The sequence below is a fragment of the Saimiri boliviensis genome, chromosome 6 (assembly GCF_048565385.1).
Source record: "Saimiri boliviensis isolate mSaiBol1 chromosome 6, mSaiBol1.pri, whole genome shotgun sequence".
Taxonomy (NCBI): domain Eukaryota; kingdom Metazoa; phylum Chordata; class Mammalia; order Primates; family Cebidae; genus Saimiri; species Saimiri boliviensis.
The window spans coordinates 119,872,499-119,933,446 of NC_133454.1; the positions used below are offsets into that span (position 1 = coordinate 119,872,499).

A 60,948-nucleotide genomic window follows, 5' to 3' on the forward strand; every position below is an offset into this window, starting at 1 on the left:
ACACTGCTTGCCTGGGAGATGCCCCACCCCTTCTGGTCCTGACCCCAAGGCACCATCTCAAGAGTTGAATGCTGGACCATGCCCCACCCTTGGGCCGAGGTCAAACTAACACAATTACAGCTGCTGCCTACTCAAGGAGTGCCAGGAAAACCAGGTCATCTCATGCAAATCTATGACAATACCCACAGATCTGCAGCACGCTGCTGTGAGATTGAGACATGAGGGGACTACACTCCCCACAGCTTCTTACACATGCCTCTTGCCTAGAAGGGATCCCACCCTCCCTGGCCACAGGCCCAAGGTGCCATTTTGAGAGTTTAATGCTGGGCTATGCCCCCCACTCACCACGGTCAGGCCAAATTCAAGTTTCCATGGCTGCCGCTACTGCCCAGTCAAGGAGGGACAGGGCAGCCAGGCTTTCCTATGCATTCTGAGGACAATATTCACTGCTCTGCTGCAGACTGCTGTGAGACCAAGACTCAGGTGAGCCGCACTTCCCACAGAGCCTTGCCCATACTGTGCACCTGAGAGGGGCCTGACCCGCTCTGGTCACAAGCCCACAGCTGGCACCATTTTGAGAGTTTAACACTAAGCTGTGCTCCACTCTTGGGCCAAGTTCAAAGTGATACAACAGCAGCTGCCACCCAACCAAGAGAGAGACAAGATGAAGGTCTCCAAAGCACACTTAGGACAATACCCTCTGCCTTGCTACGGGCAGCTGTGGGACTAGGAAGTAACCCATCCAATCCATTGCAGCTTCCAGGAACACCAAGATGGCATGGGTCCCTGTGGTTTCCCCTACCACTGCTACTGCCATTACCCACACCACACCAGCTTCCCAGGAGCCTGAAAATCTCTACCCACACACCAGGCCCACTGCTCCCACCGCTCAGTTCTAAGAAAGCAGCTTGGAGGCCTAAGAATGAGCCCTCGAGAACCACTAACACAAAGGCCAGGATAAGCCACTCTGGAGCCTTAAAACAGGCTCGCTCACCCCAGTGCTGCCACTATTGGGGCCCAAAGACTGGCTCAGCTGGTGTATCAGTTGGTTCTCACGCTACTAGAGAGAAATACCTGATGGCCGGGCACAGTGGCTCATGACTATAATCCCAGCACTTTGGGAAGCTGAGGCGGGTGGATCACTTGAGGCCAGGATTTTGAGACCAGCCTGGAAAACATGGTGAAACCCCATCTCAATTAGATGGGCGTGGTGGCGTAATTCCAGCTACTCAGGAGGCTAAGGCACAAGAATCACATAAACCTGGGAGGTGGAGGCTGTAGTGAGCTGAGATCGTGCTTTACTGCACTACAGCCTGGGCAACAGAGTGAGACCCTGTTGAAGGAAAGAAGAAAGAAAGAAGGAAGGAAGGAGAGAAAGAAAGAGAGGAGAGAGAGGAAGGAGGGAAGGAAGGAAGGAGGGAAGTAGGAGGGAGGGAAGGAAGGAAGGAAACAAAACCATGAGACTGGGTAATTTATAAAGAAAATAGGTTTAATTGCCTGATGATCCCACAGACTGTACAGGAAGCATGGCAGCATATGCTTCTGGGCCTCTGGGAGCTTTTCTCGTGGTGGAAGGCAAAGTGGGAGCAGGCATCTTACATGATAGGAGTAGGACTGAGAGGGAGGGGATGGTGCCCCACACTTTTAAACAACCAGACCAGGTACAGTGTCTCATGTTTGTAATCCCACTGTAATCCCAGAACTTTGGGAGGCTGAGGCAGGCAGATCACTTGAGGCCAGGAGTTTAAGACCAGCCTGGGCACCATGGTGAAACCCTGCCCTCTACTAAAAATACAAAATAAAAAAAAAAATGTAAACTCATACCAGGAAATCAGAAAATCAGTTCAGGAAATGAAAAAAAATAGTCTCGGAACCTGAAGACATGTCTTTTGAAAATAATTTAGTCATACAAAAATAAGGAAAAAAGAAGTACAGAGGATTAAACAAAGCCTCTACGGTATCCAACATGATATAAAACAACCGAACTTACAAATTATCAATACATCCAAGGAGGAAGAGAGATCCAAAAGTTTAGAAATAGCCAGGTGTACTGGCTCATGCCTGTAATCCAGCAATTTGGGAGGATAAAGTGGGAGGATTGCTTGTCACCAAGAGTTCAAGACTCTTGAACTAGGCAAGAAAACAAGATCCTGTCCTTACAAAAGGCTCTGACATAAGGATTTGGGTGCTTATTTGGGAAGTGATCCAAGACTTACTGTGAAAAAAAATGGAAAAGTGACACAAAAAAAGGAAGAAAGTCAATAGAGTGTGTATTAATGAATGAGTTCTGTTATAGGGAACTGGTGCTCAATGCTGTTGGGGACTCTCTAAAAGACAGATGAAACACACTTCAAAATTAACTCTCTTGAGGGACAGAGAAGCTAGGGTAATTATCCAGCATACACACATTACACTGATTAAGAAAAATTCTCCAGGTATTAATTTCCCAGCACCCACGGCCTGCCCCATACCTATGCATCTCCAGAAGAGAAAGGAAGGAGTTCTCTCTAGATGTGGACCGGCTGAAGACAATGGATCAAGGGGATCAAGGAGTGGATCAAGGAGACATAGATGCAGCATCAACAGCATTTGCTGCAGCAGGCTTAGACAAGAATAATCTCCCTTGCATGTCTCTGGTTCCTTCTGGAAAGTTGGCACCACATCTATATTCAATTAAAAGGTGGCCAATTTCATATCCTACAATATCTGGTTAAACCTGGTCCCGAATGGCCCATGTGCACTAGGGCTTAGCCACCTACATGTCCTCATTCAGATGCCTCTTATTATCTCTGTCAATACAGTTTGGGTCATGTTATTTGTCTTTTCAAAAGGCTATCGAGCTACTTCGTAGAGTTAGACAAAGGTCAAAATTCACTTGGAAAAACAAGCATGCAAGAATAGCCATCAAATATGATGAAAGAGGAAAAACTACAAGGGAGACCAACCCTATAAGACATTAGAGTACACTGTAAAGCCTCTATAATTAAAACATTGTTGAAATAACACATGAATAGACAAACAGACCAGTAGAAAGGAAGAAAAAGACCAGAACTAGGGCCAAATACATATAGAAATTTAGGCTGTGACAAAGGTGGCATTTCAAATGCCACTGGAGACAAGACGGACTATTTAATAAGTTGTCCTGAGGCAACCAGGTGAGTTTTTGGAAAAATATATAATTAGACCCATATCTCATGCCATTCAAAAAAAATAAATTTAGCATGTATTAAGAATCAAAATGTAAAAATTAAAACCATAAAAGTACTAGAAGAAAACAACTAAATTCCTATTTAATCTTAGTGTTAGGAAAGGCTTTTGAGCAACAGCTCTCATTATAGATAACAAAAGATAAGACTGATAAATTCACTACATAAATTTTTTAAGCTTTTCTTAACAGAAAACTGCCCTAAACACAATCAAAAGACACTTGTCAAACTTGGAGAATATACCAAATACAAAGACCTAACATCCCTAGCATATAGAGAACTCTTTAAAAATTAAGGGAACGGTCCAGGAATCTGACAGAAAAAAAATGGATAAAGAAGTAAAATTTGGGCTGGGCATGGTGGCTCAATCCTGTAATCCCAGCACTTTGGGAGGAGGAGGCAGGAGAATCACTTGAGGCCAGGAGTTTAAGAGCAGCCTGGGCAGTGTAGTGAAACCCTGTCTCCACAAGAAAGTTTCAAAATTAGTTGGGCATGGTGGTGCATGCCTGTGGTCCTGCTGTTCAGGAGGCTGAGGCATGTGGATTACTTGAGCCCAGGAGTTTGAGGCTGCAATGAGCTATGATTACATCACTGCACTCCAGCCTGAGCAAGACCTTATCACTAAAAGATACAAACCGTGACCAAAAGGTGAAGTCTGACTCCAGCTACCTTTTCATCCTTATTACTTTCAGTGTCCTTCACTGTGAGCCATTCCCAACATATTCCCTACCTTCTCTTCCCCAAGACTTTTCCCTTTCCATACCCTCAATAATGTTCTTTTTGTTGACCATCTCATAATGTTCTAGCCATCCCATAAACTTCATTTGTTCAGTCAGTAAGCATTTATTGGTACCCATTACATGCCAGTAGGCATCTAAAGGTTAATGTGCCATGCGCTATTCCATGCAGCTGTTTTTGTGCAGGGCATTTCACACGATATATGTCACAGATATGTGGAATGTCCTCCCATGGGTGGCTTCTGGTTTTTTATTGGCTCTGACTTGGATAAAAGTAAATCTAAGTTGATTACAAGTCTCATTTCACTCACTATGACTCTACTTCTTTCTCGATTGTGGTTTATTGAATTCAAATGCCACCTCCTGTTTGAAGTCTTCCTTAATCTCTTCAAGTCCAAGAAATCATATTCTCTTCTGTTCTCCTGTGGGGACATTTATCTCTCTACTGTGGTACTTATGTCATCCTGTCTCATGTTATAGCTAAATGCAGCGCACCCTCGGTGCTCAGTTGATTTCTGTGTCTCCCAGAGCACCCAGCACAACCGTTTCTTCTCCACGGAGATTACACCATTAAATGCTTGTCAAATCAAACCATATTTCACTGACTCATTGGCCTAAACAGGAAGTAAATATGAATGAGGAAGCTGAGCTCTAAGCAGCACATAACCTGGCCTATATCCAGGAAACAGAGGACTTCGGATCCTTCTGACTCTACCACCCAACTGGCCCCAGTGCATTCGCTTTCTCCGGAAAACACAGTTTTCCACAGCAAATAAAAGGGAATAGGATCAAGAGATACGTGGTTTCTGGCAGAGGAAGGTGAGTCTGCTTAATCTCGTGGTTTCTATGGGTAACTAAGAGTTGGTGAAAAGGTTTTTCTATGAGTGATACTTAGGGCAAACCAATGTGGGTGAAGGATACGGCAAAGTGTATTGTGCTATCTTTATTGGGTCTGCTCCAAGAAAAAGAACAAGGAAGACAGGAGATGGAGAAGGAAGGGAGAAACAAAAAGAAAAAGAATTTTTTAAATCACACCAGAATTTATCAGTAGCCCAGAAAACTGAGCGGTAGAAGCTACCCAATGAACACACACTGCAATGGCTTCCCTTGAGGAGGATAATCTCCATTGAACTGATACTGACACAACTGGGACCTTGAGGATTCATGTCCACTCTCTCACTCTGTTTCCTTTTCCAGAAAATGAGAGAATTAAACTTAATGTTGTCCGAGAGATTTTCTAGGACTGAAATTTTGCTTTCAGCCAGTACAAACATATACAAGGCATCACTCTAAACACATCTGTAATCCCAGCACTTTGGGAGGCCAAGGAAGACAGATCACCTGAGGCTAGGAGTTTGAGACCAGCCTGGCCAACATGGAGAAACCTTGTCTTTACTAAAACTACGAAAATTAGCCAGGCATGGTGGCGGGTGCCTGTAATCCCAGCTGAGGAGGCTGAGGCAGGAGAGGTGCTTGAACCTGGGAGGCAGAGGTTGCAGTGAGCTGAGATCGTGCCACTGCACTCCAGCCTGGGTGACAGAGGGAGACTCCATCTCAAAAAAAACAAATTTTAATTAAAAAATAAACACTATGAGAGACACAAAAATGTAAAGGACAGCCCCTGCCCTCTGGTATCCTTTACCCTCTTTGAATCTTAAGTTTTCTCCTCTGTAAAACCGAGCAGGTAAGAGGATGAAAGGAAATGTATTTGTAAAGCATCTCTTAAGTGTCCTATAACTGATATCTAATATTATTTGTAAAATGGGATTCATAAACTTGTAGAGGGTTAAGATGCTCCAACGAGCTAGAAAAAGCAAAGGTCCTTTTTAAATGTAAGTACAAGTCCATATGTGAGGGACCACTCTGTCGCATTTATTTTTTGGCAGCATGAATTCGATGACTTCAGCAGTTCCAGTGGCCAATTCTGTGTTTGTGGTGACACCCCGCAATGGTTATCCTGTGGCCCCAGGAGTGCCTCAGGTGCCCTCATATCCAAACAATCAGCCGCAAGTCCACCTGGTTGCTGGGAACCGTGGTTTGGTGTCGAATGTGAATGTGCAGCCTGTGCAGAAAGTTTTGAGAGAAGGCAAAACCTTGGGGGTAAGTGAGATTTCCCTTCACTGGCTGCAGGCAGCACCGCTGGAATGACAGCAGGAGGAAGGCCTGGGAAATGCGCAGACTCCACATCTCGCAAGTGGGGCTGAGCTGATTGTCCCTTGCCAAGCATAGGTCTATTAGGAAGCTCAGATGTACAACATCATGGGCGGGGGGTGGGGGGTGGGGGGCCTCTGCACAGGCCTTGTATTTTCTGATTTAGGCATTTCAGGAAAGAGAAGGAAAAGCAACAAAAAAGAAGTGCGTTTGAATGTGGATCCTGTTACCAGCATCCACGCCCAGCCCTGTGGCCTCAAGAAAGGGGTCCCAGCAAGAACAAAACAGACTATCAGGTGGAGTCAGAAGCCAATCAAATCAAATCCGTTATTTGCCCAGCAAGAAACAAAGCAGCTTAGACAACCGATAACATAAATCCCCATAGCAACCTCTGGAAAGGCTGCCCTGCACAGGACAAGAAAAAGCCCATTTCACTGTGTGGCTGAATTCGGATGCAGACTGCCCGAGCTCTGACCCTAGCTCCACCCTCAAATAGTGCTCATGGGAACGTAAATTGATACAACACAGAGGGAGGGAAATTTTTATCTGCCAAGTTTACAAAATATCCAATAATTCCATTGCTGGAACTTTATCCTCCAGATACACCTGGGCCCACAAAAACCATGATAGGTATGAGCTTATTCATTGCAGCGTGGTTTGTGCTAACAAAAGATTTGTAATAGCTGTCAACATAATACTGATTAAGTCGGTATATTGTGCATCCAAAAATAAAATATAGGGGAGCTGTAAAAAGAGCAAGCCCCAGGAGACGGAGGTTGCAGTGAGATGAGATCACGCCGCTGCACTCCAGCCTGGGCGATAAGAGTGAAACTCTGTCTCAAAACAAACAAACAAGAAAGCTCTTTAAGTAATGATAGGGACACACTCCAAGATATGGTGTTAATGGAAGAAAGTAAGGGCCAGACACTGTGTATAATTTCCTGACATTTATGCAAATTTAAGGAAACAATATATTTGCATTTGCTACCACATGTGTAATATGCAAACATACACAGATGCTCTTTAACTTAACAATGGGATTATGTCCCAATGTACCTGTCATAAAAAATATCGTAAATTGAAAATACATTTAATACATCTAACCTGCCAAACATCATAGCTTAGCCTCACCTACCTGAAACATGTTCAGAATACTTCTGTTAGCTTACAGTTGGGCAAAATCATCTAATACAAAGCCCATTTAATAATAAGATATTGAATAGCTCATGTAATTTACTGGATACTGGATGGAAAGTGAAAAGCAGAATGGTTGTATGGGTACTCCAAATATGGTTTCTACTGAATTCATGTCACTTTCACATCATTTAATAAAGTTGAAAACTCTTTTTTTTTTTTTTGAAACAGAGTCTCACTCTGTCACCCAGGCTGGAGTGCAATGGCGCAATCTTGGCTTACTGCAACCTCTGCCTCCTAGGTTCAACCAATTCTCTCACCACAGCCTCCCAAGTAGCTGGGATTACAGCCACCTGCCATTATGCCTAGCTAATTTTTGTATTTTTGTAGAGACAAGTTTTCTCCATGTTGGCCAGGCTGGTCTTGAATTCCTGAACTCAAGTAATTCACCACCTCAGCCTCCCAAACTGCTCGCATTACAGACATGAGCCACTATGCCTGGCCCACATGGCATTACTTATAAGGACACTACTCATATTGGATTAGAGACCTGCCCTGACCTCATCCTGGCTAATCACATCTGCAACAACCCTATTTTCAAATAAGGTCACATTCTGAGGCACTCAGCATTAGAACCTCAACATATAGATTGGGAGGGGGTTTGGGGGAAGGAAGCATAATTCAACACATAACAATATCCTAAAGAAATAAAAGATTAGGGCAAGGATTTACATACAAGGATGTTTATTATAGTGTTACATATAATAGAAAAAAGTAAAAATAATCTTCCTGTCCAATAACTGTCTCAACTGCTCCACAGACCATCCATAATGGGATCTGAGCAGCCTTGAAAACATATATGTTCCAAGAATACTTAAGGCCATGAGGACACATTCATGATAAAATATTAAGTTAATAGAATTCAGGGCCATGTTGTGCTATCAAGGTATATATTTGAAAAGAATAATGGAAGACCACACCAAAATGTAAATAATTGTTTTCTCCAGTCCGGGGGGAGCTTATAGGGAGTTTTTATTTCATTTTTGTATTTTCCATATAACCTTTTAGACCATGAAAGTAAACATTTATTAAAATAAAAAGGAGGCTCATAGGGAAGGCAGGACCCCGCCTCAGAAACAAGGCTTCATTCAGCTCGCGGCTCTCCTAACAGGCCATCCAGATCGTCATTGGCCTGGTTCACATCTGCCTCGGCTCCACCCTGGCGACATTGCTCCTAGGGCAGTACGTGTCTATTTCATTCTACGGAGGCTACCCCTTCTGGGGAGGCGTGTGGGTGAGTAACTCAAGTCCCCCTGCAGATGAGTCCCCAGAAGGTGCCAAGGCGCTCAAGGCTGCCTTGCCAAGCTGTGCAGCTGTGCCCTGCAGAACATCCTCAGCCACCCAGGTGTGGGGGGTAGGAATCCAGCCCCAGCCTTGTTCCAGAAGTATATTCGTTTGGTAGGGCCACCTTAACAAAGTGTAATACCACAGGTTGGGCGGCTTTAACAACAGAAGTTTGTTATCTCACAGTCCTGGCTGCTGAGTCTGGGATGGAGATATTGGCAGAAGGGTGTCTCCAAGGTGTCTGTCCTCGGCTTGCAGATGATCGTCTTCCCCCTGGGCGTTTCCGTGATTGTCCCTCCATGCCTGTTTCCTAGTCTCTTCTTCCTATGAGGGCACCAGTCACATCGGATGAGGGTCCCCCCAATGACCTCATTTCACCTGAATTACCTTTTAACAACCCTGTCTCCAAACACAGCCACATTCTGAAACACTACAGATTAGGGCTTCAACCTGTGAAATTTGGTGGAGGGCAGAGGATGTGGACACAATTCAGCCCATAATGTCAGTACCAAGCTACAACTCCACAAGGTGATAAGGTGACATCCCCCCAAAAGGAATGTATTTCTTTTCTTTCTTTTCTTTCCTTTTCTTTTTTTTTTTTTTTTTTTTTTTTTTTTTTTTTTTTTTTCTTGAGATGGTGGGAGTCTTATTCTGTCTCCCAGGCTGGAGCGCAGTGGTTCAATCTCGGCTCACCGCAAATTCTGTCTCCCAGGTTCAAGCGATTCTCCTGCCTCAGCCTCCCTAGTAGCTGGGATTACAGGCACCCACCACCACGCCAGCTAATTTTTCTATTTTTAGTATAGACAGGGTTTCACCATTTTGGCCAGGTTGGTCTCAAACTCCTGACCTCAGGTGATCTGCCTGCCTCAGCCTCCCAAAGTGCTGGAATTACAGGTGTGAGCCACTGCACCTGGCCAAAAGGAATATATTTTCTTAATCCAGAGAGGAAACACCCACATGTAAAACACACACTGGGAATAGCTCCTGGTGTTATTGAACATAGGCTCACAAGCCTGAGCTCCAGGAGAAAAACACTCCGCAAAGGTCAAGAGTGGCTTCCCAGCCATAGAACAGCAAGTGTTTGAGTGCTTAAGCAGTGGGGACTCGATCTAGAGTCTGCAGATGGGCTTTGGGGGCTCCATTTTGCCGAAATATCTAGTATGTTTGATGTGTATTGTTTTTCTGGAAGGGTCCATAGCTTTCATCAGATTATCAGAGTGGTCTGTGACTCCATAAAACTTGAAGAACTACAGTCCTTCATTTTTTTTTTTTTGTATTTTTAGTAAGATGGGGTTTCACTGTCTTGGCCAGGGTGGTCTTGATCTCCTGGCCTCATGATCAGCCCGCCTTGACCTCCCAAAGTGCTGGGATTACAGGCGTGAGCCACCACGCCTGGCCTATTTTTGTCTATTATTAAGTAAAGGAAAGGCCTCACTAAATTGCACTCTAAATCAATAAATAATTACGTATGTAGAACAGCTTGTGTCAAGATAAGCATTAAATAAAAACTCATGACATTATTATTTCATCAGAAACCAAAGAGCAAGTGAGCAAGCAGAAACACCAGACAGCGGGAACAAAGGGCTGGTCCTCGCCACTGCTTCCCAACCTTCCAGACTGGGGCTTGGCAACATACAGGCCCATGGGCCATACCCAGCCTGCTGCCAGTGGGCTAACAATAGTTTTTACTCTTAAAGGGCTGGGGGTGGGGGAAAATGAAAATCTTACTACTGCTTAGTGACACATGAAAAGTATGTGATATTCTCATTTCAGTGTCTGTAAATAGATTGTACTGGAACACACATACACAAAAAAGAACTACAGTCCTTCTTCCTTGCCACTGTATTGCCTTTAATGGTTCTGTTGCAGTGTCTCCCTGCCCCCCACACACACACACTCCTTCTCCTTCCCCCTCCACCTTCCTTTCTCCTTTCTCTCCCTTCTGTTACAGTCTTTCTCCTGACTTACACACCTACCTGTGACACTAATGCAACTTTTCTCATAAATGGTACAATTCGGTCCCAGCCCGTCACTCTGCCTCATAAGAGTTAAATAAAACACCTAGAGCTGTCTCCATCCCCCACAACCACACAAGGTCTGCAAATGAACAGGGCTCCTCCAGTGAGGCTGTGGTCTTCCCTGTACCGTGCACACACCCAAACTCAGAACTCAGCCCCTTCCCTTCCCCAACCACTCACGAGACACCTATTCCTGTATCTCTGACCTTCGTGGAATGTGGGGCTATGGAGAGGGCTAGCATTGCGGCCACTCAGACCTACCACTGAGCACTGGATTCCACCAAGTGCTGGTGAGCAGCGGGCAGCTGTCCTGGCATTGCAAATGCCTCCCAGACCACGCCCCCTCCTGCCAAGCTGCTGAGTCCCTCCAGCCTGCATGAACTTCCTCCTTTCGTTCTGCAAGGCAGTTGTGTTCTTTGCTGCCTTCTTGATCCCAGGACTGCCTTTCTGTTTCCCAAAGATCATCAATACCCTCTTCTGAAACAAAGGCCCATCTCCTCCAGCACCTCAGAAGGACCGAAAGGGACATCGAAAGTCCAGCCCTTCCTCCCCATAAAATCGCTACAAACAGAAGGGTGTGAGAGCAAGATATATTTTTCCACTTGTAGGAAAATACCTCATTGGCTGGAAGGCAGAAGCAGCTGGAATAAATTTTCATTGTGAACAGCTATTTCCACGCTATGGCACATGCAGCATCTGCCCTGTGTGGGAGGGAGTGTGGGGTGACGGTTAGGCACATGGAGTCTGAAATTGAGCTGCCTGGATGTGATTCTCAGCTCTGCCACCTGCCAGATGATGTTGTGTGAGTTGTTTAAAATCTCTAAGCCTTAGTCTCCTGGATAAAATGCCAAGAGTGGCAAGTGCTTGATGGGCCAGTGTTCAGTTAAATGCGGCGAGGCAAAATGAGCGCTGCATGTGTTGGGAAGAGGGCAGTGATGGGTTGCTTCTCTGGGGGCTTCTTTTGGGGTGATTCAAATGTTCCAACTTAGATTGTAGTGATGAATGCACAGCTCTATAAATAGACAAAAAATAATTGCACTGTATACTTTAAATGGGTGAATTACATATGAATTATGTCAATGAAACCTTTTTTAAAGAGCATTTTCTATAGTGCTTCACAAATGGTAGCTCTTATTAAATCAGAGTTCATGCCCTCTCATGCCACGGTTGCTAGCCCATTGGGCAAATGATGGCAGGTAATCTCATCAGCCACAGTGCCTGCGGAATGCCAGTGCTGAATAAAATGCACACAATTGACAGCACCCTCACCTCTGATGTTCCACATCATAGGGACACAACATTTATCTTAGTAACTGAAGATTACTGCATAGGTGTCCAGGTATGCAGGCAGGCAAGGATTGATGTCAGGCGTCTATCTAAAACCAGCAGAGAAGATGCTGGTAACCCCTTTCTCCTTCCCCCCGGAGCCCCCAAACCTTACTGAATCTTGATATAAAGATGGGAAAACAACAGGGTGTACATGTGGGAAAATAAAATACAAGGAAATAATTTAACATTTATTGAGCATCTACTATGTGCAAAGATATACTAAATGCCAGATGTGGGGCATAAATGATGACAATGTTGCTTGGGAAGAGCTATAAATTTTCCCATTTTTAGATGAGGAAATAAAGATTTAGAGAAGTTGATAACTTACACAAGGTCAAGAGTTTTTAGCCAGAATTTAAAACCAGGTTTCCTGGATCCTAGAATATATGTTTATTCCACCTCAGTGCCCTTTCATGCAGTATAGAACAGCTCATTCTTTCTGTTCCCATGTTGAGCTGATTGTCCCAGCAAAGGAACCCACTGTGTGTGACCAGAATCGCGGAAGCCTGGGGAAGGGCACCCTAGCCCCTGACCTCTTTTCTAAACCCACTCTGTTCTATACCAGTTTATCATTTCAGGATCCCTCTCAGTGGCAGCAGAAAATCAGCCGTCTTCTTACTGCCTGGTAAGTTACACTCTGAGATTAGCTCTTCCAACTGGAGATCTATAGAATGGTGTCACAAGGGGAAAAATAAGGTCACACACAATTCCTCCCCCAGCCTTGCACCTCCTATAACCAGACCTAGGGTGCTCACACACATTCCCGCTCATACAGGCTGGCCACAGGAGCCTGGCCCTGGAGTCACATGTGGGAAAGTCCCAAGAGGATGCAGAGGTGAGAAGAGGCAATGCAGTCACCTTAGTTAAGGCCTCAGAGTATGGAAAGTGGGAGAGAGAGAACAGCTTTCCTAAGAAGCCCTGCCATGGAGAGGTACAGAGTTCCCAGGGACCCAGGGCTGCCCTCCAGCAGAGCCAGGAGCCAAGAGTACCTCCAGTGCACAGAGCAGGCCTCCAAGGAAGCCAGAGCAGGCTCAGTCACTTGCTTGCCGAAGGATTCCGGCCAACAGAGCTCTGACAATTATACATGGACAAAGCTTTGTGCTCCCCTAGCAACAGACCAAGAAAGTACCTTCATTCCTCTCACAAGCAGGTTACTAAGGTGAAGGGACTCAAGGTAACCAGGTCCCTACAACCAGATGAGATCTATTTGAAAGTCGCCAAAAGAAAGCTCAAAATATCAAAGCATATCTTTCGGCACATGGCCCAGAATCAAGGAGCATCTGAGCCTATCACATCCCAAGACACTCGGGCTAAGACTCTATTTATCCTATGGGACAAATAGGTCAAAAGTTTCTCAAAGATTCTTTTTTCTTTCTTTCTTTCTTTCTTTTTTTTTTTTTTTTTTTTTTTTGAGATGGAGTCTTATTCTTGTCACCCAGGCTGGAGTGCAGTGGCACAATCTCGGCTCTCTGCAGCCTCTGCCTCCCAGGTCCAAGCGATTCTCCTGCCTCAGCCTCCAAAGCAGCTGAGATTACAGGTGCCTGCCACCACACCCAGCTAATTTTTGTATTTTTAGGAGAGACGGGGTTTCACCATGTTGGCCAGGCTCATCTCAAACTCCTGACCTTGTGATTCGCCCACCTCGGACTCCCAAAGTGCTGGGATTACAGACATGAGCCACCGCTCCCGGCCCCCCACCTCTTTTATGTGAGATGAAATCTCACTCTGTCGCCCAGACTGGAGCATAGTGGTTTGATCTCGACTCACTGCAGCCTCCGCCTCGAGTTCAAGCAATTCTCCTGCCTCAGCCTCCTGAGTATCTGGATTACAGGTGCACACCACCATGCCCAGCTAATTCTTGTATTTTTGGTAGAGATGAGGTTTCACCATGTTGGCCAGGCTGTTCTTGAATTCCTGACCTCAGGTGATCCGCCTGCCTCATCCTCCCAAAGTGCTGGGATTACAGGTGCGAGCCACCTTGCCCAGCCCCGAAGATTATTCTTGAGAACATTTCTCCCATGATATGCTCAATGAAGGTAGATCAACTTGGGAAAAATCTCTATTTATTGTCCCCTCTCTGAAAAATCTAAAAGGTGCTGAGAAGTCCTGTAGCGATGATCTGTTTACCTTTGCTCAACCCAGCTATTTTCAATGCTAGCTTACCCCAAAACGTTTCTTGCACAGAACACCTCTTTACTTGTGGTGGAAATAGGGTTCCTGGGATTCACACTAAGAAACACTTGTTGATGAAAATAGTTATAGAAATAGACAGTGGCAATGGTTGCCCAGGATTACAGATGTATTTAATGCTCCTGAACTGCAGCACTTGAAAATGATTCAGATGTGAAATTTTATATTGTATATATTTTAACACAATTTTACAAATTGGAGAAAAAAAGAAACACTTGTTGGGTCTCCATTCATCTCAGCTCTAACAGTTTTTCTCTCCCACCCTGACCCTCTGTGTCTTCTTCAGCTGTCTGGCAGTTTGGGCTTGAACATCGTCAGTGCAATCTCCTCCGCAGTTGGAATCATACTCTTAATCATAGATCTAAGCATTCCCCACTCATATGGCTACCCCGACTATTATCCTTACGCCTGGGGCGTGGTGAGTATCCCTCTCAACCAAAGATCCTCTAAGTTCTGACTTAACTACATTTAGAACACTCTCAGAAAGAGCCTGACAACCAAGCTTCCTCGCCAAGCATGGGAGGAAAAGGAGGTGCTATCTTTTACCGATAGTAAGCATTTAAGGTTTTTACCGATAGTAAGCATTTAAGGTTTTGCAAGCCTACAGTCTCTGTCGTGCAGCTATAGCTGCCTTATAGCAGCCACAGAAAACGCTGAACAAATGAACAAGGCTGTGTTCTGATAAAACTTTATTTACAAAACAGGCAGCAGGCAGGATTTGACCCACAGATCGTAATTCACCAACCTATACTACATACCAGCACTGTCTAATGGGAATATGCAAGCCGCATACGTTATTTTAAATTTCCTAGTCGCCACACTTAGGAGAGAGAGAGAAAAAGCAATGGGTGAAATTGATTTTAATCATCTATTTTATTTAACCCAATATCTCCAAAATGTTGTCATTTCAACATGTAATGAGTATAAAAACTTGGCTTGCTATTTTGCATTTGGGGAACTAAATCTCTGAAATCCAGTGTGTATTTTGCACTTAACGGCACATCTTGATTTGGGACCAGCTGCATCTCCAGTGTTTAAAAGCTACATGGGAATTGTGGCTACTGAATTGAACGGGGCAGCCACAGATGAGCCCCTGTATCCCATGTAAATTCAATTCTCCGTCCGCACAACTGAATCCATCCTCTCCTTCCTGCTCAAGTTCTCCTCCCCTCTCCCTCACCCTGTCTCTCCTGCACATTATCAGTCCTTCCCCCTTTACCGGGGCTTTTGCATTTGCATTAAGCATGCTTTTGTTTCTTATAAAACCAACCAACCAACCACCTCTTGGTTCTACTTTCCTTATCAGCTACCACCCTATGTCTCTGGCCCTCTTTGCAAACAAATTCTTTTTTTTTTTTACTTCTTTTTTTTTTTTTTTTTTTTTTGTAGCAGCATGGATGGTTTATTCTTAGTAAGAAGGAAGGCAGAGTTTATGGCACAGATCCTTTGTTTTGTTTTGTTTTGTTTTGTTTATTGCATTTTAGGTTTTGGGGTACATGTGAAGAACATGCAAGATTGTTGCATAAGTACACACGTGGCAGTGTGATTTGCTGTCTTCCTCCCCCTCACCTATATCTGGCATTTCTCCCCATGCCAACCCCCCCAACTCCCCACCCCCTGCTGTCCCTCCCCTATTTCCCTCCAACAGGCCCCAGTGTGTAGTGCTCCCCTCCCTGGGTCCATGTGTCTATGCTCAGTGACTCCAATGCTTTTGTAAGGTTTATTGCTGAGGTAAAATGAGGAAACTGAGGCAAGTATAAGAAAATGAGAAGCTAATTTATTCAGCTCCCAGGCGAGGTTCTATGGTCTAGGAAGGGGCCAAAGAAGTCCTGCCCGGCTGTTCAGGGCATGGGGTTTTATGGGGAGGGAAGGCAATTGGTTGGCTATTGGGGAAACAAAGCAAAGGCAATTTCATTGGCTGTTGAGAAGCAGGAAGTGCATGGAGCTAGTTGCCATTGGTAGACGGGCAGGACCTTGGGTAAGTGGGCCTTGATTGGCTATTGGGGAAACAAAGTGAAGGCAATTTCATTGGCTGTTGAGGAGCAGGAAGTGCATGGAGCTAGTTGCCACTGGTAGGTGGGCAGTACCTTTGGTAAGTGGGCCAGCTGGGGGCAGACAGGGCAGACTGCTACTGGGTAGGGTTTGGTGGGGCTTCTTTAAAAAATTTTCTGCAGGGTTTTTCAACAGCGGGCTGGGGGTTGGATGCATAGTTTAGTGCTGAGTGTAGGCTTGGGTATGGTATGCAGAGGTGGTGCAGGGAAGCCATGTGGGGAGGCCAGATAATAAGCTTGGGTGATGACATGGTTATCACGCATGGAGAGGGATGGATGTGTCCATTTGACTCCCGGCCAGGCAACCGGACTTACAGCTCTTCTCTCACATTCTCTCTGAACCTGCTCCAATGAGACGCGCAGCCCCACTTCCCCAAACGCCTGCTCTTCTCCAGATCCCCAGTGGGGTGATGGATCCCTCTTCGCGGAGGGACTTTGCCTGGCTTCCAGGCTCCACCGTCACCAGTTGTCCTCTTCTCTGCCTCCTCTGCTAGTTCTTTTTCCCAATCTCTTAGGCTCAATAACTGGTTCTCCAATTTTCTCTCTCCTCATTTGTCCATCTCATTTAGTCTGGCGACTGGAAACACCTCCTCTATGACAATTGTTCCAGAATCCACGGCTCCAACCAAATCTTCTCTCCTACACACCAGTCTGACATGTCCAATAGTCAGTTCATCAGCTCAGAGTTCATACATCCACGTCCGATCTCCAGATGTCACTTCCCACACCTTCCGTACTCAGTTTTCTTGATTGCAGTTGATGGCAACTTCATCCTTCCAGTTGCTCGGGACAAAACCTCTGAATCATCATTGACCCTCTCTTTCTCTTACACCTCACAGCCAGTCCCTCAGGCAATCCTGTTGGTTCTACTTTCAAAATGCATTCAGAATCCCGCCATCATCCCTCAGCCCCTCTATTCCCACACTGGCTAAGCCACCACATCGCTCATCTGATCATGGAAACAGCCTCCTGAGTGCTCCCCTGCCTCCACTCTGGCCTCACTGCAGCTATTGATAGCGTGGCCATGAGAGGGATCCTTTGAATCACATGATCGCATCACTTCTCTGCTGGCATCTTACTCAGAAAAAAAGCCTATGTCCCTCCTGAAGATGGTGGCCCTCCGTGGTCCTGGCCCCGGGCTCTGCTGCCATCCTCCGGCTCTGCTGCTGAACCACAGGAACCTCCTTGATGTTTTCTCCAACACTTCAGGCATGTTTCCACCTTCAGGCCTGGAATGTTCCCTCTGACTGGGGCACTCTTCCCTCAGATGTCCCCACAGCTTCCTCCCTCCCTTCCTCATCTCCTTCACATCACTGTTCTGCAACCCCCTTCCCAATGAGGCCCACCTGAACAACTCAACACTCACACTCTCCCAGCAACCCACTTCCCTTCCCCTTATCTATCTTTCCTGTAGTCTATGCATCTAACACCCTCTGCAACTGACTTATTTGTTAAATTTCATGCTCACTGCCCGTCCCCTCCCACTGGAATGAGCTTCGTAAGGGTAGGGATGTTTTCTGTTTCATTCACGTCACACCTCAAATACCTAGAACTGTGCCTGACACATGATTGATACTCCATAAACATTTGTCAAAGAATAAATGAATGTGCCAGCTGTGATGCATAGTCAGTAAACATCAACAGCCATTAACTGTTGTTTGTATTTGATCAGAACCTTTTCTCTGCAAGAGACTGAAAGACTTACCTTTCTAAGATTCTTAGGCAAAGCCTCTCCCTAGAGACCCTATGGACCAAGTCCATGTCATTTATCAAAACCACCTTGAGTTTTTCCCCTCCCAGAAATATTTTATGGCTCCCAGATACTTTAGGATTAAAGTCCAAATTCCTCAGCTAGGTATTTATCCTCCCTGGGGATCTCGTTCTATCTCACTGTGCCCTACAGCTCACCTCCCTTCAAATCTCTCACTTACCCTCAACCCCAGCTACTCCCGTCTGCTGGGAGAGGCAGGCACAACAGAGGAACCCCTTTTCCATGAAAGATTTTATGTGTAAAAGGATTTTATCTTTTTAAAAATTGAAAAGGACCAGCATACTTTGCCCAGACTCTCCTACTCTAAGTCTCTGTGATCCATTGGCTTAGACGTTATTACCCTGCCATCCCCTTGTCCTGAGACACCTGCCTCTACCCTCACCCTCTCTAAATCCCTTCATGAGAATGAACCTCTCCCTCCTCAGTGCCCTGAGACACCTTTTTGCTCTTCTGTAGCTCTTACGCCATCTCATGTGAATTAGAATTATCATCTGCATCTGTCTTCCTACCAGATTTCGCATCTCAGGATGCATTTCTTGGCTGCTTGTACCAATTAGATGTTTAATAACCACTTGCTAAATGGAGAGGGAGGACAAGAAAAGGGGCTAAAGAGAGGCCTCTCCAAAAGGGAGAATTCTCCAAGCAGCTGGCTGTCACCAGTGCTGTTTTTAAAAAGCGTAACTGAGGCCGGGCACGGTGGCTCACACCTGTAATCCTAGCACTTTGAGAGGCCGAGGCAGGTGAATCGCTTGAGCTCAGGAGTTCAAGACCAGCTTGGGCCACATGGCAAAACCCCATCTATACAAAGTATACAAAAATTAGCCAGGCATAGTGGCACATGCCTGTAATCCCAGCTACTCAGGAGGCTGAGGCACGAGAATTCCTTGGACCCAGGAGGCAGAGTCCACAGTGCCAAGATCATGCCACTGCACTCCAACTCGGGTGGCAGAGTGACACTCTGTCTCAAAAAAAAATCATAATTGAGAGACATTTCTTTGGTGCCTACCACATGCCATCCACCTTCACTAAGAAATGTTCTCATGTCACATAATTGGAACCCAAATGGTAATGGGAGTCATTCCTGCACGTTTTAGATGAAAACTTTCTTCCCAGATACTCTGAAAGACCCCATACTCCTGGGTATTCGTGGGTAACAGCAAGTGGAGGGTTTCTATTTCTCCTGGTTACCTCCTACTACTGTTCAATCACTTCAGTTTGGGGATTCTTTCACTGACTCTTCTTCCCAAGCCAGAGAAGCAGCCCCGATTCCTCCCCTCCACCAAACACCACTGTCACAAGCTAAGAAAGTCTCTCAGAGGCTTTTTCCCAAAGGTTTAGAGGGATGGTGGAGGTTGACATCAGAGCCCAGCAAACCACTGATTACTGAAGATTAGACATCCTTGCTTTGGGAAGTCTTTGTTTTTCACAGGAGGCCTTTTCCTGTGGCCTCCCCGTTCCCACCAGGGTGCTCCGTTCCTTGTTTTTCCTCTAGCCATCTCCCTGTTCTCTCTGTGGCTTGTCCATACCCTCCAGTTCCTAGCCACAGCCTCTCCAGAGCAGTATCACTGCTTCCCCGACTCCAGAGCACACCCTCAGGTCTCCATACCCAAAGCAACCTATCCAGGGCTTCCCTAAACATGGTCATCTTTTTTCTCAGAGGGACACTACCAAGTAACTGTTGCAATAACAATTCTTTTACCCCCACAATTGACCCTTACAAAAACCCCATGGGAGATTTTCTCCACAAGGCTAAGAGAGGACAGGGGACTGCCCCAAAGCCACAGAGAGTCCATGGCAGGGCCCCAGGAGAGGTCAGTTCAGACTCCCAATCCAGTGCTCCTGTCCTCCCTGTTTGCTCTGCCTCCAGAACCCTGGAATGGCGATTTCTGGCGTGCTCCTGATCTTCTGTCTCCTGGAGTTTGGCATTGCATGCACATTGTCCCACTTTGGCTGCCAGTTGCTCTGCTGTCAACCGAGCAATGTGAGTCCCAGGGTTCCTCAGTGGGTGGAACAAGGCCCCCATAAAGGTGGAGACAAGGGAGCTCTTTGTGCTTTCCACTCCCCGCTCAGGAGCAGGAGTAGCTCCTCACTGTCTGGGGCCTGCCCTTCTGTCACCCTTCTTAGCGTGCCCCCTGTGTGCCTGTGTTTTCCAGGTGGGACAGGTGAGTGTCATCTATCCAAACGTCTATGCAGCAAACCCAATTGTCACCCCAGAACCAGTGATGTCACCCTCACCACCAAGTTATTCCAGTGAGATGCGAGCGAACAAGTAAAGCTACCGATTCTGGAAACATCTTTCTCTGGGAACGGAAGTCCTTCTCCCTTTCTGGGCTCCTGTTCTGACAGCTGAGAAAACGTCTCCCCGACTGTTTGTACTCTCAACATCATTCAATTCAGCCTAGAAAATCACGTTGTTTCTCTATTAAGAAGAAGGGATTTCAAATGGATGTCAATGAGGAGGCCCTCCCGAGGGCACATGCATCTGTACGCATATGGGCATCCAGCCTGCAGCCATGGCACACACACTCACGTGCTCTGCTGTATGCAAGCTCGTGGGTTAGAGAAACACGTATCTAGACATTCAATCTTCACTCTTTCAATTGTGCATTCATTGAATAAATAGATATTGAGCATTCAATGTGTTCAAAGCTCTCTTCATGGCAGGAGGGGGCTGGACATTGACATGACACAGTCTTGGACCTCAAGGGACTTCTGGCCTCAGGAGAAAGGACACCAGGACACCATGGGGGGGAATTTTCAATTATACAGGGCAACATGGGGGAGAGGCAGAAGGAGCTGGCTGTGGTGAAGAAAGAAATGAGGAGAGTAGAGGACAGGCCTGGTTGGGGGAGTAACATCTGAATGGGACTCTAAAGGACAGTGAGGATTTTCAGGGTGATAAGGGACTGCATGGTTTGGGAAGGCTTCAGAGATGATTAGCCCTTTTAGATTCTGTTACCAATGATGTGACCAAATTCATGAATGTGCAAGAATGTGAAAGGAATCTTCCAGAGGCATAAGGCTAGTACATAATTATCTGTAAAAGGACTAATTCCGAAGAGAAATGGCTATGTCATTATTGTTACCACGTCTGCATTCACAGTGGTAACAGCATCAAAAAGGACTAATCCTTTCAGCACATGACTCACTCTCTCCAAAGGTCTCCCAAACAGCATGGTCCCTCATTACACTGAAAATCCCTTACTGTCCTTTAATGACCTACTTAGATGTCGCTTCCTGAGCCAGGCAAAATTTAAATATTGTTACCTATGACAACCAATAGGCATCCAAAAGTTTGCATTCTGATGGGTTATATCAATAATCCCTGAAGTCCTGGTGTTGCCGAGCTTTCCTTAGCTACAGAAGCACTGCAAGGGTTTGTTTGTTGTTTGTTTTCATTACTAAATACAAAAATGTGATTTTGTTTCTGTAAATACCTTTGTTCCTGGGCTTATCTAAGAAGTTGCTTCTAAATAGCGTGCAGTTAGAGGTCTGTCGCTTGGGCACCTGCATCTTCTCATCTTCTTCGATCAGGGATCCTTCTGATGCCCATCAGCGAGCCAGGAACAGGAGGGTTTTCATTTGCTAGAACTAAACAGGCCTTAGGAATTACAGAACCCCTGAAAAATGGATTATTCAAGGAATAATAGGCACGTAATAAGTCATATAGTATCCTGATTTTAGACGAGCTCTTCACACATCTGTTTTGTAAGCTAGGAGGTAAGGACTTTGGCCTCCCCAAAAGGGACCCACCTGTTTCCACCATTCTCTGAGGGCTGGGTAAACAGAGGAAGCCTGCCCCTCTCACCAGCTCCTTCCTTATTGCTGCCTCTTGCTGCCCCATCTGACTCCACACCTTTTCATTCTACAGAACTCTACCCCTCGATCCTGATCCTCCATTCTGTCCACAGAGTCTCCTTCCTGACATTTCCAACCTGTGAGTTAACTCAGATATTGCTAACATAGCTCACTTCCTGCAGTGTGGGCCACCCCAGAGAAAACACTTCCTAATACATCTGGTGCCTCTCCAGATGGGGGCACCTGACCCCTGCCCTCCTGAAATCACCATGGGGCTTGTTGGAACAGATTCTTTCCTATCTTATCACCTATTCCTGTGTTCTAGGTCCTTGTCCCCTTGGGGACCACTTGCCAACCTTGAGTGACAGCTCACTGCATAAAATGTTGTGCATTTTCTGCACCATCCCACAAGCCCTCCATCTGCAGGGCTCCATCCCCTCCCTATCCACTCCACAACAATGGAACATAAAACCTGGAAGACATCTCAGAGATCCGTAGCACACCCTACTATTTAACCACAGCACTGCAGTCATGCAAAGGATTCAATCTCCCCTCCAAAACTCATGTTGCAATTTAATTGCCATTGTAATGATATGTAAAGGTGGAGCCTTTAGCCTTCTAAAGATGATTAGATGATGAGGTCTCTGCCCTCATGAATGGAGTAATGCCATTATTTTGGGAGTAGGTTAGTTATCACGGGAGTGGGCTCCTGATAGAAGGATAAATTTTGGTCAGTATCCTCTCTCTGTCTCATGTGCTCATTTGCCCTTCAGCCATGTTATGATGCATCGAGGCCCTCAGCAGATACTAGCACCATGCTCTTGGACTTCCCAACCTCCAGACCTGTGAGAAATAAATTTCTTTTCTTTATGAATTACCCAGTCTCTGGTATTCTGTTATAGCAATGTAAAACAGACTAAGACAGGCAAAGAAGGCAGAAATTTGCCTAAGGTCATAAGTCCAGAACCAGAACTTCAAATGGCCAGTTCAGGACTCCTTGTAGAAGGAAGAGCATGTAGTTAAAAAACAAAAAAAATCAGGGTGATTAAGATCAAAAGACACTGTCTTCACTTCCTTAGCTCAATATGACACAGGATCCTTTGGGTCACGCTTCACCAGCCAGAGACCTTCACAGCCAATGGCGCCTCTGCTCAATCGTCGCTCATGACTGCTGGGCTGCCTCCTCCCACTTGGCCCAGCAGGCTGTACTCAGCTCATGCTACTGGCCCAGATCCCACACCCACCATGGGCAAGCCAGGCATAGAGCAGCAAGGGGTGTATGAGCAAGCAGGCAAGCGTGGGGTCTGGCCATGGGGCCCCTGCTCGGGCTGCTGCTATGGGGCAGGCACAAGTGCTGTGCAAGGCTATGGCTGGACCAGGCATGCCTTAAGTGGCTACTGCCTTGAGCGCTGGCATCTGGACAAGGGGAACACACACTTAAAGACATCAGCAACTGCAGAGCCCCAAGTGGGTGTTACAGCTCTGGCTCAGGGAGTCCGAGGTCTGGGCTCCTGAAGGGTCACAGCTCTTCTCTCGCAGTCCAGCAAACAGGAGCGTGTCACCAGCCAGGAGGGTGTTTCAGCTTGATTGCTTTACAGCTTGTTTGGTCCTGCTGCCCCACTCTGGCCTGCAGCTCCTGGGCTGGCCTGGCCCAGCCACTGCTTCCTGTCATGTGGAACAGCCACCTAGCACCAGTAGAAGGCAAGAAGGATACAATGTTACAGCTGCTTTCATAGCCGCCATCCAGCGGGTCCTGCGTTTTTGTCCTGGGTCCAGGAAAAATGAGGTTACGCAGACAACCAGAGCATGAGCAAGGTGGAGAAAAGTTTTACTGAGCAATAGAATAGCTCTCAGCAGAGAGCAGACCCGAAGTGGGTAGCCCCTACCCAGAGGTGGGTAGCCCCCTGTGGCTAAGTCCAGGGTTTTTATGGGTTCAGAATGGGTGAGTGCATACTCATTGGTCTGGGGCAAGCCTGGAAAAAGCACCACTTGATTGGCTAAAAAGCATCAAGAAAGCTCTCACTCTAGGTCATGAACTCTACCTGAAACTGGCAGCCCAGTTTTCAGGCTTCAGGCTCTTCGGCTTGAAGGTTGGGTTTCACTGAGGACTCACCCCTCTCTGCCTAGGAATTTGTCTGCCTCCTGCTGCTATCAACACCACTCTCAACTGGCTTTCTCCTCGAATTTCTCATTTACTGAAGACACCATTCTCACAAAAGTCACCAATGCCCTTTATGTTCCCAAGCCCGGTAATTGTGTTTCCTACCTTACTTGACATCTGCAGCATTTGACCCAGCAAACCACGTCTTAGAACACTGTTTCCTGGTTCTCTTCTGGCTTTTCTAGGTGCCCCTTCATTCTCCTGCATGAACAACGATGTCTCCCTCTGTGCCTCCAATGTGACACTGCCCTTGGCCTGCTTCTGAGCCAGTGTACTCAATGCTATCTCTCGGAGCTGTCGTGAGGCGCGTATGTGCTAGAAAGTGCACGGAAGTGCTACAGAGTGATTATATCTATCAAGCCTAAGCCTCACTATCCTCCAATTTTGCAGTCGTTATGAAGAAGCCATGCTATTTCCTTGTGCATATGCCTGCCCCCTGGCAAGGTCAGGTGCCACTTCCACGGGGAATCTGAGTCTGTATAAGACAGGAAAAAACAATTGATTTTCCTATTCCTACACTCAACATGCACGAGTTTCAATGTGTGTTTCTCCTCATCTCACATTCGGCATGTCTCACACTCACCATGTCTCACACTCACCAAAATGTGTGGGGATTTTCCCCACACTGACCATTTCTCTGGTGGACATCGACTGGCTGTCCTATAATTCAATTCAATTCTGACACTGCCTACCTGGAGTTAGCATATGATCTCACAGCTCAAGGGCTCAGTCCCACAGAACTATTCCCTACTTCAAATGCCAATCATGAGCCTGGATCACTGGAATTTCTGACCAACTGTCTCTAAGCTATGGGTTCCTACCTCTCCCTCCTTGGGTTTGACTGCTAGAGCAGCTCACAGAACTCAGGAAAGCCTTTACTCACATGTACTCGTTCATTATGAAGGATATTACAAAGGACAGGGGTAAACAGCCAGATGGAAACATACACAGGGCAAGGTGTATGGGAAGGGATGTGGAGCTTCCATGCCCTCTCCAGGCGCACCACCTCCGTGTGTTCAGCAATCCAGGAGTTCTCCAGACTCTGTAGTTCAGAGCTTTTTACAGAGGCTTTCTCACATAGACAGGTTGGATTATTAACTCAATTTCCAGCTCCTCTTCCCTTCCCAGAGAATGGGAGTAGGGCTGAATGTTCAAGCTTCTAACCACAGCTTGGTTCTTCTGGTGACCAACCCGCATCTGAGAGCATACAGAGTCACCTCATAAGAACAAAGGTGCTCCTATCACCCAGGAAATTCCTAGGGATTAGGAGCTCTGTGTCAGGAGCCAGAGTCAAAGGCCAAATATTAGAACAAAAGATTCTCCTAGCACACCTATTGCTCAGGAAATTGCAAGAGGTTTAGGAGCTCTGTGCTAGGAGTCAGGGGCAGAGAATACATATATACTATTGTTATAATATAGGTTCTCACAGTCAGAAGCATTCGAGGTAAAGCAGACCAGTGGTGGAGTGAGGTGGCGGGCACAGCGTGATCCAGCAGTGTCAACAAGAGCGCACCCTGGAGGATAGTTTTTTGGTCTTGACTGAAAAAAAATCTGCTTTTTGTATCATGACTAAAAAAAGAGGTAAAACTGTGACTTTATATTTCACAGTAGCTAATTCACACTCGCAGGATTTATAGCTCTCTCCAACTCCCCCTGAGAACTTTGGCATATTACATTGGGAAGGTATGTTTAGTCTTGAAAAGGTGCATTTCAGTGTATGAGTATGTCATGTCAAAGAAAGACACAAGATTCGCAGAGCCCCCAGCCCCAGTACCATGCTGTGACCCACGCAATCCTGACTTCCCTTCCCAGGCCTCTCTGAGCACAGTGTATAGCATTCGTGTTTCTGTGCTGCTGCTGATGGAAGCTTCAGTCTTCCTAGGTGTTGACACTAGGTTCAACAGCTCATAGCTCGCCTGCCAGGCCCAGGATAAGCCTTGGCACATAACAGCTAGTCACTGAATATTTGCTAAAATAAAAAGTAGTCTCTTAAGTCCAGAAGAGAAACCCTTACATATCCATGCCCTGAGTCATTTGTCAGTATGAGGTGCCTACTGTGTGCCTGCTGCGGGGCATGCAGTGGTGAATAAAACAGACGCAGTTGCTGCACTCCTAGAGATTGCATGCCAGTGTGTGACAGGCCAGCCACGTGGTCACTTAAGTGAAGATGAGTGAGATGAGGGAAATGAACAGGATGCTCATGTAGATGTCACTGGGGAAGGAAGAGTGGGAAAGAGTTTTAGACTGAAAAGCCTCTCTAAACAAAGGTGTTTCAATTGTGATCCGAAGGATAAGAACTAGCTAGCCATACTAGAAGTAGGGTGAAAACCATTCCATGGGCTGGGCACGGCGGCTCACACCTGCAATTCTAACACTTTGGGAGGCTGAGGAGGGTGGAGAGCTTGAGCCCAGGAGTTCAAAACCAGCCTGGACAACATGGTAAAACCCCGTCTCTACAAAAAATACAAAAATTAGCCAGGTGTGGTGGTGGGTGCATGTAGTTCTAGCTACTCAGTAGGCTGAGGCAGGAGGCTCTCCTGAGCCAGAGAGGTCAGTGCTGGGAGAGCTGTGATTGCGCCACTGCACTCTGGGTGACAGAGTGAGACCCTGTCTCAAAAAAAAAAAAAAAAAAAAAAATTAAAGACCAGATTCAGTGGCTTACGCTTGTAATCCCAGCACTCTGGGAGGCCAAAGTGGGTGGATCACCTGACGTCAGTTCAAAACCAGCCTGGCCAACATGGTGAAACCCCATCTCTACTAAAAATACAAAAATTAGCCTGGCGTGGTGGCACACACCTGTAATCCCAACTACTTGGGAGGCTGAAGCAGAAGAATTGCTCCAACCCAGGAGGCAGAGGTTGCAGTGAGCCAAGGCCACACCACTGTACTCCAGCCTGGGTGATAGAGTGAGACTCTGTCTCAAAAAAATAAAATTAAAAAAGAAAACTGTTTCATGCTCTTGCACTATATCACATGACAGACACCATACACCTCACAAAGCCTAAAATATTTTCTATCTGGCCCTTTACAGAAAACGTTTTCCAACCCTGGGGACTGATAATCACGATAATGACAAAGTCGCTGTTCTTGGTGTACCAGAATTGTGATGTCCCATGTCACCTGCTCACGGTGGGGATGAAATACTGTGACCCACATCCCCTCCTGCCCCTGACACCCAGCGGCTCCCTTGGTGAAAGCGGTTAAGATGGACTCTGTGCCCCCATGATCGTGGCTCAGGGAAGAGCACAGGGAGGCGATGCTCAGGGCAAAGGTGCTGAACATCTGGACGAGGGAGTGACAGTGGACACCAGGAGGCAGCTTTGGGACATGGTCTAGAGCTGGCAATGCTAGGGCTCATGGATGGATTGGACCGGATAGAGGAAGCTGAGGAATAGGGGCGAATTGAGGACAAGGTTTCTGGTTCAGGTAACTGGGTGACAGTCCTTTACTGAGATGGAGAAGGCTGAAATATGAAAACCAAGATTTTAGTAATACATCCCTCAAGAACTTTGTGAAAGGAAGTCTTGGGGCCCCAAAATCACTAAGCCAAGGGAAAAGCCAAGCTGGGAAGTGAGTCAGGCAAACCTGCCTCCCATTTTATTCCTAAATAAGACAACTACAGAGATTAAAAAGCCACATACCCCGCTCACAACTTGCCCACAAGGAAATTCCTCTTGGACAAAGGACAGACAGAACTCAAAGTCATGCCTCTGCTCACCTGAGACAAATACACATCTGATGGCTTCCTCTACCCCAGGTGTCCCCAAACAACGGCCCTCGGGCTGCATGCGGCCCCCTGAGGCCATTTATCCGGCTCCCCCCGCCCCACCCCGCCGCACTTCAGGAAGGGGCACCTCTTTCATTGGTGGTCAGTGAGAGGAGCACAGTATGTGGCGGCCCTCCAACGGTATGAGGGACAGTGAACTGGCCCCATGTAAAAAGTTTGGGGATGCCTGCTCTACCCTGTTGTTTCACTAAGCCAGACTAAGGCGTAAGTGACTATTTCCTCTACCCTAAATTGTGTATTCAGTGAAAGGCTAATCAGAGACTCAAAAGAATGCAGCCGTTTGGCCGGGCGCTGTGGTTCATGCCTGTAATTCCAACACATTGGGAGGCTGAGGCAGGCAGATCTCGAGACCAGCCTGGCCTACGTGGTAAAACGCTGTCCCTACTAAAAAAAAAAAAAAAAAAAAAAAAATTAGCTGGGCATGGTGGTGCGCGCCTGTAATCCCAGCTCCCTAAGAGGCTTAGGGGCAGGAGAATCGCAGGAACCTGGGAGCTGGAGGTTTCAGTAAGCCGAGATCCTTTCACTGCATTCCAGTCTGGGTGACAGAACAAGACACCATCTTGGGGGAAAAAAAAGGATGTAACCATTTGTTTCTTATCTACCTGTGACCCGGAATCCCCCACCTCGAGTGGTCCTGCCTTTCAGGACCAAGCCAATGTATGTCTCACACATATTGATTAATGTCTCATGCACTCCTAAAATGTGTAAAACCAAGCTGTGTCCTGACCACCTTGGGCACATGTCCTCAGGACCTTCAGAGGCTGCGTCACAGGCATGTCCTTAACCTTGGCAAAATAAACTGTCTAGGTTGGTTGAGGCCTGTCTCAGATATTTTGGGTTCACAACTTACAGAAACATAGAATTTCAGAAGTAGCGAGGAGCTTCAAGATAACATAACGTAACCTCCATTTAATGCTTGAGTATCCTCTATAATTTCCCCTGGATTTATAATATTAATATCACCTGGGAACCTGTTAGACTTGCAGATTATTTGGCCCCATCCCAGCGTTACTGAATTAGCAGCTGTGGGGACAGGATCCAGCAATCTGTTTCTGAACAAGCCTGCTGAGTGTTTTGTTGTTGTTGTTGTTGTTTGCTTTTTGTTTTTGAGACGGCGTCTCGCTCTGTCACCAGGCTGGAGTGCAGTGGCGAGATCTTGGCTCGCTGCATGCAACCTCTGCCTCCCAGGTTCAAGCCATTCTCCTGATTCAGCCCTCAAGTAGCTGGAACTACAAGTGTGTGCCACCACGCCCAGCTAATTTCTTTATTTTTGGTAGAGACGGGGTTTTACCATGTTGGCCAGGATGGTCTCAGTCTCTTGACCTGGTGATCCACCTGCCTCGGCCTCTCAAGTGCCGGGATTACAGGTGTAGGCCACTGCGCCCAGCCCCTACTGGGTGATTCTGATGCACACTCTCAAGTTTGAGAATGACTGCTCCACAGCATCTTCTCAAATACCTTTTTCTCATTTCGAGAACCTTCTAACACGATGGCGTATATTACGATGGTGTTTACGGAGACGGCCCATGCCATCTACAGACAAGTGTACTGAGAGGCTCTTCCTAAGAATGAACTATGGCAAGTTTTCATGTGGGAGATTAAAACAAAACCAAAAAAAAAAAAGATGACCCTTCACCTTTAGACTTGAATCATCAGACCTTTATGTAAGACTCTGTCTCAGCCCGTCCCTCGCTGCCGTCTCTGGTAGGCTGTGTCCCTCGTGTTCTCTTTGGTCAAACTTCTCCCCCTTCTCACCCCAGCAAGGCTAGTATCAGTTACACTTTCTATGTCTCATAAAGTTAAATCAATAACCAGGAGTCAATAGCAACTACAGAGACACAGAGGGCAATAAAGGCAGAAGCAGCAACATTCGACTTCACCCAGGTAAGAGGGTAATAAACTGCCGTGAAGAACAACCCAGTAGGTAAGTCCACAGACTGCCAGAAGCACCATGCAATTGAGCACTCCCCGCCTCCACTGCTGAACACTGCCAGCATGCCCGCCACCGGGCTGTAGTGCTCAATAAATGCTTGTCAAATGAACATAATCTTATGAAAAAAAGATGGAAGTAATTAACACTTACTGAGTTGTTAATGTCTACCAACTTATTCTGTTCAATATCCTTTGATAAAAGAAAAACTTCAGCCAAATTAAATTTAAAGGAGTTTATTTGAGCAATGAATGATTTGCGAAGTAGGCAGCCCCCAGAATTACAGCAGACTCACAGAGACTTCATGAGTGCTCGTGGTCAGAACAAATTTATAGACAAAAAGGAAAAGCAGTGTACAGGCATCCGCAGTGAGGTACAGAAACAGCAAGATTGGTTACAGCTCCTCATTTGCCTTATTTGAACCCAGTTTGAACACTCAGCAGTCTATGAGTGGTTGAAGTATGTCCTCTGGGATTGGCCAACAGTCAGCTATTGTTACCGGTACATACTATTAAGTTAGGTTTTCAATTTTGTCTGACTATTAAGCCAGGTTACAGTTCATCCACAAGGACTCAAATACACAAATACAGAGTCCATCTCAGGCCATATTTAGTTTGCGTTCACACCTTTCAGCTACATTATCTCATTTTGTATTGCAACAATATAGAGTGACATTATGTTTTAGGAAACAGAAATATCAAAAATATGGGGCTCAGAGAGGTTAAGTAATTTGCCCAAGTGTGCACTGTCAGTAAATGGTAGAGCTGGATTTTAATCCATGTCTCCTCACTCCAGACCCCATGCCCTTTTGCCACCACATCCTGTGATGTCCACAGTACTGGCCATAGGACAAAAAGAAAGCATATGGTGGTGGTGATGACGACGAAGTCATTCTTTTCATATCAGGACGAGGTTCTAAGCTATTCACTTCCTCACACCTGTAATCCCAACAGGTTGAGAGGCCGAGGCGGGCAGATCACGAGGTCAGCCTGACCAACATGCTGAAACCCCATCTCTACTAAAACTACAAAATTTAGCTGGGCGTGGTGGTGCATGCCTGTAATCCCAGGTACTAGGGAGGCTGAGACAGGAGACTCACTTGAACTGGGATCTGGGAGGCAGAGGTTACAGTGAACCGAAATACCACCACTGCACTCCAGCCTGGGCTAAAAAGCGAGATTTCATCTCAAAAAAAAAAAAAAAGAAAAAGAAAAAAAAAAAAGCTATTCACTTCCAATGGGAGTGAATTGGTTGCAATCTAAATCTTCCCACAGCCTTCCCACTCTTCCAGCGGGCAGCCCCATCATCTTTCTAGATGTTCAAACCAAAACCACTGGCATCATCTCCGACTCATCTCTCTCTTTCATACAGTCTCCTAGGAAATTTCGTGGGCTTTACCTTCAAAATATTTTCAAAACAATCACTTCACACCTACCATCCTGGCCCGAGACATCAACGTTTTCCACCTGGATTATTGCAATAGCTTCCTAGTGGTCCCCCAGTTTTTGCCCTTCCCTCCCTAAACCCAGCCACCAAATTTAATTTTATAAAACCCAAGTCTGATCATGTTGCTCCCCTACCCAACAGCCTCCAGTAAAGCCTCCCAATTCATTAAAGTTAAGCAAAGACCTTCAAATGTTGTGTACGTCCCTGCAGGATCAGATCTCTGACCTTGTCTCCTGCTACGTTCCTCCTGCTTAACGCCACTCCAGCCTCGCTGGCTGTTCCCACCTCAGGGACACTTTTCCACTGCCAGTTCCTTTTACCAGGAGCGCTCCCAACCTGTGCTGCCATGAGGCTCCCTCCCTCGCCATCTCAGTCCCTGCTCCAATGTGACCACTGCTCAGATGTGGGGTCTTTCCTGGTCACCTATTTTAAACTGCAAACCACTCCCCAGCTACCCATGCACTGGTGCCCCCCTTCCTAGTTTTATTTTTTCATTATCTGAGAGACTACACATTTTTACTTACTCACTTGTGATCTGTGTCCACCAGCTAACAGAAAAATTCCAGAAAGACGAGGCTACTTTTTTCTAATTTTGTTCACTAATGTATTCCCAGAATCCAGAGCAAAATTTGGCACATAGTAAATGTTGGATAAGTATTTCTTGAATACATTTGAAAATGAATCTAGCCCTACCTCCTCACTGGGTTACTGAAAACCAAGATTATTGAAGAGGCCAAGACTGGACTGGGTCCGGGGCTCCTCCCACGTCTGCAGGCTGTGCCTAGATGGAGGTCATGAAGGCTAGGCTGGTCAGACCATTCCCCAGGGGAGCTCGGATGCTCAAGAGCAAAGTTCACATGCCGAACCAGTCCATGAAAAGATATACAAAGACCACTTTTGATAATGAACTAAGTAGCGGTGGCTATTTAAAGGGCCAGCTGACTTTCCCAACCCCTACACTTCGGTGAAATTCTACTAGACAAAACTACTTTGTGTGAGTAAAGCTGTAGGAAAATCTTTTTTTTTTCTTTTTTTTTTTTTTTGGCATACCAGACTTCTTTTTCACAGCACTGACGATAGCTCACTCGTTTTAAAAAGCAGCAGCCAAGAAAAAGGAAGTAGTCCTCCCGTGAGGGGCGTGCAGCTCATATTGGTATGCGGGCCCCTGCTCGGGTCAGTTCATGGAACCCTTTCTGCCAGTCCCTTACCCGGCTGCGCAGGTCTGATATGATGGCTGTGAGGTTCATGTTCTTCTGCTCAGAGCCCTGCAGTTGGTCTTGGCACTCAGCCAGCTTTGCCTCCCTGATCTTCAGGATGTCAGGGAGCTGCTGCAGGTCAGCCAGCTGGGACTGGAACTGCCTTCGTGCCGCCTCAATCTCTTTGTTCATCTCATCTTTAAGGATCTTGTTCTCTTTGCCACAGCGTTCTAGCTGGGCAGCTACTTCATCAGCCTCCAATCTGGCCTTCATCACCTGACTCATAGTTGTCAATCATCCCCTGGTAGTTCTTCACTGAGGCCTTCAGCTGCTGGACCTCAAGGTATGACTGGTTGAGCTTGTCCTCCACTGGGGCAAAGCTGGCCTTCAGCCTCTCATTCTCCAGCTTGAATGCAGAATACTCAGCAGTCTGACCGTGTAGTCTCTCCGCCAGGCTATCCCGGTCTTCCCGCATCTTCTCCTCCAAGGTTTGTTGTTGGTTTATAAGATCTGTTACCCGGTCATTCAGGACAATAATTTCCAGCTCGAGGTCTCCCTTGTCTTTTACGACTTGGTTGTAGCGGCTCCTCCAGGACTCCAGAGTGGATAAAGCTTCAGCAACATAAAGATCCTTGTCAGCGAGTTGCACGTGCAGCTGCTCGGCGTACTCCTCGCTCTTCTCGGCTCGCTCCTTCTGGGCTCGGATGGCCTTCTTCAAGCTCTCTTTGTCTCGGTCTCCCTGCTGCTTCAACTCCTTCAGCTGCTCCATGGTGGCCTCCACTTCTGCCTTGTGCTGATTCCCACTGCGTCCCAGATTCTTGATCTGCATGCACAGGCGCCTGTTCTCAGCCCTTTGGACCGGAGCTGTGCCTGCAAATGCCCACGCATGGACTCCATGGATTTGGAAAGCTCAGAGGCTGTCTTTGCTTGAGCCTTCTCACACTGTATTTCCTGAAGGAGCTCTTCCACCTCCTTGTCCTCGTCTTGCAGCAGCAACAGAAGACGCGCCTTCTCGGAGTCGGCCTCCGCCGGCCGTTTCAGTAGTGCTCCCTGTTGCTCCGTTAGTCTTTCGGAATCCTCTTTGCAGTGTTGTTCCCTCAGGAGGTCTCCGAGGGTGCGGCTGGTCTCTTCAAATGTGCTCAGCTTCTGCAGGAGAAGTTCCTTCTGCCTCGGCAGGGAGTTGATGTCTGTGCAGGTCATTTGTTTCTCCGTTTTCAGCTTCCCGATGGTATCCTTCAAGGCCATAATCTGCTTGGCAGCTGCAGCCCCATCCATTTCAGCCTCTACCAGCTTGGACATGAGGCACTCCTTCTCCTGTCGTAGGTGTTTCTTCTGAAGTCTGGTGAAGTCCTTCTCCTCCTTCATGCACTCGATATTGTGCCTCAGCACCGGGTTCTCATGCTCAGTCTCAGCCAGTTCGTGGGCCACCTCCTCCAGCTCTTCCTTCCGCTCCTCCAGGAACCTTTTGGCCATCTGGCCAAAGGGGTTTCTAGTGCTGCCATAACAAAGGACCACAAACTGGGTGGCTTGTTAATTTAACATTATCATCTCACAGCTCTGGAGGTTGGAAGTCTGAGATCAAGGTGTCAGCAGGGTGGGCTCATTCTGGGGCTGTGAGAGACCCCGTTCCAGGCCTCTCCCCAGGCTTCTGTTGTTCCTTGGCCATCTTGGGCACCCTAGCCTGTAGATTCATCACCCCAGGGTCTACCTTCATGTTCATACAACGTTCTCCCTGTGTGCAAGACTGTGTCAAAATTTTCCGTTTTCACAAAAACACCAGTCTTAATAAGTTAGGGCCCACCCTAACAATCTTTTAATTTAGTTACTTTTGCCATGACACTATCTCTGAATAAAATCACATTCCGAGATACTAGATAAGGGGTCAAGTATATCTTTTTGGAGAGTTCTATTTCAATCCCCAGCAGGAGCTGTGTTCCAAGACTGAGTCCATGTGGGGTGGACAAACAGCTGTAAAAGGTGAGATGTGAGGGAGATCGGGAATGGATGAGAAGCAGGCAATTGAACAGGAAATTGACTATGTAAAGCATAATCTACATGAAGAAATCCTCCAATTTATTGGGAGTGGAGCCACTATATATAGGATGGGGGCTTTAGCCAGTCCATGGACACTAGAAAGGGTAATCCTATAAGGCTGGAAAAACTGGAGATACACACACACACACACACACACACACACACACACACACGTAGGCAGCTCACATTTGGAGCATTTGGGTTTCAAAGAGATTTAGTTTGACTGGGAAGTTCAGGCAAGGCTTTGTGGAAGAAGAGGCTTCAGGACGAGTGCTGGAGGGTGGGATGGATCTGGACCTGGCCCCAGGCCTCTGGTTCTCACTCTTCTGGAATACACTGTGCCTTCTATGCAGCGTTGATCCAGTCCTTCTTTCAATATCCAACTTGAGTTAGATGCCCAGTTCCACGTCCAGCCACTCAGCAAACCTCCAGGACCACCGCAGCCCTCTGACACATCTCCCAACTGACTCATCACTGATGGTCTGCCTGAATATTTGTTTGCTCCTATCCATACTTGTACTAGAACTATCGCAACAGTGGTTATATTCTGTCTCGTCAACTCCTTGTAAATTCTAGAGCACCTTGTATCCTAGCATACCACCCAGCATCCACCAGACACACCGTAAATGCTCACTAATGGCTTCTAAGGGAAATCTATTGGCTTACCAAATCTTAATGACCCACTTCTGGATTTCCCACTTTCTCAAAGAGAGGCTTTGGAAGGAGTTCCCATGGAATCCTACTTTAGACAAGGCCATAAATATTCTGAGGGGCAAATAAACTCAGCATGGATGCCAGACAATAGACGTATTGACTGCAAACGAAATTACAAAGAGGACTTTGGAGCTTGAAAGAGAAACCTAAGTTGAGTTTATTTTCTAGATAACTAGGATTAAATAGGGCCAGCCCATTAGCTAGTACCAGAATTTCTAGACCTGGCTGCAGAAACCCACAGAGCCTGGAGAAAGAACATTCGGTGACTTCCCAGGACCACAAGGTAAGACTTCTGTGAATTCTCTTGCAAGACTCTGACAGAGCCTGGGTAGCACCAGCAGAGGCGTGGACCTAGGCAGTCCCTGGGGAGTGTCTCTTGGTAACTGCAAGGAATCAGGGGTTCAGACATAGAATAGTGCCCTCCAGCAAGACAGGCATGCAGCACCCCATCCTTGGAGGCACTGGGAGGCTGGGAAATAATTGAAGAGTCACGACAGGTTCCTAAATTGAGCTCCTGTATAGACACAGAAGTCTTAAGATAGAAGCCTGGAGACTCTGCAAGGCATCTTCTGGCTGCCCTGCTCCCTGAGCCCAGCTGTAGGCACACTGTGATCCGGTCTACTTAGGACCTCAGTCTAGAACTGGTAGAATGGCTTCTGATGGAACCACTTAACCACTTTCTTTGTCCCAACATTTTCCTCACAGGAGGTAAAACAGTAGGAGTCCCAGGAGCATCCCTCACAGGGTCCAGCTGTTTGTGCCAAGCGTCAGGTCTACAGTTGTATTTTCAATGTGTTTTTCACATGCTGAAGGAGGAGTCCTGCTCTGAAAAAAAAGGAAGATAGAAATAATATATTTTTTAATATCACGAAGCAGAGTATAACATTTAGCATCAGGGAGACTTTCAATTCTCGGAATTCAAATCTCAACTTCAGCATTTCCTAGCTGTGTCACTATGGTCAAGGTACTTAACCTCTCTGTGCTTCAGATACTTTGTCTGAAAAATGGTCCTAACAATAATGTATTGCTGGGGGAACTGCCTCATAGCTACAGGGTGTGACTCATCAATATCCAAGGATGCTGTAGTGATTATTTTAAACCACTCTCTTGGGAAACCTGTTAATCCTTCAAGGAAGCAAGGAATGTCAAGGTCTAAGGCAGAAGTGGCTCACACTGCCTGCACAGTCTCTATTCATGCAGCTGGACATTCCGCCATCCATATGTCACCTAGTAGATAGAACATTTCTTCTGGGAAATAAAAACATAGTGAAATGCAAATAGCAGCCAGAAAGAAATAAATTTGAGTCTCAGATATACTCCTATGAGTTGCATAATTGTAGGCAAGCGATTCTGCTTTCAGAGCCTTGTTCTCCCTACTTTGCAAAGAGGCGAGTCAGAACAAAATGAGTGAGAAGAGTGGGGTGAATGCCTTAGCCACCAGTGACAGTTGTTTTTCCTTTGGAAGAGTCGCGCGGAAAGGGACCTCAGAGACCAGCTAGATTTTCAAATAAGGAAAAAGCTAAGAATTTCCTGAAGCTCTGTAAAACCAATATTTTTAACTGTTGGGATCCGAGGAAAGAGAAGTGAAACCACAATGGAGAAGTGTAGGGCACGTCTGCATGGAAGTGGTTCTCAAGCTTCAGCAGCATGGATCACCTGGAGGGCGTGTTCAAACCCAGATGGCTGATCCTTGCCCCTGGACTTTCTGGTAGTTCTGGAGAGCGGACCAAGAATTTGCCTTTGCCACAAGTTCCCAGTGATAATGAACTTGGGATTATCAAGTATAATCCAGAGACCACACTTTGAGATCCACCGATATTAATACTAAATCAAAATAGCTTGAGATCAATGAGGAAAAATATTCAAAACAATGGCCCTTCTCTTTTTTTTAAGATTGAGGTGACACTTTTTATTTTTATTTTATTATTTTATTTTATTTTTACTTTAAGTTCTGGGATACATGTGCAGAACGTGCAGGTTTGTTACATAGGTATACATGTGCCATGGTGGTTTTGCTGCACCTGTCAACCCATCAGCTAGGTTTTAAGCCCCCTATGCATTAGGTATTTGTCCTAATGCTCTCCCTCCCTAGCCCCCGCCCCCTGACAGGCCCCAGTGTGTGATGTTCCCCTACCTGTGTCCATGTGTTCTCATTGTTCAGCTCCCGCTTATGAATGAGAACATGTGGTGTTTGGTTTTCTGTTCTTGTGTTAATTTGCTGAGAATGATGGTTTCCAGTGTCATCTGTGTCCCTGCAAAGGACGTGAACACATTCTTTTTTACGGCTGCATAGTATTCCATGGTGTATATTGCCACATTTTCTTTATCCAGTCTATGGTTGATGGGCATTTGGGTTGGTTCCAAGAGTTTGCTAAACAATGGCCCTTCTCTTATGGGTGGTCTTTTCCTTTCAACAAGAACAAATATTAACTGTTTCCTCTTCCTCTGTGCCACATTCTGTGCTGCCAGTTTTCTCACTTAATCTTCAAAACACCCTTTGGACAAGGTGCTATTACTATTCATCTTTTATAGATAAGAAACTGAAAGTGTATGCAACTTGCTCAAGGTCGTACAACTAATAAATGAAGGAGCTGAGAAGTGGACTCAGGGCTGTCTGAAATCTTAACCCTGATATTGTCTTGCCTTTGAGTTTACTTTCTAGATGATTAATATTAAATAGTGCCAATCCATCAGCTAGCACCAGACTCAAGATGACTGTTAACAATTTGGAGTGTTTTTCTCAGGATGCAGTTGGGACGGGGGAGTCATTTAGACTTGTGATTTGGAGAGGACAGAAAGCCCCCTGAGAACATACTTCTGGGTTCCTGCACACATTATTTCCTGCCATAGGTTCTGGTGTCTTGCCAGTAAGGAATGTATAATATATGTAGGGAGATAAGACCACCAGCCACAACAATTAACAGGTAAAGTACACAAGTAACCTTACCTCTCATCTGAAAGGGATATCTTTCCATCTAATAACATCTTCAGTGTTCTGAGGGCCACACGCCTACTTCCTCCCATTGCACACTTGCTTACCAGCATTGAACAATTAATTAACTCTCTAAGTCCAGCTTATCAGTTCTTATCAAATCAGGACAATATCTCAGGTCTCCCATCAAGTGATTCCCTTCTCAACTTTTTCTAATGCTCAAGATTCAGTAGAAACTGCAGGCTGTTAAGGGTTTGATCACTCTTATACTCTCTAGGACCCTGGACCATAATGATAACGGTTTAAATACAAGGAAAATGCAGCAAAACTTCTACATGGTCCTAATCCCAACACCGACATGGACGAGACCCATGAAGAGATGGAAAGGGACGGTCATTCCCAGGCCACTTGGTCCATGGTCCCTCCTGGGATGTCAAGGGCACCCAGGAAGCCTGGGAAAGACAGTTAGTTTTTTCACTCTGAATTAATGTTGAAAAATTATACACACACACAAAAAAAAAACCTTAATTAAATTAAACCCCTAAGTGAGCTAAGTAGTTAGAGCCTTCAAAAACAGAAGTAAAGCTGGGACAAATGACAACCTGGAACCACTAAGCAGCCATTAAAAAGGATGAGTTCGTGTCCTGTGCAGGGACATGGATGAAGCTGGAAACCGTCATTCTCAGCAAACTGACACAAGAACAGAAAACCAAACCCTGCATGTTCTCACTCATAAGTGGGTGTTGAACAATGAGATCACATGGACACAGGGAGGGAACATCACGCACTGGGGTCTGTGGGGGGTGGGTGGCTAGGGAAGGGAGAGCAGGGGGTGGGGGTATTGGAGAGGGATAACATTAGGAGAAATACCTAATGTAGATGACAGGGGGTGGATGCAGCAAACCACCATGGCATGTGTATACCTATGTAACAATCCTGCATGATCTACACATGTACCCCAGAACTCAAAGTATAATAAAAATAAAATAAAACAAAAAATTTTTAGAAAGAGCATCAGGGACCAAGGTTGTGTGTGTGTATGTGTGTGTGTGTGTGTGTGTGTGTGTGTGTATGTGTGCCTGCCTGTGTCTGTCTGCCTGTGTCTGTGTATCTGTCTTCCTCCCTCCTTCCCCCTCTCTCTGTCTCTCTGTATATGTGTGTCTTTCTGCCTGTCTGTGTCTGTGTATCTATCTTCCTCCCTCCTTCTCTCTTTGCCCCTCCTCCTTTCCCTCTCTTTCTCCTTCTCTCCTCTTCTTTTATTTCTCCCTCCCCCAACACTTCTCAGCTTTATTCTCTTCACTCTGCTAACTGATGTTCTCTGCTCGCCCTGCACACAACATAAAAGTGACCCCTCCAGCTCTGCAGAGCCTCCTATCCCACAGTAGTCCTTGGGTCCAATTCCAAATTCCCGGGAGGAAGAAGTTACCAGAGCATTTGGGGTCAGTTGTTCATCCCCAGATCAATCAGCTGAGGCCAGGGCAGGGGGCAAGATGGGAAGGTAGCCTGTGCCCACTCAACAAACTCGAGGCAGGCAGATTAAAACGCCCACTGCAGGGGGCTAAGCAAAGCCACCACCCAGATTGTGAACAAAGGGTCTACAAGGAGCTAAGTAGCCTCAGGAAACCTAGTCTTGCAAATCCAAACCCATTAAAGGAAAGCAGTATGTTCCAAGAACACAGACTACAAGAAAGGCTAGAAGTTTATTTTGTCTGTACCATGGTAGGTGATTCTTACTTTAATGAAATGAGACTAAAGATAAGAATGAGATAAGATGCATTATTCATTTTGTCAGAAGAGGGAAATGAACCTTCTTATGTGTTTTGCAGCAGTTGTACCCCATGACGGAACAAGTGATTGTAGCCAACAGTGTGCCCGGCATTACTGCCCCAGGTAATATTCATGTCATCCAGCCCAGCTACTCTGTGGCCTCTGGAAGTCATGTGCAGCCTTCAGGGGTGACCACTTACCCAGTCTCACCAAAAGTAATCCAGTGTGCTACAGGAAGAGCAAACTTACAGAACCAATTCGTGGTGGACCAGAACCCAGTGGCAGGTGCACAGAGTCAACCCACTGGGTATCAGCAACAGTATCCGGGGGGAGCAGCCAGTTTGCAGACTGTGCCTGGGGTGATCCAGTACACACAGAGAATGACGAATTTCCAGACCCGGCCTGGAGACCCTCAAAATCCTCTGAATGCTAACCCTGGGATGACACCCACCTCAAACTCGTTCCAATGGAACATGTCATTTTCATCATTTACTGCATTTGATCCCAAGAAATTCATAAATGAGGAGGTCAGAACATTAGGGGTGAGTGCGATTTCTTCTTCTTTCCGATTTGGGTCACTTCAGAAGTCCAGGTCTACTGCTCTGGGATGAGGAAGGGAATATGTTGAGAGGGCAAAGGGCAGAAGGAGTGAGTGTGGGGGGCGATTTCTGGAGGCTGGACGCAGCACAGTCCCCCAGATACCAGCCCCTCTTCCCTGTCTTCCTCTCACTCCTCAAGGAGACCCATATTCTTTGGAAGAGGCTGAACAATCAATGACCACCCCTCCCCAGATAGCTATCGGGGCATGGGTCAGCAACAGTTCTGCTAAAAAAGACCGCTGACCAGGGAGTCAGGCAATCCAGGGCTCAGGCCAGCTAGATTTGCTGAGCAGCCTTGCAGACATCTCTTCCCCACTCTGGGCCTCCATTGCCTCATCTTTACAATAAGAAGATCCAGCTTTCTTAAATTCACCCTAGCTCTGAAGTTTTGTGATTTCCTCTTCAATCAAGGGGACCCCTGCCTCTTTCCTGACTCCTCCAGATTTATTTCACATCTTGCAAAGCTCAATTTGATTCTGTTTTTGAGGCAGAAGCCAGATCCCACTGAATGCTCAGCCAACTCCTAGCATGGAGACTGGCATATCACAGGTGCCCATACGGTATGCATTTATCCATTCGACATGGCCGGCACCCTGCAAGGAGCTGGAGACTCAGAGATAACCAGGATGCCATCCATGAAGACCAAGGAGGGTCTTTGTTCATGGCAGCTGTCATAATTACAATACCTTCTGGAAACAGCCATGAGACACATGAACAAGTTATTTTGGGTGCCCAGAGTGCAAACTGTCTGACTTCTTTGAGAGGTTACAAATTCCCTCCTGGAGGAAAGAGGACAAGGACAGGTTAAGAAAGGGGACAGACTTACAAACACCCCAACCCATCCCTCCTTATTTAATCCAGGATCCTTGTAGACAAGTAGATTGTACCAGGAACAAGGCGTTCTTTGCCTCCCAAACAAATCAAAATCAAATCGTGAACTAAATTCTATAAAACAGCAGTCAGTAGTAGAAATCCTGGTCATGAGCATCAAAGTGAGATTATGAATGTGTGTGGAAATCCTCCAAAAGGTAAAGCTGGTCTATGATATTGCATAGCAATTATAATCTTGTATTACAATGACTATCCTTATTATTAATTAATATTGGGTAAAGGCTTGTTAACTTTGGCTCCCAATTATTCTAAAATATTTCGGAAGGATTTGAAAATTCTTGTCAAAACAGAATTAAGTCAGAGCAAATGTCTGGGGAAACAGGTCAAGCAAAGTGAAAAACCAAAAAGGCAAAAATGTGGACTCTCTTTAGTCAATTACAATTTTGTTTTGAGGAGGAAACTATCTACGCCTGCCTCTTAGCCCCTTTTCCCGTTTGCCCCAAGAATACTCACCAGCAGCATTGGCAGCTGCAGTATTTACCCCAAGATAACTTTGCCATGTAATACCTCACTTTTATTATTATTTTCGCATTGCTCTAGTCTATCAACCTTGGAAACAAGAGACATCATTCTATTTAGAGCATTCTGTTTATTTATAGCATACTGTACAAAATACAGTAATTCTTAATTGCCGAAAATGTCAAATCCTAAAAAACGTAGCATTTCCACGCATAGTGTTAATATCCTTCTCAAACAGTTGTTGGCCAAAGATTCAATTGGTGAATCCAATTTTTCCAAAATAGACAATTCTGATGTTAGTTCTGTTTAGAAATCACTCGAAGAACCGTTTTTGTCATTTATTTTCACACTGAAAATCAGTCAGATTTGCTTCAGCCTCAAGAGTGTGTTTACATAAAATTAAATGAGTTCTGGCAGTGAGCGGCACTATTTTTTTTTCTTAATGGGAAAGGGGTTAATTAACATACTGATAAAGTGGGCCTGTAGACACAATCAAGCATGTCATCTTAGGAAGGGACGTTCATATGAAACCCAGGTCTGTCACCGATTCATAGACTCAGGGACCAGGAGGGCAGAAGGTAGCTGCCCTACGGTGGTCATTAGACCCTGAGGAAACCGAGGCCCAGGGAAGCCAGTGGTGAATGCTGTAGGAACCCCAGATAAGAAGGAATTCATGCTACATGCGGGGGTCAGAAAAAGAATCTCTCTGATCCTTAAGGAAAAGATAAGATTTCAATAGGACTAGAGGAAAGCAAGCAGGTTTCAGACAGTGGCAACAGGGGAGAAAAAGGAGGGAGGAAAACGAGGGGAAAGCACAGGACTTGCAGGGAACAGAGGGTCCCCCAGCATGTACAGTGCCAAGGGGAACCATGGGCACATCATAGAGAAGGCCACAAAGAGAATATTGGTACCGGGAAGATGAATGGTGACAGCAGAGGGCATTGAAACACCTACTAAGTGCTAGGAACTGGGCTACCACAGCCCTGCAGGCTGGATACTGTCATCCCCATCTTGCAAATATGTAACCTCTCACAAACATGTTCTTGAGGCTGAGTCTGGCTGATTTTCAGTGTGGAAATAAAATATAAAAACTGCTCTGAGTTATTTCTAAACAGAACCAACATCGGAATCATCTGAATCATCAGAATCATCTATTTTGGAAAAATCAGATCCACCAAATGAATTTTGCCAACAACTACTGGAGAAAGATGTTAGCATCACACGCAAGAACGTTACATTTTTCGGGATGTGATGTTTGCAGTTTTTCTGCAAATAAGGAAACTCTGAGGCAGAGAAAATATGTGCTGGAGACCACACAGCCAGCCAGTGCTGCAGCCAGGATGAGAGCCCAGGTGGTTTTCCGCCAGAACCCGGGCTCGGCCCATGTCTCTGCACACCTGTGGGCTCAGTCTGAAGGGAAGACACTTCTTGCTCTGTTACAGGCAGTCTTACCTTTCCTTATGCCTATGGTTCTCAGCCTGAGTGCACATTCACAGCACCTGTGAAGTTTTTAAAAAACACCCAGGCATGGACCCCACCCTCAGAGATTTTTATCCAGTTGGTCTGGGATGAGCCCCAACACCAGTCATGCCTGGGGTGATTCTGGGGTGCAGCCAGGGTGCGAAGCACAGCTCCACAGCCCACAGACCCCCAGTTCCACTCTCTCACACTGACTTGTTTTCCCTGGCAGGCCATCCAGATCCTCATCGGCCTGACGCACATTTTCTTTGCAATTAACCCTGTCCTGTATCGCTGTATTTTGGTGAAGCCATGTTATACTGCAACCGGGATGTCAGGGTACCCAGTCTGGGGAGGACTATTCGTGAGTACAAGGCCATATGGTCTCCTTCCTGGGTCACTAGACTGGGACAAGAAGGGAGTGGAGGAAGAAGGAGCATGGAATCCCATTCCCAGTAATTTGACCCCATAGACTAGAGCCAGCCACCTACCTGCAGATACCCTAGAGGGTTAAAGATCCAACTACCCTTCCATCTCCCTGCCTCAGCAACACTCCCTGCCACTGCCACCCTCCCCATCTCCCATAGCCCCGACCCAGCCTCTAGGTAGTTGAATCACTTGTGGCCAGGAGTTTGAGATCAGCCTGGGCAACATGGCGAGACCCCTGTTGCTACAAAAATATAAAAAATTAGCTGGGTGTGGTGGCGTGAGCCTGTAGTCCCAGGTCTTTGGGATGCTGAGGTGGGAGGACCACCTGAGCCCGGGAGGTGGAGGCTGCAGTGAGCCACGATCACACCACTGTACTCCAGCCAGGGTGACAGAGTGAAAGCCTGTCTCAAAGAAAAAAAAAAAAAGAAATATCTCATAGGTAACTCAGAGTATGTAAAGTTGTGTGCTATAGACAGCATCTTCCTACCTACCAGTCACGAGAGTCAATTGTAAAATGTCCAGGAATTATGTAAAATGATTGTCAAACCATTTGGTAGCAGGAAGTTGCCCATGTTGGGTATACACATGACAGAAATCAACACATGCTCCAAATCAGGGCCCTTCCCTGCACTGCTGCCTCCTCATAAGGCAGATGTTAATCATTTACCAGCATGCCGTTAAGTGTATACCATCTTGCAGAGCTTAAATAATAATAATAAGTTGAACACTCACATGTCTGATTCCACTGAGATGAGGTCTCTAGAGTAGTCAAATTCATAAAGACAGAAAGCAGCATGGTGGTTGGCAGGGGCCAGCGTAAGTGGGTAATGGGGAGTTAATGTTTCATGGGAACAGAAAACACTAGCAAAACTCCTGAGTGCCCTTATACTCCCCATCAATAATCCTAACCTTGTTCTCTCACTTGAATTGTGTGACCCACTTGTAGATAGAGAGGGCAGGCATCATTATCCAGGCACATTTGCCAGATGAGGAGACCGAAGCTCAAAATCTTCCTCTAGCATTTATCATCCTCATAGCTGGAAAGTGCTAGAAGAAGGTCCTGAACCCAGGCTTCCCTCAGCTCAGGGCTCTCATAACTGAACAGAGCTCTTACTGCTTTTGATGTTCACGTTTCCATCACCTGCCTAGCAGCATCAAGTGCTAAAGAGGACTCTCCAGCTGGGTCCAGGATCACAGCAGATGAGGCCACAGCCCAGGTCTCCTATCTCCCAGCCCCAAGGCTCTACCCACCACACTACTCAGCCCCTGCTTTTCCAAAATCACAGTCAAGGATAGGGCAGTGTGAGGCCAAATAAGCAATAAATGCATTTGGGCGATGATATGTCCAGGCAGAGAACTCAAGACGAATCAGTCGAAAAATAATAATAATGAGATGTACAGCATCCTGGGACAAAAATTCAGGTTTTTAGGGGAAAGGGAAGTATTACTGTAGACCCACAGGAGTTTGAATATTATGGTATTTAGTATATTTGGTGCCTAACCATTGGGATAGTAAAAATGTTAAGAGGAAATAGACAGATTTGCACATTTTGTGAAACGAGGTGAACAGAACATAGAGATTGAGAAATGCATCTCTGAATGGACAGCTGTCCTTTTTAACATGCTGCACAATTGGTCATTCTTTTTCTCTTTTTTTTTTTTTTTTTTGTCCTCATAGTATATTGCATCTGGATCCCTCTCAGTATGGACTTCAAAGGACCCCAGCCCTTGTGTGGTGAGTCATAGTGCTGTCTTTGATGATCCCTGAATGTTAGAAATTGACTCTCTACCAAACACGAAGAAAGGGGACTCACAGTAGTGGTGTGCCCTGGGCCTGGGCCTGGGTACAGTGCGTTTCCACACCTTCTTCCAGTCAATCCCCACCACTCTATGAGGTTCTATTATCCCCATTTTTCCGAGGAGAAAATTGGAAAACAGAGAGGTCGGGTGGCTTGCCTAGGATCGCACAGTGAGTACACGGCAGAGCCAGGATTTGACCCCAGAGCTCTCTGATTCCAAAGCTGCTCCTTTTTACCTACGGCATTCACTACTCAAAAACTTACCTCTTTGGGAAACTCATGAGTATTTATACGCAGTGCCTCATGGATGCTCCAAATAAAACAGAAAGCCAGGTCTGAGCCAAACGAAAATGTGTGTGCATTTCAGCCATCTCTTTAAGATATTTTCCGCCATCCCATGGGGAGAAATGCCAGATATAGGTGAGGGGGAGGAAGGCAGCAAATCACACTGCCACGTGTGTACCTATGCAACAATCTTGCATGTTCTTCACATGTACCCCAAAACCTAAAATGCAATAAAAAAATAAATAAATAAAAGAAAAAAGAAAAAAAAAACGACGTTTTACAGTTTAAAAAAAGAAAAGAAAAAATATATATGTTTTCCACCATCCTCTTTGTGTGGACCCAGAAGAGTGAGAGCAATGCCTGCCTTGAACAATTTAAAGTCTCACCCAAGAACACAGGGCCCAGAATTCCCTTGCGCCTTGGGGGCGTTATTCTCTGCTCAGCATCCAGCAAAGTATCTGGTCATGTTTTGATTTTCGCTGTGGCCTCTAAGAAGCTTAGGGATAAGTTTAGAGTTCCACAATGGCCCTCCTCTCATCTCCTTCCTTTTCAGGTCCTCCTTCCCCCTCTCCACTTTCTCTACGTGGCTTGTCATCTTCCTTCTGCCTTTTAATGGGAAAGCAGCGGGTCAGCTAGGGGCTGGGTGTCTAACAGAGGGTTTCCCAATTACCAGTCTCCAGTCTACAAGGCCAACCCCTGTGGCCCCACAGTTGGCCCCACAGTCTGCCTTGCTGCACCCCTTTTAGGAGGAGCAGAGTCCTCCAGACACCCCAGCATCAATCAAACTCACACCACCCCTTCATATCCCAACAGGACCAGGAAGTTCCAAATCCTCTGGGAAGTCCACTGCCCTCTCCAAGGCGTCTGCCAACACCTGGGGGCCTCCTAGTCCTCTCTTGCTCTGACATGTGACTTTCTATTGAAATAGAGAAACTTCCTTTTCTACTTCTGTACATCTTATAGCTGTCCTGGCCTCTGCCCAAATGTAGAACATGGTCCCTTTCTCTTTCATCTTTCTCTGTCTTCATCCCCATAACCCTCTTAAAGGGAAGCAGCTTGAGTGGGGGGTGGATAATGAATAATTCGATGATTTTGCCCTCTCAACACTGAACAGCCAATCCCTCAAAATTGAAGATGAGACTTTCAGGTTCTGAAAACCTTCCCCAGCCAATCCTACCAGCAGGCCCCAGCCTTCCACCACGGAAGCCAAGTCTACCCGACTCCCTTCCCTCAATTCAAGCTTGGGATCTCTGTTCATTTTCTCTGCAGAGCAGTCCTGCATCTTTGCCTTATCTCTTTCCAAATCTCATTTCCTACCCTCTGCTGCTTAGCAAGAAATCTTCCCAAACAAATACAGTCTCTGCCATAGAAGGATGCCGCACATTGATTAAGGAAGGATTTTGGGTGGAGGTTTGGGGGAAGGAGAGGATCAAGTAAAACAATAACAGGTACTAGGCTTAATACCTGGGTGATGAAATAATCTCTACAACAAACCCCCATGCCACAAGTTTACCCATGTAACAAACCTGGACTTACATGAACAAACCTGGACTTTAACAAACATGAGTTTAAAATGATTTCTCACCTCACTATCGCTGAAATAAACTGGCTTCTCCACCCTGCTTGGCCATCCTGTTTCTGCCCTGCCTTCTCGCTCCTCTGAATTCCCAAGAGTCCCCACAAGCTGGGCTTCAGACTCTTCACACTCGGCTCCCTCTCTCCTCTCCCTCCTCTCCTGCAGGTGAGCACCAGCGTCGGCCTGAACGTCGTCAGCGCAATCTTGTCCCTCGGCGGGATCCTCATTCTCATTGCGGATCTGTGCACCTACTATACGATGGTGAGCATTTGACTGCCAGGGCCCCATGCTGCCAAAGGACCAGGAGGACTTAGGAGGTTGCTTCCAGAGCAGAAATGAATTGCCCCAGAATTCCATCCTAGTGTGACAACCACTACACCTGTAAGCTATTTAACCCTCAACAAAATCCTGTGCCCTCTGAGGTGGCCATGATAAATCCCATTTCACAGTGAGGATGCTAAGACTCAGAGATGCAGTCAGTTGACCCCCCCTCATCCTGTTCTCTGCTTGGAGGTAGCAGGTGGCCAGGTAAGCGGCCTGGACGGCTGCCACACTCAGACTCACAAGATCACCTGCCCCTAGGAGTCGTTATGGGATAGCCTTTCACACAAACAGGAAATGCTGATGCTACTCCTGGTCTTTTGGTGCAGGGGGAGGGGAGAGGGAGGCGGCAGGGACCTCCAGATGCAGATGCAAAGACAAGGGTTCAGGTGCAAGTTGTGTGTTTCAGAGGTTATTCTAGGAAACCTCACTAGAGGAGGGAAGAAATAAGCAAGGGGAGGAAGCCTCACTATAAAAGTGTTATCCAGCAAAGGCCTTTGGAGATGAACCCTCTGGGGACCTGGTAGCCAGAGAATGACATGCATCTTAGCTGTACCCTGTCGTAGAGTGAGGGGGCTGGGGTATTTATCCACCAGCTTCTCTCAATTATTGATCAAAAACTGCCCCTGGCCAGGCGCAGTGGCTCACACCTGTAATCCCAGCACTTTGGGAGGCCAAGGCAGGTGGATTGCCTGAAGTTAGGAGTTCAAGACCAGCCTGGCCAACATGGTGAAACCCCATCTCTACTAAAAATACAAAAATTAGCTGGGCATGGTGACACGTGCCTGCAATCCCAGCTTCTCGGGAGGCTGAGGCAGGAGAATCGCTTGAACCCCAGGGGTGGAGGTTTCAGTGAGCCAAGATCACACCACTACACTTCAGCCTGAGCAACAAGAGTGAAACTCTGTCTCAGGAAAAAAAAAAAAAAAAAACCCTGAGGAACATCAATTCCCTAGTGCTTCCAGTCTGCCATGATCATGGACAAAGGAGTCTCTTGTGGTCAAAGGAAGCCCTCAGTAAAGCCACACAAATGACAGTCAGGCAGCAGGCATGGAAATATGGGAAGGATGTCAGTAACATTGACACAGGACTGGAGGAGACCTGAAGAACAAGATCAAAAGTAGCTAGCTCCACAGCTAGCTACAATCTGATCCTCTCATGGGACTAACCAAGTGGGCCAGGGAAGGCTGGCAGGACACAGGGTCTTAAACCAGACGTGTCTGCAGGGGTGAGGGCAGTCCCTAAGAGGAGAGCTCCCTGCAGGCCCTGGGAAGAACCCTGATGCACAGGGTATAACTCAGTGTCTAGGGGATGTGGCAGCAAGGTGATGGCCTCTAAAGTCCAACACGATGCAACAGGATGTCCCAACAAGGGAGTGGATTGTGGTCACGCGGAACCAAGAGCACAACAGCTACAAATCCTAAAGGTGGCCATTTGGCAATCAGGGCCTCTGTCATTGAAGAGCATACTAGCATAGTGTAGCACGAAGGCACTGGAGTCCAACAGGCATTCCAAGCCCTGGGCTCCCCACCTGCTGCTGCAAAGAAAGAGTGTGTAGGGATGAGAGGAGCTCAGTGACCTCTCCCACCTTACAGTGGGCAAGGACCATGCCCAGAGCACACCGAGCTGTGTGGGGCCCCTTCAATCCTGTCTTAGCTTCTGTCTTGGCAGAAGCCCTTGAAGCTCCAAGGACGCATCCCAACCTGCCAAGGGAAGTATGAGGCAGGGATACTGGAAGAGGGCTGAGAAAGCCAGGAGCCAGGCAGAGCTAATGACCCTGACTCAGCTGGTGTCTATCGCCCTGGCCCCAGGAGAGGAGCCCAGAACCTCACACAGGGTTTCCTAGCCAGTGCACTTGTTGAAATGTCTCAGTTTGGGTTCCTGCCAGAAGCAGACTTTGAGACAAGTAGTTTATTTGGGAGAGGAAGCAAACACCAACCTAAGGGCTGAGGGAGCTGGGGTATTTATACACCAAACCCTAACAGTCATGGAGAGAGGGATGTTCTCAAGGAGCACTCATTCCCTGGAACTTTGAACCTGTGCAAACAGCAAAATGGGCTCCAGGGGCCAGAGAGAGCCCTGAGGCAAAGGAATACAGGTGCTGGCAGTTGAAGTCAGGCGAGTGACTAAAAGGGTAAGGCAAGGGTATATAAAATGTGTGCCCCCAGCATCTGCTCCAAAGAGCCACGTGCAGAGAGGGTCTCAGGCCTTCCATGTGAGGTGTGTGGCACTCCAGATGTGGACTGTCACCTAGACGGTTAACCCAAAGGACTAAAAACCTCCCATTTCTCTCTGTCTCTAGGTAGAGGTAAAGACAATTTTTGGTGGTCTGCTCCCCTTCGCCCTCCTGGAGTTCATCCTCACTTGTGTGGTCTCATATTTTGGGTGCCAGGCTACCTGCTGCAAACAATATGGGGTAAGTGTTGGACTCTGTTCCAAGAATCAGAGCAAGCTCTGGGATTGGTTGTGGGCTGTAGCAAGAGGTAACCAGAGATCTGGAGAGATGAGGCCTGAGAGAGGCTCTATCAGTTAAGTTTTGCTGCATAGCATCCTACCGCAGAACTTAGTGACTTCCGGTTATTTAGCTCTTCATTCTTCACATCATCAGTTTGAGCTACGATCACTGGGTAGCTCTTCTATTGGCCTCAGATGAACTCACCCTTGAATCTTGGCTTGGGGACGGTTAGTCTCCAGGGTCCTTCGTGAAATAGCTCATCTCCGCTCCCCACATTATCTCATCCTCTGGTAAGCTCACCTGAGCTTCTTCATGGGGAGCTGGGTTCTCAGAGTAGCAAGACACAGCAAGCCCCCATAGGCAACCACTTTAAGTCCCTGCTCGTGTCACATTTGCTAATGTCTCACTGGCCACAGTCAATCACATGGCTGAACCCAGATTCCACGAGTGGAGCAACAGCTCTACCTCTTGATAAGAGGAGTTACAAAGTCACCCAGCAAAGGCTGATGAATATAAGGATTTGTAACTAGCATTGCAGCCTACAACAATGCTTGCCTCTGGCCACAATTAACTCAGAGTTGTTCAGGATGTAAAGCATGCTCAGCCCATATTTTGGATGCCCAAATATCCCATCTAATCATGGCATGGCATCAGTCTTGAAAACTAGGATCCAAATCAGATCTAGATGTGACTGAGGATTTGGGGGTATTGCTCTTCTTGATCCAGAAACCTATGAACTAAAAGCAAGTCCCACCCCCATATATCCAACACACTTTAGTGAGAGAAAAATAGGATAAATAGAATTCTGTTCTTTCCCCATTCAATAAGGAAAAGAACAGAAGCACAAGATTGTCACTGCTCCATAATGATTCTGAAATCCTATGGGGGCACGTATTGTCCTACCCTGGGGGAAGAGAATGTTTCTTGATTAGGAGTCAGTTTGACTCTCTAGAAGACTCTGCCCATGCCACTGTTCTCTACTGCTTCCTGAGAGGAGCTTTCTAATCCATTGTTCTCCAGGATCTTGACTCCACCCTCTGGACTCTTGGCTCCACCATCAGAAACATGTTTTCTTTTTTCATATGAAAAGGCCTGTATTTCCCATTTTGCTTTTTCAACCTGATTCCTATATTAAGTGAGACCTAAAGGTCTTTTTGCGGTTTGAGCAATTTCAGTCAGATCTGGTCCAAGTTGGTGATCCTGTTACTAATACAATTGCCTTAAAACTCCAAGGGTGTTTTATGAATTCGATTATGGCTTTCACCATCTGATAAGAGCCACACATGAGACTGCTCTAGACATACTTCTCTTTCTAAATCTGCCAGTGTCTATTTTGGGATTAGGCTTCTATGAGACAAATACTTTAAAGTTCTCATTTTGTCTAGCTGAAAGGGTCTAAGAAGCAGTGATTAGGCTTTCAAAGATCTTAACAAAGGGCTGTGTAGACACAACCTTGTTTTGATCTTTGTTCTTAGCCCTAGTTTTACTTTGAATGTTATTTATCCTTTGAGGACCTTGGAAATTAGAGACAATTTTGTTTTCTAACTTATCAAGTCCTGGGCCCTCTGCTTGGCCTCTAAATACCACTTGCAAACTAAATCATTCCTTCTTTATCCTCTCACTTTCTTACAGCAGTGTATCATACGCAGCCAGGAGCACCCAACTGACATTTTCAATATTCTGCCTGATCTCCTTAGCCAAATCCAAATGTTATTAGATGCATATTTTTGTCTTCTAAAATACAACCGTGCTCCACCACTATATAATGTGGGAAATCAGTTCTCCACTCTGCTGTGGCAGTTTCCGCTCCCCTTTTGCAGCCTCCTCCAGCAATGAGATCGCCATTTCTCCAGCCTTTGCTAGAGGCTTACTCACAGCTTCTCCAGACCCACCTGCCACCCAGTCCCAAACCCCATGCATGTGTCGGATGATTGCTATCTTACTTCTAGCTAACAATTTCTATGTCAATTGGCTTTTGTCCTGTATCAAACAACCCTAAAACTTGATGGCTTACTCAACAACCACTTATTTAGCTCATGATCCCCTGGGTCTGCTGGGCAGTTCTTCTGACCTCTGCTGGACTTGCCATGAGTCTGCAGTCAGTTGGTGAGTTGCCTCGTGGCTGGATGATATTGAGCAGTCCCACACGGGCGTCTGGCTGTTTGCAAGCTGGCAATCAACAGGGCCAGCTGGGCCACTTGTATTTCATTACCCAGCAGTCAGGCCAGTCTTTATGTTCACTGTTCCAAAGAGCAACAAGAGAAAGCAATCTGCAATGGGCAAACACTTTACAGGTCACATTTACTGTTGTCCCCTTGGCCAAAGGAAGTCACATGACCAAGCCCAGGATCAGGGAGAGAGGGTCTACCTAAGGGTATGGAAGCAGGAAGGAGAAGAAGTTTTGGCCACTTTTCGCTGTATACTACAGAGGAAGATGATGACCACATGTCTTTTGTCTTTCAGAATACAACAGGGATTCCAGCCATATTCAGTTTAAACCCATCCAGTACTACCACCATCCCTGTCAATGCTACCACTGTTCCTGTCAATGTGACCACTGGCCCTGCCAACACTACCACCAATTCTGTCAATGCTGTCTACGACAACAATGTACCCCCTGAACCCTCCTATCAAGGAATAACTGATTTGCCCAAAGCTAGATGACACGGGATGCCTGTCTTCATAACAAGAGAATGCACTGCAGTGGTATCTTTCCTCCTCCCTGAAACTCCCATGCCCATGACCCTAGCCTTGCTGCCAGACTGAAATGAACAAGCATTTCCTCTCCTCTTCACCCCAACCTTCATTTTTGTTATTGATGCCTTTTTTTAAATTTATAAATAATTTTCCTTTGGTTCTTGGTATCTTTTAACCTTGGCGAAGTGTAGAGTGCATTTTTATTCCATGGTTCCTGATGTGTGCTCACGGCTGAAAAACCAGTTCTAAACCAGGGCCTCAGCCATGAAATTCTTGTAGGTCCAACTTCTGCCCAGTCCCCGGCTCTAACTGTGACACAGTTCTCCCCCACAGAAAAGGGGGAGCAATGTAGAGTGTGTTCAGTATTCCCTGGTGTGGGAGTGGAGGAAAACCTTTGTGACCTAGAGTTAGATGAAGAGTTTTTAAACAAGACACCAAAAATACAATTCGCCAAAGGAAAAAAATCAGTAAGTTGAACTTAGAATTAAAAACAGTTGCTTTTACTCCAAGAATGTTATGAAGAAAAAGAAAAAAAAAAAAAGATGCTTTGTTAAAGATCTTGCAAAGATAAAAAGTCACAGCCTAGGAGAAAATATTTGCAAGTCGTATATCTGACAAAGGACACATTTCCACAATATATAAAGAACTGTCTAAACTCAACAGTATGAAAAAAATCTAATTACAAATTAGACAAAAGGCTTGAACAGAAGCTCTGACAAAGAGAATATAGGATTGCGAATAAGCATACGAAAAGATGTTCATTGTCATTAACCAGTACAATGAAACACCACTACACACCTGTTAGAATGGCTGAAATAAAAAATACTGATAATACCAAGTGCTGGTGAAAACACAGAGCAACTGGAGGTCTCAGATGTTGTTAGAATATCAATGGCACTGCTACTCTGGAAAACAACTTGGCTGATCATTATAAAGCAAAGTATACACTGACCATATGACTCAGCAATCTCACCCCTGGGTATTCATCTCAGAGAAAATAAAACTTACTTTGACACGAAATGTGAATAGCAGCTTTATCTGTAATAACCAAAACCTGGAAACAACCTAAATATCCTTCAGTGGATAAGCAATGGAAAAGCAAACTGTGCTATGCCCATACAATAGAATACTTCTCAGCAGTAAAAAGGAACAAGCTATTGATACTGTGGAGGAGGCAAAATGTTACCTCTACCTATATTTGCTTCTGTGTGTTATTGATGTCTTCTTTCTTCGTTCATAAATAATTTTCCTTTGGCTCTCGGTACCTTTTAACTTTGGCACAGTGCAGGGTGCATTTTTGTTCCGTGATTCTTGATGTGTGCTCACTGTTGAAAAACCAGTTCTAAATCATGCTATAATAGGTTTTCAGCTGAGGCTCTTTAACAAAAAGACAGGTTAACAAGAGAAAAGCGGTTTATTAACCCACGCAGCACACATCACCTGGAGAAAACCTCAAGGAAAAGTAACTCAAAACAGTTGCTTAGAATCTGCTTACATAGCATCTTCCGCAAAGAACAACGGATTTGTAGTGAAATGACGGGACAAAGGAAAGCAGTTTTAGGCTTCCAAAGGCAGGAAACTGCGGGAAGTTAGATATATAGAAAGATAAACTAATGGAGTAAGGTTTCCAGTTTCCTCTGGAGCCATCTCTGGGCTAAGAAGAGTCTAGAGTCTTCTCCAGTAAAGGAGAATTTATATCCTGCCTTTAGGCAGAAAGGGAAGAGGAAGGAGGGAACTTTGCCTGCATTTGCTTTTTCTTAATTGCTTTCAGCTTGAAATGCTTTTTATGTCAAAGAGGTATATTTGGGGGTGACATAATCTGGTGTCCTTCGATACACACAACAATTTGGATTTCAAAGACATGAGTGAAAAAGCCAATCTCAAAGTGTTGCATACTGGTGATTCCACATATATAATATTCTCATAATGACAAAATCACAGCCAAAAAGGAAGGAATTAGAACATCAAGAATAATAGCAATCTCAATAATTATAATAGCAACAACCCCTGCAACGGATTGAAATGCATGGCTCATCATGTTCGAAAAGAAAAAAACAAAAAACTCTGTCATCGTCTTTGGAGATTGCTTGAACACACCTATTATTCTAAAAACTGGTAAATAACAGGAAGGAATCAAGCATTCCCATAAGGAAGAGCAAGGAAAGAATCATTTAGCCTAGAGCAGCCAGTACCAAGGAAGATAAATAGGTCATCAGCTGGGATAGCACAGCAGCAGGCGAGGAGAGGGTGGAGCTTAGTACTGCGCTTAGAGTCTGGATATTTCCATTTGTTCCTGCTGTTCCTACTTCTTAAAGTTCTGCATGCTTTGCTTGGTCTGGGCCTACAGGGTTGCTGATGTGAGCGATGACTGTAAAGAAACAGACCGCTACACTTAGCTATTGCCATAAACGTTCTGTAAAACCACAGTGGCAACCCACAAGAAGTGTTTATTTTTGCTCATGAGTGTATTATTGGCTGGGCAGCCTTCCTGATCCGATCTGGGCTTGGCGGGACGCATCCATGTGCTTGTGGTGTTCACTGAGGGTCAACTAGGTGGCCTTGCTGACCTTGACTGCCTATGTGGGGCCTCAGCAGGGACCACTGGGCCAGCTTGGCTACACTCCAGGTGTCTCATCCTCCTGAAGGCTTGTCCAGGAGTGGTCCAAGGGGGTTGCAGAGCTCCAAGGGAGAACGGAAGCAGCTCAGACCTGACACATGGCCACTTCTGCCGTGTTTTATTGGCAAAGGAAGCCGCAAGGCAGCTTAGTTTCAAGGATTTGGGAAAAGAGACTCCATCTCTAGCTGCAAGAGGTGTGGTGCTAGTTCAGCTGAGAGCTGGCCCAGCCACGGGCATCCGGACCATTCCCTGTGCCATCATGAGCCCTCAGGTCCTGTGTCATCTCCCTGACTTTGTACAGAATCATCAGGGGCTATTTTGGTGAGAACTGGAAACCAGAAACTGATGAACAAATCGCTCCACATGCATGTACCACTCCAATATCACACTATGTGCATAGTCACACTAACGTGTTCACACACACGTGTGCACACATTCACACACATTCATATATGCACACACTCACTTGTGTATACACACATGCACACACATTCACACTCATGTATGTGTACACACACATGTGTACATGCGCACACATACAGTGTGCATGTGTGCACACTCACCCATATGTGTTCTCACGCATATGGGTGCACAGGCATATGTGTGCACACACAATCACGGTCACACTCACATGTATGCACACACCTTACACTCTCACATGTGTATGCACACACCCACATACACATGTGCATGCACACGTGTGCACACACACTAACACACACCTACACATCCACACATTCACACTCACACCCTCACATACATTCACATTTACACACACACGTGTGTGTGCACATTCACACCCACCGTCACACATTCACACACCCACACACATGCACACACATCCACACATTCACACACATCCACACTCACATGCACACACACATGCTCAGATGTGTTCACCCACATGTGCACATGCTCATACCCTCACACACACTCGCCCCTATGCTCACACACTCTGCCCCTGCTTTGGGAAGTTGTGGGCTCCCTGGCCACCCATCTAACATTGGACAAGTCCAGTGGAAGAAAGACAGGTGGCCTCTGATTACTCCGTTTCCCCCACCCAGCGGCAGAAAGATGAAGGCTAGTGTGGCTCCCCATCCCAGCTCTGATGCTAACATGGACCACTTGCCTGTCTGGCCCTCAGTTTCCCCTTCTGTAGATTGTAGGAAGGGATCCAGATGTTCTCCCAGGGCCTTGTGGGCTGGTGGCAGATGATTCCACGAACGGCCTCCTCGGGTCCCTCAGTTGGGCCTTACAGACAGAGTCAGGAGGGACCTGAGAACTTCCCAGAGGCAGCGGCTCACAAGCGGAGCGGATTTCCAAGCCCCACGTGAATAGCAAACTTTCACATGAATATGTGTGAACTCAGGAGAGTAGGCTGCGGAGAGCAGAGGCAGCGGGGAGCGGGCAGCGGCACAGCAGCGGTGGCAGCCCGGTGAGTACCCTCCGCCCTTGCAGGGCCTTAGTACAGGCCGCCCAGCCCCGCACGGGCACCTGGGATCCCTGGGAAAGGAAAGGTCGAGCTGCTCATCACAGGAGGGTGCGGCCCTCCCCGTGCGGCTTATCCCCCACCTGGCACGAGGGGCTGGAAAGCTCCCGGGGCCATCTGAACGCCCGGCCTCTCACAGACAGGGAACCACCAGCCCAGAGCCCGTAGGTCCCGTTGCACAGGTGGGTGGGGAGCTTGTGAACAGAGCTGCTTCTGGCTCCTCGTGAATAAAGGTGATGCACAGAGATGCTCACAGGACGAGTCCTGGCTGCTCAGGGCGGCTCACCTAGGAGTCTGGGGCAGCCTGTCACTGAATGTCCTGAGCTCAGTTTCCTCATCTGCAAGATGGGAATACTACTAGTACCGACCTTATAAGGTTGTTAACGATAATAGAAGCTAAAAGGCATGGCATGCCTCCTGTGTACCACGCACTGTGCTAGGCACAGGTTGGGTGTTAACTCCTTTAAAACTCACAGCAACCACAGAAGTCTGACACTGGGGCCGTCGGTGGCTTTTCTGACTGTGCTCAGACAAGACAAGCAGCTGTGATCTAGTCAGTGAAGTGTTCAGTCCTGTGTATGTCACAACTTGATTTGCGGCCCCTCGGTTCTCAGCCCCGGGAACATGGTAGGGAGAAGGGTGTCTGGAGGGCTTTTCCTCCCTTTTCCCACTGGATTTCCCTCCTCCTCCCCCGCCAGCCAGCTAACTGTGGCTTCTGCCCTCTGTAAGGAGGAATAATGGGGAAAGAGGGGAACGGGACAGGAATGCGTTACCTGATACTGTTGGAAGCTAGCATCACCTCCCTGAGGCTGGAGGTCAAGCGGATTTCTCTGCAGGGGTATTTCATGGGCTTTATGGAGATATCCCCCCACACTTGGGGTCTCTCTCCTGCGTACCCCCCACAAAATTCCTCCCTCAACTCAGGAATCAGGCAGGTCCATTCTGCAGGCTGTACATTGAAATCTCTCCCAGCAGTCTCCTTAAAGCCAGCCTCTCTATCTTGTCTTAAGATGAAGAAGGACGCATCCCCTCCCCCGTATACAGTGCTCAGATGATTCTGTAAGTTCTCTCCCAAAACCTACTCTCAACCCCTACTCCTAACCCCGTGGGGGAGGAGGAAAGGCATCTAGCAGGTTCTCAGCCATCTGCTTTCCACCCATCCCACTGAACCGTCTACGTCACAGTTCACTTCAGTACCCGGTCTCAGCTGAAACTCCCTTGAACATCTCTGACAAATACATCAGCCTTCAAGGCCCACAGCCTGTCCCATTCTCCCACACTGCCATTTCTAGCCCTTGCTTTACTGGTCTGCAAAATGGGCTGAATAACACCTTATGGGCTACTGGATGGTTTTATGATCTCATACAGGTGACGGCTCTTTATAAACTGTAAAAGGGCTGTGCCTATGAGGGCTGTTACTACCACTGCCCATTCATTGGGTGATGGCATGCATTTTGGTGATGTCTGGGTACTTTCTGTGTCTGCTACAGGCAGCTGTTCCTCTAATGGGTACCTTGCAGATTCCTAGAGGCAAGGGGCAGTGGCGTTCCCTCCTCCACCTGCCTGTCCCTGACACACTCATTTGTGTTTTGGGAGTGCTGACTGATGGGTTAGTAAGAAAAAGAGAGTCCTCCTTCTGGGTAGCACAGAGCCGGGGTATGGCCTCTGGAATGTGGCAGATGAGTTAGTCCCTGGCCCCAGGGTGCCGAGGCACTGGTAGCAGCCACAGAGGGCGGGGAAGAGAGAGGAGTTTACATTCTCAGGAACTATGTGGCACTTTCATGCTCATGATTTCACTCACCCTGCCTGTTGACAGAGAGCCTATTTTTGTAGGCGTTTTCTCTTCCCCTGAGGATCACAAGGTCTCTGTTTTCCAAATTTCTCACCACTTGCCCAGGAGAGATGTTGTTAATTAGGCACATGGGGCTGCACAGGCCCAGTATGATCTGAAATCCCAGGAGGAGCCCAGCCGAACCACATGAGGCTGGTCCTTCCCCACCCCAGAAGGTCCACAAACCTGCCCACACACCACTGCGGGTCTCAGACACAGTGTTCACCTGTCCCTGGTGAAATGACACCTATATGGGCAGAGTGGTGAGGGGCTCGCCAAGTTATGATTGTCTCATTTAAAGGTTTTGTGTTTGTATCTTAAAATCACATCCCTCCTACCTCTTTGGTGTTCAAATAGCCTTCCTAGATGATGGTGAAAACATGGATGACTTTTTGCAGGAACTTACTTGGGAAAGTAGAAAACTCTCAGGCTCATCTGGTCCCAATGTGTTTCTCATCTGCTGATCTGTGAACACCAAGCATTTCAGAACCATTTCTCCCTTTGTACAAAAGTACGAGCATTTGTTCCCTCATCTGACAAAGCCAGGACTCAAACCCAAAAGTGCAGGAATTCCATACGTCCACACTCTTCCTACTGAGAGAGAGGAGTCTGGGTCCATTCCAGCTCTGCCACTGAGGCTCTGTCCAACTGGAAGGAAAACACTTGTCCTCTCTGTACTTCTGTTTTCTTATCTCTAAATCACACCAAATAATCCATGACTGCCTCTCCCTTGGAGTGAGATGTGGGCTGTACATGCTCATTGTTACATCCGAGGAAGGGAAAGACCAAGGGGCGAGGTGGGTCCCCGTCAGCCTGAATTCACCATCCTGCCGTCTGTGTCTCTCATCCAGTGTTCATGGATTCCCGGGCCAGACAATCTTTAGCAGTGTCCTCAGAAACTCTAGCGTCTCCCCAGATATGTCCATTTTGTGCTGCTATAACAGAAGACCTGAGACTGGGTAATTTATAAAGAACAGAAATGTATGCCGCACAGCTCTGGAAGCAGACACATCCAGGATCGAGGCGCAGCAGCTTTGGTGTCTGGTGAGAGTCCCATTCCTCACTTACTTCCACAGCCATGCCTGGTGGCTGCATCTTCCGTGGGGGACGATGCTGCCTCCTCACGTGGCAGAGGGCAGAAGGGAAAAGGACCTCAGCTAGCTCCCTGTCTGCCTTTCATAAGGCACTAATCCCTTCACACGGCAGAGCCTTCAGGACTTCACGTTTTCCAAAAGGCCCCACCTCTTAATGCCATCGTGATGGAGATTCAGTTTCGACATGAATTTTGGAGGGGACACAGACTGCAGAAGGTGGAGAGGGAGAAAGAGATTGAAGAAGAGAGAAAAAGGAAAGAGAAGGAGCATGGGGCAAGGGAGATGGGGACATCAGGGTAGCAGGCTCTGCGGCCCCCTGTGTTGGCTTCATGTCCTCCCTGAAGCCATCCCTGAGTTCCGAAATCAGGAACGCTTCTCCCTGCATCCACCAAGCCTCCTACCTTGCCAGTCTCTGAGAGCAGGACATCCAGCCTTAATTCATCAGCTGGGCACAGTGGCTCATGCCTGTAATCCAGCACTTTCGGAGGCGGAGGTGGGCAAATCACGAGGTCAGGAGATCTAGATCATCCCGGCTAACACAGTGAAACCCAGTCTCTACTAAAAATACAATAAATTAGCTGGGCGTGGTGGCACACACCTGTAGTCCGAGCTATCAGGAGGCCGAGGCAGGAGAATTGCTTGAACCCAGGAGGTGGAGGTTGCAGTGAGCCAAGATTGTGCCATTGCACTCCAGCCCAGGCGACAGAGTGAGACTCCAGCTAAAAAAAAAAAAAAAAAAAAAATTCATCATTACATTCCCAGCCCCTGAACTTGGTGCTTATAGATAACTCTCAATAAGTGTTTCTTGGGCTCAATTACAAATTTCTCTTCCTCCTCCTGCTAAACTCTTAAGCCCTCTGAGGGTATGGACTTTGTGTTTTACTCCTGTATGTACTCCTTCTGGGAAAATGTAACAATCAGGAGAAACTCAGTTACACTGCTGTAACAAACAGCTCAGTGGCTTAACGCAGCAAAGGTTTATTTCTTCCTTCTGTGTCATGGCTCCTGGGGACTCTACTCACTCAGGGACTTCTTGCCTGGAACACTGATTGTCACTGTGACAAAGGGAAAAAGAGTCCTACAGAGTCACCGCTGACACCTGAATGCTCCACCCTGAAGCTGTGGGTTTACTTCCCCTCGCATTTGTTTAACCAAAACAAGTCACGTGACCATGCCAAACTTTAAGACACCCAGAATGTGAGGGCTGGAACGATGGGGAAATAACAATTGTGTCTGGCACTGGAGGTGGCAG

At 46.7% G+C, this 60,948-nt stretch overlaps 3 protein-coding genes across 4 annotated transcripts; 2 read left to right on the forward strand and 1 right to left on the reverse strand.

The window, feature by feature from the left end:
* The first annotated feature begins 4,588 nt into the window (after positions 1 to 4,588).
* Positions 4,589 to 22,603, forward strand: MS4A8 (membrane spanning 4-domains A8). Of its 2 annotated transcripts, XM_010335235.2 has the most exons (7): positions 4,593 to 4,762; positions 5,830 to 6,043; positions 8,400 to 8,522; positions 12,485 to 12,544; positions 14,396 to 14,527; positions 19,799 to 19,912; positions 20,085 to 22,603. In XM_010335235.2, exons 2-7 carry the CDS (start codon positions 5,831 to 5,833, stop codon positions 20,202 to 20,204), a joined length of 762 nt encoding a protein of 253 aa, XP_010333537.1. In that variant the 5' UTR covers positions 4,593 to 4,762; position 5,830; the 3' UTR covers positions 20,205 to 22,603. The 2 variants fall into 2 exon arrangements, with proteins under 2 accessions (XP_010333541.1, XP_010333537.1); XM_010335239.2 differs by lacking the exon at positions 19,799 to 19,912 and having other exon boundaries at positions 4,589 to 4,762.
* A 9,595-nt stretch (positions 22,604 to 32,198) lies between these two features.
* On the reverse strand, positions 32,199 to 33,721 carry LOC101028328 (outer dense fiber protein 2-like). Its single transcript, XM_074401935.1, is given in 3 exon segments — positions 32,199 to 32,532; positions 32,534 to 33,101; positions 33,104 to 33,721. Coding segments are annotated over 3 exon segments (1,413 nt in total). The 5' UTR covers positions 33,615 to 33,721.
* A 1,503-nt stretch (positions 33,722 to 35,224) lies between these two features.
* On the forward strand, positions 35,225 to 52,953 carry MS4A18 (membrane spanning 4-domains A18). Its single transcript, XM_003920467.3, has 7 exons — positions 35,225 to 35,280; positions 39,756 to 40,238; positions 43,336 to 43,467; positions 45,211 to 45,267; positions 47,358 to 47,453; positions 49,816 to 49,929; positions 52,432 to 52,953. Exons 2-7 carry the CDS (start codon positions 39,768 to 39,770, stop codon positions 52,630 to 52,632), a joined length of 1,071 nt encoding a protein of 356 aa, XP_003920516.3. The 5' UTR covers positions 35,225 to 35,280; positions 39,756 to 39,767; the 3' UTR covers positions 52,633 to 52,953.
* Positions 52,954 to 60,948: the final 7,995 nt, after the last annotated feature.

What these genes read in the sequence shown, in the direction of transcription:
- MS4A8 (XM_010335235.2), top strand. Translation starts at nt 5,831, where the DNA reads ATGAATTCGATGACTTCAGCAGTTCCAGTGGCCAATTCTGTGTTTGTG. An exon ending in CCTTCTGGGGAGGCGTGTGG is followed by an intron (nt 8,523 to 12,484) that starts GTGAGTAACTCA and finishes GTTCTATACCAG; the next exon opens with TTTATCATTTCAGGATCCCT. An exon ending in AGCCGTCTTCTTACTGCCTG is followed by an intron (nt 12,545 to 14,395) that starts GTAAGTTACACT and finishes TGTCTTCTTCAG; the next exon opens with CTGTCTGGCAGTTTGGGCTT.
- MS4A18 (XM_003920467.3), top strand. Translation starts at nt 39,768, where the DNA reads ATGACGGAACAAGTGATTGTAGCCAACAGTGTGCCCGGCATTACTGCC. An exon ending in AGGAGGTCAGAACATTAGGG is followed by an intron (nt 40,239 to 43,335) that starts GTGAGTGCGATT and finishes TTTCCCTGGCAG; the next exon opens with GCCATCCAGATCCTCATCGG. An exon ending in AGGACCCCAGCCCTTGTGTG is followed by an intron (nt 45,268 to 47,357) that starts GTGAGTCATAGT and finishes CCTCTCCTGCAG; the next exon opens with GTGAGCACCAGCGTCGGCCT.